At 37.9% G+C, this 72089-nt stretch overlaps 2 protein-coding genes and 2 long non-coding RNA genes across 7 annotated transcripts; 2 read left to right on the forward strand and 2 right to left on the reverse strand.

The window, feature by feature from the left end:
- The first annotated feature begins 555 nt into the window (after positions 1–555).
- Positions 556–11573, forward strand: LOC134159434 (uncharacterized). The gene is made up of 2 exons (XR_009963150.1): positions 556–719; positions 11402–11573. It is a non-coding gene; the product is annotated as an uncharacterized LOC134159434 (long non-coding RNA).
- Positions 11574–12043: 470 nt separating this feature from the next.
- Positions 12044–35166, reverse strand: LOC134159433 (uncharacterized). The gene is made up of 12 exons (XM_062610347.1): positions 34888–35166; positions 33898–33974; positions 24784–24859; positions 21155–21286; positions 20183–20306; positions 17834–17894; positions 17685–17731; positions 17178–17253; positions 16130–16231; positions 14692–15633; positions 13892–14002; positions 12044–12745 (listed from the first exon to the last, which is right to left on the reverse strand). The coding sequence occupies exons 1-12, from the start codon at positions 35164–35166 to the stop codon at positions 12433–12435; spliced, it is 2340 nt and encodes a 779-aa protein (XP_062466331.1). The 3' UTR covers positions 12044–12432.
- Positions 35167–35631: 465 nt separating this feature from the next.
- On the forward strand, positions 35632–47825 carry LOC134159437 (uncharacterized). 2 transcript variants are annotated; one of them, XR_009963152.1, is made up of 2 exons: positions 35632–35762; positions 47623–47825. It is a non-coding gene; the product is annotated as an uncharacterized LOC134159437 (long non-coding RNA). The 2 variants fall into 2 exon arrangements; XR_009963151.1 differs by lacking the exon at positions 35632–35762 and adding an exon at positions 45635–45692.
- Positions 47826–59053: 11228 nt separating this feature from the next.
- CCNJ (cyclin J) lies at positions 59054–67804 on the reverse strand. Of its 3 annotated transcripts, none has more exons than XM_062610348.1 (6): positions 67668–67804; positions 67253–67347; positions 65319–65529; positions 62690–62989; positions 62439–62598; positions 59054–60801 (listed from the first exon to the last, which is right to left on the reverse strand). In XM_062610348.1, the coding sequence occupies exons 2-6, from the start codon at positions 67319–67321 to the stop codon at positions 60390–60392; spliced, it is 1152 nt and encodes a 383-aa protein (XP_062466332.1). In that variant the 5' UTR covers positions 67322–67347; positions 67668–67804; the 3' UTR covers positions 59054–60389. The 3 variants fall into 3 exon arrangements, with proteins under 3 accessions (XP_062466332.1, XP_062466334.1, XP_062466333.1); XM_062610350.1 differs by having other exon boundaries at positions 67026–67347; positions 67668–67738; XM_062610349.1 differs by having other exon boundaries at positions 66689–67347; positions 67668–67738.
- Between the last annotated feature and the right edge of the window lie 4285 nt (positions 67805–72089).

Consider the following 72089-nt stretch of genomic DNA (forward strand, 5'->3'; position numbering starts at 1 on the left):
CCCGAATCCAGGCCACACGGAAGGCCCGGGTCGCCGAGCCGCCGCTGCCGGCCCTCTTTCGCCCACCCTCCCCGGCTCCTACCGACCTGGAGACGGCCATGGCCGCCCGGAGCTAGGACTCGCTGGAGGCGAGCGGCGGGACAGTGAGCGGGGGGGCCAGCGCCGCTCTCCCAGGAAGGAGGGCGCGGGGCCTAGCTCAGGCCTCTCGGGCGCCGCACCCAGCCTCGGCCCCGCCGGTGATCCGCGGGGAGCGGCTGAGCGCAGCTGTGGCCGGCAACGGTCAAAGTCTCTCTCCCCCCAGCGGGGCAGCAGCGGCGCGGGCGGGAGCGGTGCACAAGCCTCAGAGCGCGAGTTAAAGGCTCTATTCGCCCATCGCCAGGGCGAAGCCCAGTGCCTGGCTTTATATGAGCAGCCATCTTGTATTTATTCCCTTCCTCCATGATAGCGGCTTCCTGATTGGCAGCAGCGTCCAGCCGTAGCCAATGGAGAGATAAGAGCAAAGAGGGCGGGCGACGCAGCCTGGACTGAGCAGGACCGGCCGGCCTGCCGAGGAGAGCGCTCCAGTCCCTCATCCCAAGGGAAGAGGAGAGGCATGAAAACGCAAAGTATAACCTTTTCCTTAACAGCCTACAGTGTGATGGTGCTTCTCCCCCACCAGCATGGCGGGAGAGGGCGACGGAGAGCTCGGAAAGCTCACGCAACACTCCCCACTCGGAGAAGTGAGCTTACACCCAGCGCCGCAGCTCGCACGCCCGGACCGCGGAGACTACAGCTCCCGGCGTGCAGTGCGCCCAGCTCCGCGCCCTCTGCGAGGGGACGCATCCGCCACGCGGCCGCCGCCCGCCGGGGTGACGGGCCGTCCCTCCGCCTCCCCCAGGGAGCTAGGCGGTGGGGTGGGCTTACCGCAGCTACTCACAAGGTGTGTTTGCCGGCACAAGCCCCCAGGCAGTGAGGGGCACTTCAGCTGGCTGTCGTGTGACGGCACTGTCACCGACCACGTTTCCTTCCACTTCCTGTCGTCTCCTCAGCTGAGGCAGCCAGCCCGTACTGCGGCCCGGCCGCGCTGCGGAAGGCTTGCAGAAGAGGACGGGGTGTCAGGGTCCCGACCGGCCGCCCCCTCCGCCAGGCGCGCGGTACCCTGGGCAGCTAGGCCCTTAACCCTTGGGAAGGAGGCCAGGCTTTCCAAGTGCATGATGCCAGCTTGATCAGATCCAGAGTAATACTGATTAAGAAATTAGCCTTCGACTAACCACTTAATGTTCTCATCCAGTAAAGGACCGGGGACGTCCCAGGGATGTAAAGTTAGCTGATACACAAAACCTTTCATGTGATAAATGGAAAACTTGAACAGATTTTTTCTTTCCTGTAAGTGATGCATAAACTCGCGTAAATACATGAATTTGCATAATACTATATGATAAAGTTTTCTTCTAAAGCCCATCATGGTGTGTATTTCATACCAAGCCTTTCTATAGGGATGTCTGCTTGCCCCCAGCCTTTCCACTGGATGGTTTCCCTTTCCCTATAGCAGTGAGCTCTTCATGTATGGGTTTGCTTATTTGTTTCCTACTAACATGCGCATTCCAACTAGATACTAATGCCATCTGTGTGTATAAACAAGCTGCCGGTACATAATACCTCAGCCTATTCTTATCCATGTGGGTCCGGTTTATACCTGAGTCCTCTATAAGGTTTGCCCTTGGTGCCTCTTTCCTGTCTCTTCACCCATCCTTTGGTGGGCCGTCTGGTGAGTAGGAGCTGGTGTTGAAATGGCAAGCAAACACCAGCAATATGAGTCAGCCCAAGAGCTCTGCATCACACAGCGTGGCCAGAGCAAACCACAGACTTCATTTTAAGCATAGAGATGGTTTGTGTCACACTGCTACACTCAATAACCCAAATAATGCCTTTTTTCTTCCCTGACATGGGTCTGATGTATTAACTACCCTTAGATAGCTCAATATGCCTCCTGTAGAAGAATACAGTGGGTTAGTTGGAGCCCAAGAGCCTATTCCTGAAGTACTACAAAACCACATGCACCTTCTTTTGTGCCATCATGTGTTGCAGGTGCATCTGCCTGAACCATGATCCAAGGCATGTATCTACTCCCATCCCATGTGTGTGTATGTTTCCACATGATGGGGTGCCTGCACTTTAGCCATGTGATGGGGAGGAACAGCAGGGTGTTGAGGTAGGGAGAAGCAAGGAACATACTGAAGATAGATATATTTTTCTTGTGTGTTCAATGCTGTTGACACAACAAACATCCCTGATAATATTTCTGCATTTGTTTAGCCAGGAATCAGCAGCCATTGTGTCCTGCTGTGGGCGTTATTTATATGACTCTCAGGAGCTATTTCCAATTCTAACATCCTATTTCCTTTCAGGTTCCTTAAAAACATTCTGTACACGGCTTTAATAGTTGTCATTGCAGAGGGCACATTAAACATGCAATAAAGTTTGTTTTGAACAGCTCCATGAGGGTTATCCTACCTGATAAAAATAAGTGCAGGAAAAATATTGGTGACGGGTCTTATGCAGTGAGTACTTGCTGAAATAATGACAAACTGCAGTCCAAGCAAAACAATCTGCAAAAGACAGAAAGAATGATCCATTATTTACCTAAGAGTAGGCTTTATGGACTGAAACACAATTCAGCCAAGTTTCACACTACATATTTTTACATTTTGATGTGATGTTTAGGTAAAGCACATCATTACTAAAATACTCACCTGTACTTCTGCTTCAGTCCCTTTTCTTCTGCTCAGTCCTGTTCCTACACCTTATAAAAACAAATTCTTGGTCCATGCATATGTTCACATGCTCATACTCATACTAATACTTTTTGCACATTTGTTTTCTTTTGACCCATTTTTCAAGAAGCCATACATTTTCTTCTGTGTCTTTTTCCATATGTTCTCACACCGTTTCTCACACTGCAAATCCATTGTGTGCCAGTATACTCTCTCAAACCTGTTCCTAAATTAGAGTCATAGAATAGTTAGGGTTGGAAAGGACCTTAAGATTGTCTAGTTTCAACCCACCTGCCATGGGCAGGGACACCTCACACGAAACGGTATCACCCAGGGCCTCATCCAACCTGGCCTTGAACACCACCAGGGATGGAGCATTCACAACCTCCCTGGGCAACCCATTCCAGTGCCTCACCACCCTAACAGGAAAGAATTTCCTCCTTATATCCAATCTAAACTTCCCCTGTTTAAGTTTTAACCCATTACCCCTTGTTCTGTCACTACAGTCCCTAATGAAGAGTCCCTCCTCAGCATCCTTATAGCCCCCCTTCAGATACTGGAAGGCTGCTAGGAGGTCTCCACGCAGCCTTCTCTTCTCCAGGCTGAACAGCCCCAACTTCCTCAGCCTGTCTTCATACGGGAGGTGCTCCAGTCCCCTGATCATCCTCATGGCCCTCCTCTGGACTTGTTCCAACAGTTCCATGTCCTTTTTATGTTGAGGACACCAGAACTGCACACAATAGTCCAGGTGAGGTCTCAGGAGAGCAGAGTAGAGGGGCAGGATCACCTCCTTCAACCTGCTGGTCACGCTCCTTTTGATGCAGCCAAAAGGATAGATAAAATTAGATAAAAAATTAGATAAAACTCAATAATTTCCAGTCAGTTGGTATGTTATAATCATTACTTCCTGCATTGATCTCAATTATTTTTATTTTCTTCCTCATCCCAGCTGTATCCATCTGTGAACTCTTATTGCTTAGTGTGCAGATTCACAGTGACTGCAGCTTTTTTGCTACATATGCCTACAGAGCCTCGGGAAAAAATGATGCAGTCTCTAAATGCTATGGCTGTGCAAAATAGTAGATGACAGAGGCACTGTTTTCCTGGTGGAATCCCTCCTGGCATACCATCATCTTCTACATGTTCTGGTCTTCAAGTTTTATTTTTCCAGTTAGTTTTTTTTGTGTCCTGAGCTTGCAGAGTTGTATTGCTTAGGATCACACCAAACTCTCTGTAACTATAGGTAGGTATAATATTTGATACATTCTAGTCTGATTAAAAAGATTATTCTCACCTTTCAGTGGCTGTCTTACTTTATTTCTAAATTCCCTTGGAAATCTTGTCTGAAGAAAAGTTGGGCTTAGAAGCTTGTCCCTGTTTAGCAACTAGTTCAGACATCTCTGCTGGTGTCTTAATCACTGTCATTACTTTGGTTATTTGGTAAAGAATTGCTCTGAGATAAATTTATGTATTAGGAACTTAGGCAGGCAAATTGTGCACATTCTTTGCAATATGTATTTCTTGATGATGATTACTGTTCTGAGGTCTGCATACTAACCAGTTATCTTGTAGGCTATTTCTAACATACTTGAAAATCTTAGTTATTTTTATATATTTAACTATTTCTTCTTCAAATATTATTCAATCTTCCTAGATTTTATATTACATTTTATCTCTGTAGGTTAGGCCCCTTTTTACTGGTATCACTAAAATCAGATTTCTAAGTGAAGGATATTTTTTCCTAAATAATCTTATTTCTGGCTAATTAATACTTTTTATTGCTACTCTGCTTAATTTTTATTTAAATGTCTATTTATTTTTTTACCATGTGAGTGTCACTAGTTTCCATGCCAACTCTCATGCTTTTAGTTGAATCATTTTCATTCTGTTTTTGACTAGCTGTATAACCTTCTTGAAAGCCACCTCCTTAAAAAGTGGCAAATTATACATGGTCGTCCTTTTGAGTTCTTCACCATAAGTGGTGGTGGCTGAAGGCTGGATGCTGACTGATAGCTGCCACAGTCCAAGAAGCACCTCAGAGATAATAATGAAATGCTGTATTCCGAGAGACAAATCAGGGCAAAGGCATTGCCACACCACAACAGATTAACAACATTTGTGAAAAAAGTTTGGCCCCAGTTTCTCAACATCAAACAGGACTGTAATAATGATCAGTTTGTGAAAAGCAACATCAAAAAGCTTCCAAATGTCACAAGAGCTGTATAATTATCTCATTAGATTTCATTACTTCTGATATTTAACATTATACATTCAGGATGCTTTTCCTGAGTTAGAGGCTCCTGATATGACATAGATGGAAAACTTGTGATTCTCTTTCATGATCTTCTGTTCTCAAGGATTTTCTCTCATGAGATCACATGGACTCGTTTAGAAGTGAAGCTCCTCCTTTATAAACAGATATGCTGTACAACTGGTTGGTGCTGGTTGATGAGAAAATGAACATGAGCCAGCAGCGTGCGCTCACAGCCCAGAAAGCCAACTGTATCCTGGGCTGCATCAAAAGGAGCGTGACCAGCAGGTCGAAGGAGGTGATCCTGCCCCTCTACTCTGCTCTCCTGAGACCTCACCTGGAGTATTGTGTGCAGTTCTGGTGTCCTCAACATAAAAAGGACATGGAACTGTTGGAACAAGTCCAGAGAAGGGCCACAAGGATGATCAGGGGGCTGGAGCGCCTCCCGTATGAAGACAGGCTGAGAAAGTTGGGGCTGTTCAGCCTGGAGAAGAGAAGGCTGTGTGGAGACCTCATAGCAGCCTTCCAGTATCTGAAGGGGGCCTATAGGGATGCTGGGAGGGACTCTTCATTAGGGACTGTAGTGACAGGACAAGGGGTAATGGGTTAAAACTTAAACAGGGGAAGTTTAGATTGAATATAAGGAGGAAATTCTTTCCTGTTAGGGTGGTGAGGCACTGGAATGGGTTGCCCAGGGAAGCTGTGTATGCTCCAACCCTGGCAGTGTTCAAGGCCAGGTTGGATGAGGCCTTGGGTGATATGGTTTTGTGTGAGGTGCCCCTGCCCATGGCAGGTGGGTTGGAACTAGATGATCTTAAGGTCCTTTCCAACCCTAACTATTCTATGATTCTATGATTCTAACTGATCGACCTTGTTGTACAAGGTTGTTCAACAACCGTGGTTTTCTTAGCCATGGTCCTTAATTTCTCCAGCATTTAATTCCATGATCCCAAACTTCTCATTTTATAACACAGCACTACTTTCCACCCTATTTTGTAACAGATGAACACTTAAATTATTGATATGGTTTGGACAAACTTAATGTATAAAACCTGGCAGTTTCTTAGTTTAGTCTAGCTGTTATCCATACTCCTGATTTAAGTAAATGTTTTCTAGTTTGGGTAGTTTATTGTTCTTGTGGCATGTTTTTTAGGAAATGGTATAATCTATCCATTGTTCTTTTTCCCAAACAGTTTTATGTTTACATTTAAATCCTCCCTCTTTTCACCTCTCTTTTCAGGGTGTTACTAGTAACTACACCACTTCCTATGTCAAGAAAACCACTGAAGTATGTGTACATTCACTAAATCTAGCTTATGAACTCTGAAGTATTAGGAGATTAAAAGTAGTAACTCACGTGGACAACTGCATCTTTATACCTGATCTCTCACTAACATTCAAGAGAGCAGAAATCTCCCTTTATATACAGAAATTTAGATATATAATGCACATATACATACATTCATACATAGATATGTGTACAATTATAAAAATGGATTTAATATCTCATATCCAGAAAGAAGACCGAATGGGAGAAAAGCTCCTGTCAGGTGTCTAAGTATGCTTTTCTGAATCAAGGTAACAGGTGAAAATAAGCCACAGTTAGAGACAAAGAGAAATGGAAATAATGAGGCCAAATGTGTCCTATAAATCTGCAGGTCTTTCTACTTAGGCCTGTGGAAAAACACAACATGAAAATAACATGAGAGAAACAAGAAGAGAGCTTTTATTAAGTTCTTCTATTATTTAAGCTTGTGTGGCTGTGTTTGTGTGCGTTTTTTTCATTTAATTTCAGTAGTCAGATTGTTCTTTTTTCATGAGCTAAAGCAAGAGGGACATCAGCCTGTGCCGTTCAAAAAAAACCAAAAAACCAACCAAAAAACAAACCAACAAAAAAGAGTGCATCTAATTCCAGTGTGCACAAACTGAATACAAAGAACATAAATAAAAAAGCACCTCTGTCATCAGGGACATAAGGATTCAGACACACACCATAATGCTGAATAAACAGGGCCAGAAGTTTCACATGTAGTCTGGCTCTTTCCAAAAGCTGTTGCTTTTCAAAGACAGAAAAGAAAGCTAATCTGTGGCCATCATCACAAGTTCTGCTACAGTTAGTGAGTTTCAATTGGATTTAAAAACAAGTCTGGTGGACATATCCTTTGCTTTCTATGTATTTTATTATTTTACTATATTAAACAATAGAAAACAATATTTTATTTTAATTTTTGGACTGTTTCTCAGAATATATTTTAGGCCTATTAGAGATTTCTGTGCATAACATTTGAAAATCAGAAATATACCCAAATTGCTATAAAATAGCTTCAACATAATGTAGATACCAGGATATGGTGGTCCCATTTTTGATCTGGGATGCGCACACAAGAATGAATTCAGCTGCAGCATTCACTTTGCACTACTAGTTCATGCTTTCTATTTCTTTCTTGTGTTTTTACTATATGCATCCCAAAGATGGGTTGAGATTTGATTAACAGATATCAACATAGCTTGTACTCAGTTGTCTTCTTCAAGGATTAATTTTTCTGTATAGACTCTTGTTTGGTAGTATAACTGGCAAAGTAAAAACTTCTGTTTATGTTAGGAGAGGTCCTTTGAAGAACTGCATGAGGATCATCCTCATCTGTGTCAACTCTTATCTATCCTGGCGGCTCTTTCATCTTCCTATCTTCCTTTATGGAGCATTCAGTTCTGAACATTCCTCATGAAGGAAGCAAATGCCTCCTGCTTTCAGTATGACCCTGCATTAACTTGCTTATTTTACTTCCTATAGAGGCAATTACTTCAGATTTGTTTGTTACTGTTTAACTAATTTATAACTGTAAGCTGATGGGTACATTAATAGCAACATTATAGTGTGTTTTGATACTGCCCTGAAAGTGTGCAATAAGACGTATGTATTTGTAATAAACAAACTGGATTTGATTCTCAGAGTCCTCAAATGATGGGATTCATGATATCCAGTAAAAACCTAGCTTGTTTCCAACGAGTGAAAGACTTACAGAGTTGTTTCCTACTTACTTGTCTGAAATTCTCATTGGATTCTGGAGGGAATATATTCAGGATATTATACTACATATAGACTAGATTTAAAGCTTAAAGGGAAACCTTAATTAGTTTTACGCTCCCACATGACTTTATTGCAGGATTAGAGGTCCGAGTGCTCCTGTATTTTTTTGATAACTGTTATTTACATCAGCGGGGTGCTCACACAGAACCACAGGCACAGCTTAGAAGACCCAGATAAGAAGTTGCCAGGGACTCCTCTTCCAGCATATGCCCTCTTTTTTATACGCAGTAATCTCTCACCAGCTTTTACATATGCATCTTTTGCACATTTCTTCTCTCACACTGCTAACTCTCCCCCTGACAACTTTAATCTTCCCTCCTCCTTCATTTTTGTCTGTTATTTTTTTCCTGTCTCCCTCTCTCAACTCCCTCGTTGTCTGCTCAGCTCAGGAGGAAGGAGATCCAAGTTGCCTCCTCACCTGGCTCCTTTTTGTCATCTGTTTTTTCTGTCTCCCCACAAGAAGAAGAAAGGGATCTGCAGGCTTGGTAATTGCTGTCCACTGGAACCAGTAAAGCATAGTCCACTGACAACTAGAGTGAGTAAGTCAGCCTGGAGAGAAAGCAAATACTAGCGGCTGATAACAGCATGAAGCTGTTGCTTTTGTTTACACAGACATTTGAAATAAACCGGTGTTCACAGTGGCCAGGGATGCATATCCCCTTGCTGAACCCTGGGTGGGGAATACATTCCTTCCTTCCCCAGCACCTAGCAGATTCTACACTACAAATGATCTTTGGGTGTCTGCATTTCTGTATGCCTCATATAAGGTAACCTAAGAAGGAGATATCTTCAGAAGCTACCTCCTAGTCCTGACAAGCTAGTTTTAGTAGTGCATGTCAAATTCAAATCGTAACCCATCCCTGATCACATTTGCACATAAAAAAAAAACAAACGCTGCAGCTTGCTAGCAGTTACTTTAGATACACAAAACGGGAAAGGATACTAAATGACCTATGAGAAGCCACAAGTACAATTACCTCTTGCCCCAGCTAAGAGAGAAACAGTCACAAGCAAGCCTTTCTAGCCCTTTTTTTAGGTAACTCTTTGTTCTTCACACATAAAACTAAATTAGCTGCACATGTAATGCAGATTTCTACATATAAATTTAGCTGTATCCCTGTGTTCTTTCTGCTGGAGCTGGCCTTTCTTTACCCCAAGCCCTTCTTGGGAGTCAGCTTTCTGCATAGTGCTCATCTGAACCTTCTCCTAGCATTTTCTGGAAACCACCTGAACATTTCCTAACTTAGTATGATTGTACCTGAGAGTAAGCTGGCCCCATGGTTTTACCTCCCAGTAAAAATCAGGCCTCCCAAAACTTCATCACAGCAACAGAAAGTTTTCTGTGAGTTCAGAGTTCAATAGTTATATATATATATATACGCACACATATCTATATAAAACCCCTCTTACAAGTCCCTCAAACGATTTCATGCTATCTCTGGATTTACTGTATCCTTGTGGTTTTCTTGAAGGTTTCACACTCAGGGCAGTGAGAAACCAACACTGTCCACCCAAATCTTGCCTTTTATTGCTCTGTGATAGAACATGAGTTATTTCTAGGTTTGCTGAGAACATACACAAAAGAGCCCAGCAAGACATTATGACATTTTGGTAGATTTGTGAAACAAATAAAAGTTTGGGGTTTTTTTGTTGTTGTTGGTTTTGAGGGGTTTGGTTTTTGGGTGTTTTTATTTTTTTGTTTTGTTTTGAATGCCACCCAAATACAAGAAACAAACAGCATTTAATTTCATCCTCCACGATGTGGATCAATTAGTAATTGAATACTACATATGTGAATATGCAGTGATGTCTCAGCTGTGGAATCTGAGATAAATGTCAGTAATAGCTTGTAATGTATTACATGGGCTCAGCTCTGCGTAATTTGACAAGGAAGAATGGAGTTGAAAGCCTTATTCTGTATTAAAAAAATATATATATATAAAAATAGTAACACCAAACCCCCAACTTTGGCTATTTTCATATAGTCAGCTCAAAGCCATTTGTGGACACATCCTGTCTATAAATTTTGCTTGAAAAGACATAGTTTCAGAAGTGATGTTTGTTTTATCACATAATAGGAATTACACAACCTGACTGTATCTAAACCCTGAGGGTCCTGCATGAACTGACAGAAGGCTGGTAACAGCTAATGCTGACTACTAAGTACTAACTTACTATGTGACATTTTTCGTTGCCCTGAAGTTTTGCAGTACACAAGCTTTTTTCAGTTCTCCAGGGAGTCCTAGCATCCCCTGTCTGATCTAACAAAGGACTGACTGTAGGGTCACTTCAAGCCTAAAAAAATGTAATCCAAACCCCAAAACAAAAAAAGGAAGAGCAAATATTTTCTCTTTCTTCACTTCATGAACAACTGCATACACAGTATAAAAGAAAAAAACCCAAACCAAAATCAAATGCTTGTAATGCCAGGCTCTAATTCTTATCTCCCTGCTGGATAGTATCAGGAAGGGGTTTTATTTTTTTAAAAAGGATCTGGCAATAATAGTAGCCCATGGTGCAGATCTTCCTCACCTCCAAATAAAGAAGCCTAGATACTCAGCTCACCATTCATTAAAAGAAATAAATAAAATAAAAAATAATTTAAAAGAGGCAAGTAAGGGAACAAATGCCTTTTCTTAACATTTCAGTGCTCAGTTCCAGAACCAGTTTATATATAGAGAGATTTACTCCTGAAACCACATGAATGAGGCTCACAGAGATTTAATGGGGAACACAATTGACTGGCTGCTGTGAAAACAAGAAAACTATTTACTTTGCACAATGAACAACGCTGAAGTTGTTCTACCACTTGCAAAGGCAATGGAGCATCTGCAGTTTGAATTTATATCCACAGAGTCCTACGATTTTAGGAACTTTTTGCATGTGTTACAAACCAATAGGAGCTGCCAGATGTTCCACACTTTTCAAATCTAGTCCTTATTTAGTAGTCCTAGAACCATGAGTTCAGAAATGTGGGTTTTATGCTGCTGCTAAAAGGCAAAACCAGCCTGTGGGTTCTGGCTACGAACACTTTTTTCTGTTTTCTAAGGTATACCTACACCTTCTTGCTTTATGCTTTACAGCTATGTGGCTTTTGAGGCAGTTTCTCAACTGTATGACTGAAGTAATCTAGCAAATTCATTTTAATTATTTTAATATCATGGTCTAGCTCTATCCTTATTTACTGTGATGCCTTTACAAATATTAATTTATTAAAATGTAATAATAATGAAAAATGTAATTTTCAAAGTTCACCTAAGTATTACATGAATACTGTTTTCCATCATATGAACTAAGATTTATCCATAGTAGGAGCTGTTGGTGCTACTGTGCAGCTGCTGTCATGAATTTGGTTGCTGTTTGTTGCACCACCTCCTTGATACCCACTGAAGCAACAGTTCAGAGGAAACTTTTCAGTACATGACTCTTAACAGTGACTTACCTGAAGAGCTTATTCTTCTACTCTGATTAACTGTGCTGTGCTGTAAAAGAAACTAGCAAAAAGTAGAACTGGAGAGTGTGACTGACAAACAAAGAGGTGTAAGTGTATAGGCACTGGTGATCTTGGCCAGTTGAGACAGGTAAGCTGATGTGCTCCTGAGAAAACTACGAAATTTACTTGCACTGGGCTATTCTAAAACATATATAACCTATAGGATCATGAAAAAAAATATACAATCTGGATGGGATATTCAGATTGATGAAAAGCAAGTATGACATTTAGAGGATTCAAACTCCATTTGCTTCTGTGTTTCTCAGCAATCTGTGAAAAAGTCTGCTATGAAAAAAAGAGTAGGTGAGTTCAGCTGATGGTACAGAAAATCTGGAATTAGACTACAAAGCTGCTGAGTTTGTAAGCAGTAATTCAAAATTCTGTTTTCAAATTAAAGGATGAAGCAGACATAACTGTTTCATTCATTTCACAGTATTTTTCTGTAATCTCAGTGCTCATTTACCTGGTAGTGAAGTATTTTATTATGACTTCTGCATCTGGAAATTACACACATTTTAAAGAAAGGTAAAACAAAAGACACAACTACAGTCACTCAAAGTTGTTTGTTTTAAGGTACAGGATTCCAATTTCACTAAAAGGAAGGACTACTTTAATTCCCTGTGTACTGAGACCTTGTCTCCAGCTACACTTTAACAAATATGCCCTAATAAATTTAAAGAACCAAACATCAGTAGAATATAATCTTATAATAGAGACCAGTTCCCTACTGCTGAAATTTGTGTTTTCCTGATGTGGAGGAAAAAAAGAAAAAAAAATAAATTTGGTCCACATACAAAGTCAAATGTGTAAAAGTAAGTCTAAGCTGAGTAAACATCATCTTTTTTATTCAGTACCAGTTGTAGCGGTCTCTTGAAGGTAAATCATAACGTTCTCCCTCTTGCTCTTCAGGTCCATAATCTAATGGCAGACCATAATTGTAATCAACTGTTACAACTGGTAATCTTTTGCTTTGTTCCATCTCTCTGATAGTTTCATCCTGAAAAGGTTTTCTTGCATAATCTGTTGAACTATCTTCTTGGTGTACAGATGAAGATGGATGCATTGTTCGTGAAGAATATGGTGCAAATCTGTTTTTTCCTCTATTAAATTCATCTGAGGGATGCATTCTTCTATTGTCTTCAGGACAATTTGGTCGATTACTGTAAGAAAAACACATATGAACAATGAAAACCTTAGAACTAGACCAGTTGATTTACTGTTGGTGGGCACCATTAGAAACTAAACTAGCGTAACCTTGAAAGAACAATTCAGACTCTTATTCTTGTTTTTACCCATAAATTAAAATCCTCTCTACTGGATGTTGCAGATTTGTTTATATTAATTTTTCAATCCTAGTGATTAGAAAAAGTACAGCTTTTTATAGTAAGTAACTCTACTAGAAGATGTTTTTTTTCCAAGTGCTGTTTTTATTCCCTGTTTACTGAGGATTTATTCACCTAGGGGCTATTTTTGTTCCTAAGCCCATGTTTTCATTTTTGTGAATAATACGCAACAGTAGCTCTCTAGTACATAGTCTCATCAGGCAATAATATACTTCGGATTTATAGCGCCAAATATTTTAAATATTAATATTTCTGCAATTGGAGAATCACTCTCCAAAATACATATGGAAGACTCTACAAATGCATATACAATACATACATATTTTGGTTTGGATTCTCTTTATTCTCAAGTATCTTGCTTTGTAAAATAAGTGGTGTATAAAGCCAATTCAGAACAATCTTTGTAATTTTAGAATCTTCTCCCCCACTGAACCATAGATTAATTTAAGCCTGGAAAGGATCTCTGGAAGTACCTAGGGCCACCTGCTCATTAAAAGAGTTTATGCAGGAGCCATATCCGGCTGAGTTCTGAGTATCTTAAAGGATACAATGTGGTGATTTCACAGCTGCTCTGGGAAACCTGTTCCAGTGTCTGACCTTCCTCATAGCAAAACTCATTAGCTTGTTGTAGACAGCAGTGAAGATTTAAATACAGCATCTCTATTTTGCTTTTTTGCTTACTGACAACAGCTTTTCATGTTTTGTGCCTGAACTGTGCTTGTCATGCCAATGACTTACATCAGGGGTTCTCAACCCATTTAATAATCACACTCAATATAGACAGACCACAAATCAGCCACGTTATTTGCTCTGTGTTCAGATTCAATGGTTTAAGCTGCATTTAAGCAAAAGTATTAAGATCCATTTTTACACTGTGCAGTTAATTTGTATTTTATATTTATGAAAATGGGGGGGAGAGTATAAAGATAAGTCAGAAAACAACATACAAAATCTGGTATTTACCTATAACTTCTGTTAAACTCATCATTATCAGACCCATAATCTCTGTGAAGTGAAGGAGATGAGGAGAAATGAGGTTCTGGTACATTTTCATGGGAAGAAAAAGACTGACTTCTGCAATTAACCAAAAGAGTTGCATGTTAAGAAGAGTACCAACAGTTGTAAGCTTTGAAAATATGTGTTTATCAAATGAAATATTTTTACTTTTAATTAAAATCTACTTAAAAATCAGAAATACTTTCCAAAATATTAAAAATATTGTGAAATATTATGTCAGAGTCCAATAGGTTTACTAATAAGTGATATATGTATTTGGGAAAATATAATGCAAGTTCAGAAGCAAAGGGATTTCTAACAAATTATTAACTCATGGAATAAACAAATGCAAATCAAACTTCCTTGTTGCATTACTGTTTATTGCTGTTTGGCCAAGGGCATAAATAAAATTTCATATCCTCTTCTGTCTTGAGGATTGCTTTCTAAATATAAGTTTCTATAAAAAAAGCAAAGCAGGACAGAGTTTTGTTTCAAGCTGACTCTTAAAAGATAAAGGAAACATATAAGCCTTAAAGAAGCACAACCTTCTAATTCAGGAAACACTGTCTTTCAAAGATGCAACACTCCACTCCTTCCATATGTCAAAATAAAGAGTTAACTGATCATTTATATATGATTTTAAAAGGATGAGTAATTGTTTTCAAATTATTTTTTTTACATGAATTCATCTGACATTTAATTTAGAAGTGCTGAGGTTTAACACTTTTAGTCTCTAATTGTGGTTTTACAGCTCAATGACGCTTTACCTGTCAGAACACCATTCACGTGGCAAGTCATCATGACCTGGATGATCATGAAAAGGTCTTGGCCTTTGTCCATGCCCTTTATTACCATAATCAAGATCTTTTAACCGAGTCTGTTCCTGCATGTCATCATAAGGCTGATGGTCATGAAAAGGTCTTCGCCTTTGTCCAGGACCTTTATTATGATAATCTTTTAGTTGCATCTCTGTTTTTAAGTCATTGCGAGGCTGGTGATCATTGAAGTGCCTCAACCTCTGCCCACGACCCCTGTTAACAAATTCAAAATCTCCCAATTGCATCTGTGACTGTAAGTCATCCTGTGACTGATAGTCATGGAAAGATCTTGGTCTTTGGCCAGGACCTTTGTTGACACAGTCTAACTCTTTCATCTGCATCTGAGTCTGAAATTCATCATGAGATTCATGGTCTTGGAATGGTCTTCGTCTCTGGCCATGGCCCCTGCTACCAAAATCAAAATCCTTTGACTGCCTGTCTTCCTGCAACTCCTTATGAGATGGATGGTCAGGAAAAGATCTCTGCCTTTGTCCACGACCTCTGTTAAATTCAGTGTCCCTTGACTGTCTCTCTGCCTGTAAATCATCATGAAACTGATGTCCATGAAAGGGTCTCAACCTTTGTGCAGGTCCCTTGTTACTGAAATCTGGGTCCTTCAGCTGAATATCTTCTTCATAATCATCATAAAACTGGTGATCAGGAAAGGATCTTTGCCTCTGTCCTGGTCCCCTATTGTAGTCCCAATTTCTCATCTGCATTGGTGCTCTTAAGTCATCCTGAGTATGATGGTCATGAAATGGTCTTCGTCTTTGTCCAGGTCCCTTGTTAATGAAATCAAAATCTCTCAACTGTATCTGTCCTTGCAAATCATCATGAGAGTGGTCATCATAAATTCTTAATCTTTTCCCAGACCTGTAAAGAAGATTTTGTCTTAAATAGAACATTGTAGCTACAAGTCATTAATGAAAACTTTTTTTTTTAACAAAGAACTGATATAAAGATATTGCAAATCTTTCAAAGCTACTAAGAATCCAAGTAAGTAAGATTATAAAACTTTAAATGTCACAGTAGAAGCTGTGACAAACATTCAATTATAATTCTATAGTGCTTGTTTAACAGGCAAAACCAGTGATTCCAAATAAATAAAATATAATTGCAGATTACTGTAAAATAAAAAAGGACAGGCAAAGTAAAACTCTATTTTTTTCCAAGTGAACTAATTACTTGCAGGCTTCTAATACTGCACATTCCCTTTTTTCCCCACCTCATCTTTTCTCTGTTTAACCGAATTCTATAAATTTATTTTGGATCAGTAGGTTATATTTATAAAATCTTTTAAAATATCTCCAGTATTTTTAATAAGAAACAATTATATTTTCCCCTATGTGATTGGTTTGGCTTTTCATTCCATGTTTCAGCCTATTACCCCTGAAAATCTTCATTTGGGAACCGCTCTACAGGTCCTTCCATTGCATGTGGTGGGGGAATAATATCTTCATCTGAATCCCAGACATCCATTCCAAGGTTACTAAGAAGAATGAATACATCTCACATAAGCTTCCTTTTTAAACCATACTAATGAGTGAGAAAAAAAACAAAACTCCACATAAAATTCTACAGTTCAAAATGACAGAAATATTTGCATATTGAATTAAATTTACACATTCATAACTTAGCAAATTTTAATCTTGTAAATGTATTTGGGGAAGGGCTGCAAGGAAAGCAAAGAGAATACCTAAACTTCTTAAGCTTAGAAAAACATCCTAAGGGATTTGAGACAAGCACCATACCTATTAAAAAATCTGACATGGGACTAACTTCATCATGCACAGACTATGAAACAATGGTAGCAGTAAAATAAATGGCATTCACTTAAAACGAAAAAGATGCAAATCAGTTTTTAAGTTTAAAATCGATTTACTGCTACAAGGTATCATTGGTACAAATAACTTTGGAAAATGTAAAGGTTAGATATTCTTAGGTGAATATGATAAGTGTAAAATTCTTAGACACCAGGGATACACTACTATGAACAGAGGAGTTTCAGAACAATTTTCCACTTTCCCATACTTTTTTATTCCTAAAATTGTTGTACTTTTTTATCTTATTTTTTTTTTAATATCTGGCTCTATCATACCAACAACAGCAGACAGATCATATAACTCTTAAAGGTATCTTTGCAGCAGCATCTTATAATGAGAATAGACTTCATACACTTGTTAAGAGTATGACAGAAGTAAACCAATGCTCAGTAGTTGTTGTCAGATTAGAAAAATCTTTTGAACCATATAAATTCAAAAGGCGACTGAAGTACACTGCGCTTCATGTAATTCCTATCTGAAGTCTTATATGTGTAGTTGCATATTAAAGGTTTAAGGTTAATTTTGGCTTATGAGTGGAAGTGAACTTTTAAAAATACAAGCAGACGTACAGGAAATGTTAAGGATACAACTAACAGCTTTTGTTGTGTTTACCTTCTCATTGGTTGTGTTCTGAGATCTGTGAGATACACAAGACCATCCATACGATGACCTCTAGCATCACCAAAGGCTAAGGAAAAAGAGATACAAGTCTAATGAAACATGCTCAAACTGAGCCACAAAAATATGAAAGGCAGGTTTCTGTTCATTATGAGATAATGAATTTCAAACTATTCAAACTTGATACTAATACTTCAGCAAGCTGACATCACAATAGCAGTATTTTTTAACAACTGAAACTAGCAGTGGTAGCAACCTATGAGTCAAAACCCTTCAAAGCAAAAGAAAAAATATATTACGTAGCTGAAACATATTCCCACTACACTGTCAATTTGCTGATGCTCAAGTCTTGCATCAAAGAGAATCAACAGTCATATAAAATCTGTGGAAGACAGCATATGAAATAACTCTAAAGTTACTAACACAGAATTGTAGTATTTATGAATACAATTGCAGAAACTGTGAGTTACACATGTACCTTAGTTCAAACTGTATAAATACCTTGGATCGCTGCCTCTGGATCCCAGCCTTCAACATCTATAAGATACCTGAAGAAAAATATGATTATATTATCATCCCAAAGGGATTAAGATTAATGTAAGGACACTAACTTTTGTGAACAACAATTTCTGTCTTTATACAACACTTACCTACATATAAGGTAGCCAGTTCTATTAATTCCATTAGTACAGTGAACGCCAATGAGTTTCTCTATCAAAAAGGAGAACAGTCTTTAGTAAGTGAAATTACTAAAAAATCAGTGCAAGGCAAAAAAAAACTTGGTACTTTTCTAGGAAAGTAACAATAAATACAAAATTATACTGTCATGCCTGTAAAACAACAGACACATCCAGACTGTGTCCTCTTCATGCTGGATTTCTAGCAGCAGTTAGCTCAGTACTTCCAAACCTGTGAAGACTGAGATTAACTCTGCAGAACGCAGGGAAAAAGGAACAGGAATGATGACAGGTAAAGTGGCTGGCCTCAGCCAGAACTACAGTAACAAGAGAAAAATAATAACATATGGTTTTTGAAAGCAAATCTAAACAAATAAATGTAAAATTGAGGAACTTTACTTACAGATTCTTTTAAAACCTACACAAAGGAGAAAATACACATAATGCCTCTAGCGTCTAGGAGCATGAAATACATGGAGAAAAGAAGCACCAGTAACCTCTAAAGAAATCTTGTCTTTTTTTGAAAGGTTATGCTAATCAGCTAAAAGCTAAAAAGCAGAATCTCCTACTATTGCAAGGCTGTTTCAAAGGAGGTATTTCCAACAGACATAGGGAAATGCTAATATGGTCATGCAAGACATTGATAAAATCTCATCCACACTATCTCATACAATTCTACTTACCCATATTTAATGAAAAATTAAAATAATATTTATACATATATAGGACGGGCTACTATGATGGTCACAAAAAATGTTTATGAGAAGGGATGTAAGAAGCTTGTCAGCCTGTAAAACCAGATCTGAGATACTGAATACAGTAACTGGGATGGAGAGCAACAATACTTAAGGTCAAAACTGTATTAATTGTAGTTAATAAATGGATATTAACTGAGAGTTTTGGGCTAGATTTTTGAAGAAAATCTTTAACTGTCATAAGAACAAGGTTGTAGCAGGTACGACGTACTGACAGTCTTCAAAATGTGAATTTAACAAATTCTTAAATGATATAAAATACAACTGCTTGCCACAGGACAGTTTTATTGCCATATATGTCCTGGCAATTCAGACACTAAAAAACCCCAACTTCTCAAAAATTATTTGTAAGAAGAATCTTGAGGAATTTTAGTAGTAATCTAAAACAAGAGGACAAGTTACAATGAGTAAATTAACATAAAAATTAAAGTTCTTCCAACTCTGAAGTTACATAAACCCTTGCCAAAATGGTTTTGCTAGCTGGAACTGCAGGTCTTCATCCAGGAAGAAATTATTTCTGAGAATCAGAAATACTGAGATTCAAACACAGACTTGTTTGTTAGAGGAAAATTACTAGATCAAAACCAGAAGAAAACTCATAACCTCTAAGTAATTTCCCTAAACAAAAAAAAAAAGCAAAGGAAGAACTTAAATGCTAACTTCCTGAGCAAGGACAAAGGCTTCTTCTCATACCTTTTCCCAGAACTTCAAATTCAGGCTCTCATACCCAAGATGTAGGTCAGGTCTCCTTCACAAAATAGTTGATCACCCACAGCAAAAACACAGGTATGCTCTGCAGCAAAAACTCTATATGCTTAGGCAGTTAGTATCGCTACCTTCTCACAGAAAATGCCAAAGTAACCAGAGAAAATGAAAAAGCTTGAAAGAATGGTCCTCCAATATTCAATGGACAGTTAAAATCAGCCTATAAAGAATCACTAGCAAAAAAAGTGAGAAGGTAAAAGCTACAAACAGGCTGTAGCAAAATGAATGCAAATTTATTTTGAAAGAAAGTGCCTTATACAGCAAGAACTGTACTACTGAATGAATACTAAGAGCAGAGCCACACTGTGGAAACATCGATACTGACAGTAAAATGATCTTAAGAACTTCTAGGCTATGAAGGCATTAATGACTCATGAATCAAAATACTCCTACAGCAGACTAAACTGACTTAAATTCCTTACACATATCAGTGTCTAGTGTCACCACAGAAACCCTCTGCTATTTAGAACATCCCTAAAGGGCTGGCAGCTACAACACTAAGCTGATGGTAGACAGTTTGGGTCAGACAGATGAAAGCCTTGCTGCAGTTACTTGGATGTATATTCAAATACTATTAGGAAAGGTATTTATGTTACTAGTAATTTTTTTAAGACACGTTTTGAATGCAAAAAAGACATGCAGTGGTTCACATAATTTATCTTATTATGATAATAAAGTGGAAAGCGCTATGGAAAGTCTGATATCCCTGGTGTCACAAATTATCTATTGAAATTAATAAATGATACAGTTAGCACTGAAATATAATTTATGGGGTTTTACAGCGGAAGGTCCTGATATTTACCATTTCCTGCATTTTCCCATAGGAATTTTCTGACCCATTTTTTGAACTGTAGGATAGTAGCATTATCAGGAACTTCAAGTCCAACAGTGTAAAGTTTCTTATACTGCACACTTTTAGGCAAATCCTAGCAACAAGGAAAAAAAAAAAAATTATTGAAGTCTTGCATCAATGAAAAGCCTTAAGTGCCAATAAGCCTTAATGCCAACATAAAATAGCAGTTCAAATCCTGAGTAGAAACTGACAACAATCTTGACACAATTCTATAGAGATATATTCTCATAGGCTACCATTTACATTTCCACTTTAAAGACCTGATCTTAAAAAAAAAAATCCCTGTTTTTACAGAAGACTTACCCCTGCTAATAAGGCAGAACATTAACTAAACCAGAGCAGATTCCTGTAATTCCATTTTAACCCATTTTACAATTATAAGCAATATTTGTCTTCCCCACCCACAATCAGATATATACTCTCATATTCACCCCCTTAATGCTTACAGCCCATGTACATTCAAACATTAGCACGCAGTTATAGCACTGCTATTTATTCTGCTTTTCAATAGAAGCCTGATTAATCACAATTGTTTGGATTATACTGGGAAAAAAAATTAAAATTGATTAAGTAGTTTAAAAATGTACACTTTCTTAGTGGATTCCACAGAAGATCAGTTAGAAAGAAGGAAAAAGTAAGCACGTCTTTAGGATATAGACTGCAAGTCTTTTGCACCTTTTCTGTGATGCCTGACATTGAAGTCTTTATCCATTACCCTGAGTTACCATAACACAAATAAGCCACAAATGCAACTCCCTGGAGAAGTTATTTCCTCTGCAGTAAAACATTTATTTTCTATTGGGGACACAAAATAAGACTAGATGGCTTACCTGTCTATTCCAATTCAAGGTAAGCAAATGTGTAAATACTTCAAAATAAAGGTTGAAGTTAACTATTTAATTCTGTTATTGTTTATATTACCTTAACTTCATAGTATCGTGTGGTGTATGTTAAATCAATAATTAATCCAAGCTCCACATTTAGGGCTTTCATTGCAGCTATTAAGTCTTTTGGTGTAAATTTCTGGGTTGGGGTAAGCCTCTGGTTAATTGCCTGCAAGGAAAATAGAAAATATTTATTTCCTTTTTAAGTTCTAATAACAAGATATTTGTAATATTCAGCTGTCTTAATTAGGACTAGGAAACATCAGTATTCAAGAGGGAATGTTTACAGTATCAGAACCACACTCATGTATTATACAGATAAAAGGAACCAAATAAACAGAAAGCAAGAATTTGTTGTTTATTCTTATTCAGATGAAAATGCAAGAAAACATGTGAGAATTTCCTCTTGTACAATCTTAACATATATTATTATAAGCACAAATTTGATAGGCACAAAGATCTTGCAAAAAGCAGCATGTATATACTGATTTTTAAGTAGCTAAACATCAGCAAGAAGCAAACCAGCACAGCTTCCCCCAAACATACTTTACCTGGCAGAGTAACACAAAATTAAGTGCATTTCACACAAACCATGAGAAGCTGTGATAAAAGAGTTTATTTCTTCTAAAGGTTTTAACTTTCTCCCCACAAATGTGGAGACATTTTTATCCCTGCTTCATCTCTTGGCAGAGTGTACTTGCATGTCATTTAGCACTGAGAAATACTAAGACTAAGATGTGGTTATGAAGAAAGCTGCATTAATGAACAATTAATTTCATTTGACAGAAAAAAATAGGAAAAAAATGTTTACTCACCCTACTCTAGCTGTGTTTTTGAAATGTGTTCTTTAGGTATGAAAATGCCTCATATACGCAAGACTGGATTTTCTCTAAATGGTGCACTTGTCCATTGTGACAGCCTTTTGACACAGGCTCAGCCACAACCAATAAAGACAGTGGCAAAAGATGCAGCAGTCTCAACCACCTCTCAGTTCCTTTGTCAACAAGAAATTCAAGGAGACTGGACTCAGGCTAATAGAAAGGAAGGCGGCCACAGACAATATACCTCTTAGAACCACAAATGGTATAGAGTAACTAACCATTTCTTCTTCTGACTGTATGGATTATAATCTAAGATGCTAGCATGCATTTATCTCACATCTAGGAACAGAACCAGGAAACCAAATTAAGGAATAAACAGCAGGACAGTCCTATCAAAGCTGGTACGTGATTAGGAAGCTCGAGTTAAAAACAATTGGGTAGAAAGCATATAGAAGTATTCAGTCCTATGTATTTCAGATATTGGTACACTGCTGGAAAAACAGTGGAGGTTGTTAAGGTTCAAATAAAATGAACCCAAGTTCATTATCTCATCATTTTTCAGCAGTGAGTTTTAGTAAAATCTGAAACTGAACTTACTAACTTTGCAGTGACAATAGAGAATCTGCAAAATGTCTGTGGTAGAATGCTAAAGAATTTTTCATTTTACTAGATGAAGTCACACAAACTGAGGTGGAATACAAGTTACAAAACTAAGATATCTCTAAACATATTGCTTGACTGAGTAAACAGTCACATGTGTTATGAAAAACTGCGTTTTGAAAGACTATTTGGAATCCTCTGAGAAATTCCTGCTGAGTATTCAGTAGTTTAGGTGTTTAATTGGGCTTTGAGAATGTGAGAAATCAGTATCAATTCTAAACTCCTAATGGCATGGGAAAGAACTTGCCCAGACCTTATACTACAGTGTTACTGTTAGCATTACAATGACAATTTGAAAGGAAAGTCAAAATCCTTGCAAGTAAATGTGTGACCTTAAAGCCTTCATTAGCAGCATATCTACTGCTAAAACAATAAACCTTGAGTCCTGAAATACTGAAACTATGTTTTGTCCCTTCAGGTGAAATGACCAACCATCAATTTCCTAACAGACAGCAAAAGAGGTCTGTTCCACCAACTTAATAATACTACTTCCGATCTTTGCAAAGGCATCATAGTTTAGCCAGTTACGCATTTTACATGTATTCTGCCAGAAATTCCATGAATTTCAAGCACACAGTCTCTGGCAGACTTGTAATTTCTGTATCTTGCACAGTTGACATTGAACAAACCTAAAGGACAGAAATGTTACATGTTTTGCTTTCTTGGGTACCAGACTTTGTATCTGGCCAAGCTGAAAGACACTTCCACAGAAAAGGGATCTATGCCCCAGTAGGACTGGAAGTAAGCAACACACTGACAGAGTGCCTACTCATGATACTGTTATAAATATTCTCCGAGAATGCCTGCCCTTTCTATGATCTCTAGTGGAGCTCCTTCCAGACTACCACAGGAGCTGCAAGGAAAAAAGTTAGCAACGAAGTGTCTTTCTCTGAAATCTGGAGTGATATGGACAGTGAATGGAAAGTACCTACACTGATCAAATCCTGCCTGGAATACTGCATCTATGCAAAACATTTGAGCTGGATCAAGTGGAATTACAAGAGCTGATGACACAAAAATATCCTCTCTCAAATACCCCAATAGCAAAGAAGCTAGTTATAAATCTACTGAATTTCATATCACTTCTAGATCTGTTCACTGATGGTCTTGTTAAAAACACACGACTGTACAATCCATCCATGGAGAACATGACTAACGTCACATATGAGATCTTTTGTGTCAAAGTAACCAAACCATCATAATAAAGCTGTAAAAGGATCTGCAGGAAGCAGAACTGAATGGTGACTGAAAACATAATGGGCACTAATACATCCAAAGAACCAAATTTTGTGTCCATGAATACAACAGCGCAATCTGTAGTCAACAGCTTAGACAGACTATTTACTCTTAACTGCTAAAGTTATGTCTAGCCACAAAACTTTAAATAACCTTATTTTTACTTCCTGTGTATCTGAAGCAAGGTCATGTGAAAATTTAGACAGCACTTGTGTTAATTTACGCAGAAGGACAAATTTGCACTATTTGACCTATGCCTCAATTCACTAAAGAACTGAAGAGTCTAAAAAAGACAGCCTTCACATTTTGTATTGCCACAAAGAATTAAAAGATCTGATTATTTTATAGATTAAGATGGCACTCCATGTTAGTAACAATCTAAAGGAAGCACTAAGACATTAATAAATCTATTAAGACTTCTTTCTTAAATATACTCCACTCCTCCAGATCACTTAAGCTTTTTGCTTATGAAATTGGTACTCTGAATTCTATAATTTTAAAAGAAATGCAGTGGCTGGTATCCTTTAATGAGTATCCTTTACTGAGTGCTTCAGTTCCATAAAACTGTATTTTGGATTACAGTGCCTAGATTGTTATTACTATCATAACCCCTTCCATACAATTTTCTTACAACAGTCATGAAAGGATGTTAAATAGCATAATGAATTTAGGCCACTTATTAGTGATCAAATGAATTGTGCTGATTGATTATAGAGATTTTATGATTTTAAAAAGATAAATAAAAAAAGAGTAACACCAAATACAAATTTTAAAGAAAGGGGAAAAAATAGAATATTATGTAAAAAAGCCACTATTAAATGACTGGAAGGGCTAAATCTGATTAAATTATTTTATCATAAATCTTTCCTTAAGTTTGCATAAATATTCATGGTATTCTTCATTGTACCATATTTTACAGAACCAATCTGTAGTTACTTTTTATACATACCCCTTTTAAAGGTACTTTGAATGCAATAAATCTAGTTCCTGGTATAGGCTGTCCAACTGGTGTCAAACTTCGCCACCTGTAATGAAACAAATATTTATTGTTAAATACCTCCAGATGACATGATTCAACAGACAACACCCATAACTTCATAAAAACCCTTTTTTTTTTAAATTCCGTTTTAAAATTGTGGTAAACCAAAACACATACAAATTATGTTCCTTTAAAATTATAAGTTATTTCAAACTATGTTAATTATCTTACAAATATGAGCCAAATCTGGTGCTGTATTTCATGTACTTTAAATATAATAGTTATTTCAAACTTCTGCAAGAAAGATATGATAGTTTTATTTTTTTCCTAGGGTGTGCCATGCAACTACTAGCATAATATATTAACGGTTAGATTTCCAAACACAAGGATCAAATAGTTCCTAAAATTCCATGACCACATAAGAAGCAATTGTAAATGATGTGCACAAGTTTGAAAATATTACCAATTCAATCCTGATATGCAAGTAAAATATTTTTTTAAATCCATCTACCATTAGTAGCCTGCCTGCTTTACCAAGAAACTAAGATCTTTTTAGGAGAATTATAAAAACTTGTTATTATATATTTGAATAAAAACAACAAATCAGCATTATTTTGGGATAACAGAAATGGAGTTGCCTAGAAGATGCTGCAAGAAAATGAACAGAATATTGCTACAGCACTGATCAGGGCAGAAGCTTATTTAGCACAATACACAGTTTTAAAAAAATATATTTTTATTGTTTGGAAGTCTAAAGTCAGCAGCCATAATAAAATGACTTTTTATTCTCCTTAGAGCACCACCACAAAGAAAATACTTCTTAGAAATAATTGCTGTTATCATACAGTATAATTAAATGCCCAAATCTGCAATTATTCCATGAAGTGGTTTCAAGGTATCATCAGGACATTTGAAAACAGTCTTTTTTCCTTCTTCAAATTCCAGAATTATTCTTCAAATCCCAAAAAATTCCTCTCCTCAGAATAGCAGGACATTGCATTTACAACCAAGTGGCACCAATGTAAAACAAAGCAGATGAGTTAGGTTCAACAGGTTAAAAAATATTGTTCTATTACAGTTGGTGGAAAGTTTTCAACTTGGCTAAATCAGACCCCTTTAAAAAGTTACCGCAGGCGCGTATCCATCACTCAGTTGACAACAAAACGCAAATTTACTTCCACTAAAAATAACACAGCTGCAAGATTTTGCAAATATGTTTACTCTGTAATATACTGCTTTTTCAAGGAAACATTCTTGACTGAACTTTCTCTTCGTATTTTGAAAAATACCAAGAATATTTCATCACACCAAACCTTCGCAAAAAGCACCTACTAAGGTGAAAATTTGTTACAACAATCAAAACACTAGTAACTCCAAAACCACAAAGAACTGGTATTCACAAATTCTACACTGCACTGAAAAAAGCTCTTGATATATCATATTTCAGGTTTTTTAAAAAGTATGAAAAGCTTGACCTGAAGAGGAAAACAATTTAATCAGCATATTAGTTTTACCTTCAAAGAGGTAACTTACTAAATTTAGAACTTTTATTTCTTCTCCTCATGTGAGGACAAATTATTTCTATGACCTTTATGAAGATGCAGATGGATGACTTAAAATCTACATAGTCTTCTTCCATTTATACCTCAACTGTTAAAATACAAAATATTTTTTTGTAAGAGTCTTTAACAGTGGTGCCCATTCACTTACAATTTGTGAATTAATGCTTAACTTAATCTCTTCCTTCAAAGGCAGCATCCATCAGCCTTTAGATTCCTTTCTGATTTCCATAAAACCACATAAATTATAAAATAAACTGAATACTCCACTTTAAAGTAGTCTAACTACCAAGTATTTCGCTTTGTTCACAATTCCTATACGGGACCATAACAAAAACTAAATGTTGGCTAGCAAAATGCTCAAAGAAATATGCATAATTGTTCTTGTCACAGTATATAAATACTAACATTACCATTCGTAGATGCTTGGAAGTAACAAGGGGAACACTTACAGCATGGTAACCAGAAGTGTACTCAAGACTTATAGTGTAGACTTACAAATGCTTGGTTTAATGGACAACAAATTAAGTAATAAAGGAGTAGCAGTAACTCATCATTAGGAAGGATGTCACAAACAGCTGTCATGTAGAAGACTGATACAAGGTGAGAAGGTATAAGGACAAGCTAGAGATTAAATCACAAAGAGACATTTGAAGTAAAACCTTTTCACTAAATCCTAAATTACTGAAGGAACTTCATACTTCATAAACTGCAATGAGTGAACAAAACCAGTCTCCTACTTCAGGTATTTCCTTAGCTTAGGACAGTTAATTACAAGGATAAAAAAAGAGCACATTCTCAATCACCGCAGTCTGCTCAGAAAATTACAGATTTGGTATTACAGAAGCAATCTAACTTGAGAAGTCCCCCTAAAGTGAATTTTTAAGCTTGTAAACTTTGGAGTCTGGTCATTGTATACTAGCTGTAAATTATGGAAACAAAAATTTCAGACTCTGTTCCATTTATTCTAGTTTTAGATAAATTGTATATGAATCGTTCACAAACATATATGCATATGAAAAGATCACAAACAATGCAAAAGGGCTGAAAATATTACCGATGCTAACAAACCCTACAACATCTTACTTGCAAGAAGTGCTCAGTTAAAAAAAAAAGCTAAACAAAATCTACAGGCTAAACTGTGATATCTACTCTGTGCACACTTTATCTTACTCACTTAATCTTGGAAAGCTCCTAAATGCTGTGAACCTTATTTAGATGTATATTTAATCTGAACTACTGTTAAAATTAATGACAAAGTCAGGTTTAATACCAGCTTCTGCTCCTTGCTGATTTATATACCCCTGGAAATTACATGCCTTTATTTAAAAAAAAAAAAAAAAGGAAATACTCCTCCTGCTTTTGCTCTTACACTTCCAAATATGATTAGAAAATGGACTGTACCTTGAGATATAGAAACTAGTGCAGCAAATGCTGTCATAGAGATAAACCAAACATGAATGCAGTATTTTTGATTCCACCTAGTTCAATTATTCTTTGGTGTTACTTCTACCAATAAAATGTATGAAACGCTTTACAAAAGTACGACTTAATTTGACAGCCAGCCATATTCACATCTATATGTTTAGAAACATTTTGAAGGAAGGCAGAAGTAAAAAAGTCCCAACCACAAAAGATCAATTACCTTATGTAGTAAGGCAACTTAAAAGATGCCATGAATTAGAAATTCAGATTTTTTTAACCTGGTTTCTCATGGAAAACCATGGTTATCATAAATATGAGCAATTAGGAGCCAGTAAGAAATATTTTAAAAAGGCCTAAAAATCTGATTTTCTGTCATTAGCATGTAAAAAAGGTTTTGTAAAAATTCTGACCTTTTTTCAGATTAAGGGATTGACAGAACAATGCACCAGAATTTCAGTTTGTTGTCAGATGTTAATAAACTTCGGGCTTTTATTCTTGTGTATTTAAAGCTGTTTAAATCCTTCCAGAAATAAATCTGCATAATCAGCAAGAAACTTGAAAGCTGCTGACACTTCTATGGTAGAAAACAAACAGAAGGCACTCTTCATCAAAATATATAAAGGGTAGGTATTCCATGTTAGCATTAAAATTATATTTAAAAAGGAAATGTCAGCATACTGCTGCAGAACTAAAAATTATCTCAAACTAAAACCAGCAGAAAACAGTAGATTAAGTAAAGGTCAGCTAAGGAAATGAATTCAAATTTGTTCTGTTGCCAACAAAGGAATCTGGTTGGGAATTATAGGTGACAGGGACTAAAGAAAGTAAAACTCTGACGTCTAGATAAAGGCAAAAATTACCAAAGACAAGGGAGTGGCAGGTACATACGCAGGATTTTCATGAGCAGAGGCTGAAATAAACATTTTAACAAGTATGAATGAGAATTGTGACACATGATTTGTGTTCTGCTTGAACATAAGTAACAGAAGACAGCCAGGAGTCAAAGGTGTTAACACAAGACTTGGCACTGTCATCATTCCTATACTGATGACTAAAAGGTAATCAAAGCTTGAGCAAAAAACATGCTGGACATAAAGTAGCGGAAAGATGGCAGGAAGAGTTTCCTAAAAGAGGCAGTGGTATCTTACTGAGACACAGACATGAAATTTATTTCTATGCCTAGAAATAAATCTAGGCAGTTGCATCAAATAGCTCTGCCCATAGAACCAATGGAATTCACATTAGAAAGATGCTATGATAAGAATCTAAAATGGAATCATGGAAATTCAAAGAAACACTGCAGCTTCCCAACACAAATAATAGTCAGAAGGCATATCCAGGAAGAAACTGAAGTCTGAGAACTTATCTACAAAACACTACCATTGTCAAATTGCAGATAATCTAGGTCAGCATACAAAAAGCAAACTATCATCTTAAAATCTGTGATATTTCTGTCCCTTCACAAAACAATCTCCCTTCAGAATCCCAAGAAGTGTGTAAAAAGAACTGCAAATCAAACTTAAGTTTGCACAAGAATAGCTATGATAACCTTTCATGGGCCTAATGTGGTAATTTTTTTCTGAACTTTAAACTATCGAAGCCACAAAACCCCCCAAATTTTGCATGTTCAAACAGGAATGTAATTAAGAGACTACAGCACCTAAATAAAAAGTGACATGTTGTGCACACAATCCATTTTCAATTACAGCTTTATTTTTCTAAGTTTTCAAACAGGTAATCAATCCATGGACTACATGTAGATCAAGACCTGAAAGTCAACAAAACATACAAATTAACAATTATTTTACTATTTAGCTTTTGCAGTTCCCACTTCCCTATCATGTTTGTCTTCATCACTCCCCAGCTACCACCACTCACCTTAAAACACAGGCAGAATTTTGCCTGCCATTCTAAATAAAAGAATTGGGTTTTAGTTGAGAAAAGTGTTGAAATCAAAATAAAAAAAAAAAAAAATTCTCCTTTCCCTCTGGAATTTCTGTGATGCTTGAGAGACTTCCTGTTACATACAATTCTTACTGATACTAGAGACTCCAGACAGCTAATCTGTTAAAGATTTTTAAGTCTAGTTTACATGGAAATGTATTACTCTGCTTGTCCTTTTTAATATAAATGAAAATCAAGCATGTTTCATTGTCTTTTTCTTTAATCTAAACATTTCAGATATATTCAGTAAAACAGAAAAGAAACTAGCTTCATGTATCCAATAAAAGTTTTCAAGATATGTGACCTAGATTAACCCATGAATCCAGCAGTCATATGCTTTGTAATGGCAGCAACCAGTGAAATGGCATCTGTTGCACGATAAAAGAAAAAAAAAGAAAAAAAGGCAACAAAAACTTAAAAAAAAACCCAAAACACTTTTAGAAAACAATCAGCTCCAAAACCAAGCAACTAAGCATCATCAACAGGGCCCACATAGCAGCCTCTAGCTTCAAGCAGGATAACAGAAGACATTATAGAAATGCCCATGATAAAGACAAGTTTACAGTAAATTTGAGTAAGGCAAAATTCAGTGTTCATTCTGAAGCCTCTTTAGTTAAGTTCAAAGGTATGTTGAACACCAAGATAATAATCCAAGCAGAGAACACTATAATAGCTATATTTTGCATACATGTTGCTATCAAAAAAAAACCCAAGTGAAAAAGTGATAGCAAATTTATGTAAGTTTTGAAACATACAAACCTACATATCAATGAACTGCAAAATACCTTACTATTTACTCCACAATTTTTTTAGAAGAAAAATAGCATGCTTCACATAAAGATATTATGTACATTTTTAATGTACATAGAGCTGCTAAATAACTCATAAGTACCATACAACAGAACCACTGAATTGGAAATAATTTGAAAGATTCATGTCTTAAGTTTGTCAGATCTCAATCACAGAGTTACACAAAAACACAGAGCATGGCAAACTGTCAAGAGATATCCTACAAACTCTCTACGGCAAATACTGGTCTTTCTAAAGCCTAAACCCACTTCAGACTGCTTATGAAACTGATGTTTACATTAGTATATGCTAAAAAAAGGAATAAAAACCTTTGTAATGTAATACCTATACAGAGTAATTATGGTATTTTTCCATACTATTTTCCAAGCGGCTTCCGTAACTCTCTAGACAGTCGGTACTACTCTGTTGAAGACAGACGTGCAACGACCATGACATGCTGTCAAGACAGAACACATACTGAACGGGTCAAAACCAGAAGGAAGGGAATATAGCTCTTAATCATCTGTCACTACATAGATGTCTCACTTTGCTTTTCTTCATCCCCTTTAAGTGGGATACAAGTAAGTCCTAGCTTGTAAAAAACAGTGTGGATATAAAGCATGGGAGAAATGGTTCCTTACTGTGTCAGGAAGTAATTGCATAGCCTTATATTTGTGGTGGTGTTTTGTACTGAAGATATGGGCCTTCAACACTTACACACTTACAGTAATGTTACCATTAGTTGGGTATTATAAGAAGTAATTTCTCTCCATCCCATACTTTCCAGTGCAAATGTTCTATGCCTGATGGTAAGAGGCACTTTTACTTTACAAATAAACTCTCACCTTATGGTACCCCTTCTCTCTCATCCACCCTTGAACATGCCCAATCAGTTCTGCCGCAGTATTTAATGATCCTGTCTAAATGAAAATGCTGCTTTTAAGACTGCACAGGAAAAAAAACAGTTGAACAAATATGTTTATAGCACATAGGCAGAAATAATTCAGCTTTGTCTTTATAATAAAAAGATCCCACTGCTGGAATTACTGAGAAAAAAGAAACACTTCTAGCTATGGAGGAATACAGGAAGAATATATCTTGCTTCTAGTGCACCCCCTCCTCGCACTGCTGGAGCAAAAATGGTACAAATACCATCAGATCAAACATTCACCTAACCCAAACATGGGTTAGGTGACAGTGGACTAAGAACAAGGTACAAGACCAACACACCCAGTAGCATCATTGGCAATTAATATCACTTTGATATTACTTTAAATATACTCAATAGTGCTGATATCAAGCAAGGTTGTGCAATGCTATAGCACAACCCTTACATAAAAGCAACTTACGTATGTTGTGGACAATACTGTAAAAGGTGATAGTATTTAGCTGACCAGTTGGAAACAGAATCAACATTTCTTGTTCAGTTGCACTAGTCCTAGCTGCTTATAACTTAAATGAACCTCAAAGTTATTCTATTGCTTTAATTAGCGGAACAGAATTTGGATTGAGACTCTTTAAGAACTGTATAAAGAATTGAGGCAGTAACAGATAATCAAAAAAAAGTCTGTACATAGTGTGGCTTTCTTTTGTTTGTCAACTGCAAAGTTTCTCTTGCAGTATCATTAAAAACACTATTACTGTTAGATTTCTTGCTGTTACAGTACTGTGATATGATCGAGGCTGTACTTCCATAGTATGCTACCACCTAGACTGGTCCCTATGCTATAGTAGCATACCACAATCTCAATAGCTGTTCTGCCAACAGCTATTTCTGGGGCCAGTAAACTGCATGTGCAGGACACCTAGGTTAAAATGAGTTTTCCTTAAGCCCTCTTCCAGCATTCACTGCTACTTTTTCCTGGTGTACTAAACTAATCACAGTGGAAGACGATAACATATTGTGCTAGCACAAGAATGACATCGATATATTGCTGCATGAGATCCGGAGACTGACAATTCCTTAAAACCCTTTACTGCCAAAACCCTGATACTGTAGATGTCTAGCCTTATTTGTTAATATTATCAAACAGTGAGTTGCTGGAGAAGCTGAAAGCACTTCAGTATCATGAATTCTGTCACATGGTAGCACAAACTTGACAACCAATTATTCCACGGTAGATGCTTCTCCCCTTGAAAGAAAAACAGCTGTTCCCAATCACAGAAGCCAAAGTACAGTCCACTGCTTCTTCCATACTTGACAAATGCATGTAGCCTGAAAGCTCCAGTTCAAATCCAAGGGGAAAAAAGAAGGGAGAAATGAACACTTGATTCTCTATGTTTTAGTAATAATCTCCCAGTATGGCAAAACCAAGGAGGACAGTTAGTTCTTTTCAGGCTTTCTGCATTACTGCTTGCAAACCTAACCCAGGTTAGCTCAAGTTTGTCCAACTTTTAACTGAAATTTCATAGAAACTTTCAGAGAAAGACAAACTTACACAGCTTTTCTTAAATTTTGTTCTAATTTTAATCTCTGAGTTTGTCAGCTATGAAAACAAACTTCTAAATTTCATGAAGTTATTTTGAAAATTTCTTCAACTTTTGTTTCTGTTTATTGCTTTTAGGCTAACAGATTTTGCAGGAAACCATGCTTTTTGTATTTTATTGCTCCTCCTCAGAAGGTTCCCCTGAAACCAGGACAACATCAACCTTGCCTCAAGTAACATAAAAACTGCAAGTTCTTGTCCCATTACAGTGTGCTTTTATACCTCGGCACACTCTCCTATTGAAGAAGTTTGTACTGATGTCACCAGTAACACATGGGTTAAACTTCTAAACTTGGATTTCCATCTTCTTCTTCCCAGCAGAGCTGGAGAACTGATAGATCTGTTTTGTGGTCCACATATGCACTCCCAATCAAGACATCAGAAAGCTTGTATAATGCCATTTGGGGATTTAAAATTACTTTTGTTATTATTTTAATTAAACATTTTTGTTGTCCTACTGTTAAAAACAAAACCAAAGGATATTTCTGGACCTGAATCCATAAAAATACTCCTTGTTCACATGCATGCAACCACCTGCTCCCATCTTATCAGCTCTTCCTCCACTCCTGGTAGCAAACACCTGAATAGTCAGAAAGATAAGACTATTCCCCATTTCCCCAGTGTATGTACCTGAGGATAAGGTTAGGAAGATTGGACTGTATTTGGCTGATGGCGAAGTGTTCACAGGCAGGTCAGAGCATTATACTCACCTGGGGGATGAAGGCCTGGGCTGTTCCTGTCTTGGAGAAGATACCTACCTTACCTCGCTTTAGGTGGTGAAGATGTTTGTGACAAGAAAGCGCCTGGGGCAGTCAGTGCCCCTTCTTTGTGGGCAGGGCTGTGCCCGCTCCTGCCTCTTGCTTAGTATGAGGAATACTTACCCATCGGGGATAGTATTCTTCTTTACCATGCTGAAAGCAGGAGCAGGCAGAGCAGGAGACAGCGGTGAAAGTGGGCACTGCAGCAAAGGAGAGAGAACCGCGCAGTTAACACGGTGCTAATCTCTTTCTCCATCAGTGGGCCTTTTCACAGGGCTGAGTCTCAAGTAAAATAAACCAAGCAGTCAGCTGGGGCTTGAAGCCATCCTGAAAAAGTTCTGCAGCTTGCATGCTAGCCTATTTTCTCCACTGCTACAGCACGACAAGAGGGAAATACAACTCACCTCTCCCCTCCAGGAGATCAAACGAAACCGAGAGGAGAGGCAGCAGATTTCTAACTCTAGCAGCAGCGCTGCAGGGATGAAGATCTTCCTGTCAGCCCCTTCCGTCCCTCTCCTGTGGTTCGGAGCAGTCTGTTCTGCCCTTGCACTCCCACTGCTAGAACTCTTGTCTCAATGAGAAGCTCCAGGCAGCTGCAAGAGGCGAGGCCGGCACCTCAGAAAGGGAAAGACCATCACCTGCCCCACTATAACCTAGATGGGTCCGCTCCCGCAAGATCCTGGCCAGCATCACCGCCCGCCGATCTCAGTGGGAACAGGGCAGGGAAGGGCGAGGAGAACTGCCCCCCAGCGCGAAGGGCCCATGTCCGCCGCTCCAGCGAAGACGCTTGAGGATGGAGCAAGGCTCCCTCCTCAACGCCACATGCCCCCGAGATCGCGGGGAGCCCAGGGCAGGACAGGCCTCCGAGACCGGCTCCAGGCATTTCTTTTTTAGAGGGAAGCGGCTCAGCTCGGGGGAGGAAAAAAGAGAAGGGGGCAAGGGGTTGGGGGGGGGGGGAGGGAGGTCGCGGCCCGACTACGGGGGCTGGGCGGCCGGCTGTAGAAGAGGGATGGGCTGTGCGGAGAGGGGCGCGGGCTACAGCAGGAGTCGGAAACAGGGGAAGGCCCGGACGCCGGCGGCGCGGGGAGGACCGGGGCTGCGGGTGGCCCGTACCCTGACAGGATTTCCCTTGCAGAGGAAGGTTGTGGCGAGACAGAACGTTCCCGAAAGGGTCCGCACTGCGCCTGTGCAGCAGCCGGCCGGCTTGCCGGGGTAGGCAACGCGCCTGCTCCTCTGAAGCCGGGCCGGCCAGTGTCGACTACGCCTGCGCGACGCAGACGGCTGAGGGGTCAGAAGAACCGCCCCTGAGCACGCAGCGGGGCTGCCCAATAGGACGGCGGGGGGCTCTACGCGTGCGCGGCCGTGTGAAGGGGTGCCAACCTCGAGGCGCATGCGTGCCCACGGGGGCCGGGGCGGGGGGCGCGGGGTGGGCGGGGCTGGGACGCACGCGCAGCGGCTGGGCGGGGCTGGTGGGCGGTGTGGAAGGTGGAAGGTCGGGTGTGGGTGTTGCGGCGGTCGGTGAGGAGTGGTTTTGGTTCCGTGTGGAGTCGGTGTTGGGTGGGAGGTAGAGACAGCTGTGGTTTTTCTTGGTGGGAGGCTTTGTGCCAGGTGCAGTTCTGGAAGTGGAGCTTGATGGCCCGGTGGAGCCGCTGAATGAGCAGTTGCCGGAAGCTCAGCGGGGCTGCGGAGGCTTGAAGGAGTCTGTGAGGGTGAACCGCACGGGGCGGGCGGGCGGGGAGGGTATGTTGGCCTCGTCTTACAAAAACGGCCTCGTTCACACCTTTTCTGTCGGAAAAGGTTTTGACTTCTGTGCTCGGGGTTACTGCCGACTCTTTTTTACTGTGGTCGGCGGTTTTTTTGATTGGATCTGTTTCTCTCCCCTGTGCCATGCCTGCTGCATCTGTCTTGTAGCACTGTCCTGTTCACGTCTTGTGTTCAGAACGTGTATAGATGAAAGGACATGTTCACTTCTTTAGAGTGGAAGGCAGGTTGCGGTTAAAGGAGAGGTGATTGGTGAACTAGCACTGGATCACTGATGTTAATGTGCAGTCTCTGTTACTAGTTTTCATTTTCAGGCTGGCCTTTAAGTCGTTTATGAAACTCCTTCAAGTGTTTGTCTTTTGAAGGAACGTAAGTAGTTGATAGTTTACAGTGTATTAAGGTACAAATGCTGTGAAATAACAGCCTTTTTGGATTTCATATTTGCTTATTTATATGAGAGAGAAGCTGTCAGTGTTAAATTTTAGAGTAGACGTTCCTTGCCGCATAATTTATAAGCCTGATTATCTATGACAGAGCTGCAGTTTAGTCTGAAGTTGTTGTGCTGGTAGTAGAGAAACAGGACTTCTGTTTGTCAAGATAGTAAACTTTTAACATTTCTAAATCTGGAGTAATACAGATTTTGGGGTTTGTGGGGGGTTCTTTTTGGTTTGGGGTTTGGGTTGGTTTGTTTGTTTGGTTTTGAGTTAATATGCTGGAGGGGAAAACTCGACTGTAATTCCTGAGTATACTTTAGTGTCTTATTGCTTCTTTTGCTCCTTTATTGCACACTTTAAAGCAATGTTTGTATAACTTTGTTTGCTCTGCTGAATTGAATGTACTCTTTTTTTTCTGCTATATGTGTTGCAACTTGTTTTTTCAATGCAGGCACTTCAAACAAATGGACCCTTATGAGAAATAAAATGAAAAGTCATCAGACAAAATTATTAAAATAACTTTCTTAATGCCAGATTTTGTCCATCTTTTTGTTCACACTGCTCTAAATTACAAACTAGAAAAATACATTGCAAATATGAGTTCCATATGTGTTCTGTTTTGCTGGGAATCCTCACTTTCTGTTTTTTTTCCTCATCGTGTAAGAAATGTTTCATGACTGATTTCACTAAATTGGTGGAATGATTAACTAGGTCTCAATGCTGAGAGTTCTGGTTAGAAAGAAGGTAATTTTTTTTTTTTATATGCATAAGAATGAAATAGTCCGATGTCCTTTTAAAAAAAAAAGTAACAGCCTCTCCCAAAACTCAATTTGAAGATGAAAGATTGTGGTATAGTTCTGTATAAAGTCGCTAGTCTTAACTAAATCAGTTTGATGTGCACAGGAAAACAATTCTTCAGTACTTGATGGTGCTTTCAGTGAGGATTATTAGCATAACCAAACAACCGTGCATACAGTAAGTGTTCTGCGAGAGCAGTCATGTCTGATCTCTTTGCTGAAGTGCTGTGTGAACGTTCCTGTGCAGTTTGTTTTGAGAGAAATATTTTGACAGCTGTACTTCGGTATTTTATCACATGGCTTTTTGCAGTACTGTTCTGTGATGTAGCAGTTGGCTCACAAGCACTCTGAAGTGTTCAGTATAGTGGAGTGGGCCACAGGGTCCCTTTTCTGCTTTTAGAGAAAAGTGTGATGTAAGAAAATGAACTTAACTGCTTCTGTGAAAAAGCTTCTGTGTAACTGCATGGCAAAAAAAAAACCCAAAACAGTTATTGAATTTGCTAAGAATAATTTAGAAAATTAAATTGGCATTGCATCTTTTAATTATTTGGGTAGCTATTGAGTTCTCTAAAGCATTTGTTTCTTAGAGATAACTATGATGATTTGCATGCTTACCACAACCCAATTGTGGAAAAGTTTATTGTGAAAACCAATGAATAGGAGTACAAGAGGTTTTCTTAATTTATTTTTTTTGTTTCTATTTTTGAATGTAGAACTTATTTACAGTCTGAGAGTAGTAAAATGCAGGTTTGTGAGTGTTATGAAAGCTACTCATATTTTAGCCATTGACATAGCCATCAGTGCTTCACAGCAGTATTTTCAAAAGTTTATGCAAGGATGGTACATTGCTCCTTTTTCACTTCCAGAAGTGGACAAAAGGAAAAACATTCTGTGTTATCAATAAAGAAAACATATATCCTGTAGTCCTAACATGTTTTAATCTGAGGGAAAGCCAAAGACAGTGTAATTTACAGTTGTTCAAAATCATACTGTGGAATCGTAAGGTGCTCATTATGAGACAGCCATAAACTCTTGAAATTAATGTAACACTTCATCTTTGAAGAATAGCTGAATTCTTGCACTTAATGATAAAGTATGCATTCTGAAACCTAACACTTGAAATGGTAACATATCAGTTGTTTAGTGTCCTCTTAAGGCTTGCCAATTAGATCCTTCTAAGCAAGGTGCAATGTAGCGAATGCAAATCACTTCATTGCCTAATAAGTTACGAAGCCAACATCAGAGGAGAAAGTTTTAGACCTACAGTAAGATTTAAGTAAACTAATTTTTACAGCCCTGGAATAAGAAGGTTGATACATTTGGTCTGGTTTGTTATTTCTGACAAAGAAGACTCTTTGTTTTCTTGTTTCTGTCTCTTTCAAATATTTTGCGTAGATACCTCCAGAGGTTGTCACATCAAGTTAGAGAACGCATAACAGGCAAACAGGTAATTAGCAGTTATTCAGCCACTGCAAACAAGGAAAAGCAGACAGTAATCAGAACTCCTCAGCTCCACAGTTTAAGTGGAACGTCAATGCACTGATTGATGTCAGGGACTTCATTTTCTTCTCCTAGTGATGTGTATTATATACATAGCAAACATATAACGCATCTCTATAACACTAATTAGCCATAAAGGATAAAGACGGGGGGTGGGGGTGGGGGAGGGCCAGAAAGACAGTTATAAAAAAGTGCTTTGTTAATGTTACCTTTTAATATAGTATAACTGACTGTTGCTGTATTGAAAGGCAAAAATACTTCATTCTCATTTCTCAGGTAATGAAGATGCTGTGATTCTTGTATGTAGTTTTGGAATGCCTTATTTTGTGTCAGTATGAATGGCAGGAGTTACATAAACAGTACAAATAACCAGTGATACACTCTAATAGTTATGCAGTTGTAAAACATCTGGAGGGAAAAAAAAAAAATCTGGTAGTAGTCTTATAATTTAAAGTTGGCTTTAAATATTATTTACTAAATAATGTTGCTCAACTCTCAACAGAGTGCATTTATTAATGTTAACACAAGCATCCTCTAAGGAACTGAAGTTAAAAAATATATTTTGTAAGAAAATATGCTTTGGACCATTTTAAAGTTACTTTTTTCTTCAAAATTAAGGTCATTGGAGTCTTGTTTGAACAAGCTTCATTTAAACATTAATACGAAATTTTCTGTTTCTTTTGAATTTGAGTCATTTTGGTTAGAGTAATCTGTGTTTGTAAATTTGTAAAATTGCATTATTTTAGACAAGAATGGTTTTAGTCTAAACTTTGAAGAGCTGATTACTGTCTGATTTTGGAGAAATGGTTGCTGAATTCTGTTGTGTTGAATTATTTTAGGTTTGTTTCATAAATGCCTGCAGTGGGGGGTGAGGAAAACATTTTTTTCAGTATCAGTCTTTTTATATCTCAGGTTGCTCAACTGAATTGATTTACATTAATATTAAAAGTTATAACAGGAACAGGCTTATGCTTTTTGTAGGTATGATGTGCACTCCCTGCATAGTGCAGCTTTGTTATTAAAAAATACCTTGTGCGAGTGTACATGGCTTGAAGAATATGCATTCCTTTTGGTTTGTTACTTTTAACAGTTAAAACTGTTCTTTCGTCAGTTTTGTTCCGGTATCTGTAGATACAGATAGTTTTGAGATTTTATACTTTATTTGTTTCACAAAAGAAGTAAAAGGTGCTTGTCTATGCAGTAAGTCTTTTTGTTTGTAAGTCAAAAGGGATTCTTAGGTTCAAGTCAAGTTCTGATTATCAGTCAACCCTATTTAGACAGTTTTCTGGTAGTAGCACTAAATGTACTTTGAAATTATAGTGCATTCCCAAAGCTAGAGCTTGTCTTTGCTGTTACTTGAGTGTACTGTCCAATAGCAGCATGGGTTAAAAAGAATGTGTCCTTCACAGCTAATGCCAAATTCTTTTCCAACTAGATGTTTCAAAATAGACTATCTCCGTAGTCAAAGAAGTGCAAGTAATGCTGATTTAAAAAACAGCTCATCATCCTCCTCACTTAAGCCAATTTATTTTTGGTTTTGTTGTCCTTGAAACTTCACTGGGTGGTGCTGATTTGTTTGCTTAATTATTCCCATGTGCTCCTGCACAGTACTCTGAGTTGTCATAAGTGGATGACAGCCAGAATGGTTGTCAGTACTAGAAGCATGTTCTGAAAATTTAGATCATGATTTACAGTGAAACAGCTGTTGTTGGTTCTCATTATTTATTAATATTTTTCAACATCTACTTGATACTTTATTATTTAATGTGGATCTTGAAAAAAGTACATTAAATATTTTAAGCAAATACTTTGAGTTTGTTCTTTGCTCCGTTTCTTCACTCCTGTCCTACACTAAGTGTTTTTGTACAGCAGTTTTGAGATGCCTAATTTGTGAAACTTACAAATATGCTTTCCATGTACTGCTTTTGATGCTTTTCATATTGGATTATTCCTCTTGGCTTTCAGTACAAAGTGATAATTCATACTTGTTCCTTTTTTTTTTTTTTTTTTTTTTAGTATAACTTCACTTTTTTGATCTCCTGTATGATTACTAAACATCAGATTTGCCTTTACGTTTTTAAGTGAATAACTCTTTGAAGTTGTGGACACTTCATTCTTTTTTAATCAAAGAAGAGTCTTTGAGATGTAAATGAAAACTGAAAAGTACAAAATTCTGTTTATAGCATTGCAGGTAGAAGTCTGTAATAGCTCTTGTTTCACTTTTGAATGTAAGTAGTGTGGATTTGTATTAGTCTAGCTGACGAGAGCAGATTCCCTTTGGAAAAGGGAAAACTTGCATCCAGTGATTTGGCTTGGATTTTTTCAAAGAAATATTTGTGCATTTTGGGGGGATGTTTGAATGCAGTTTCATGTTGTTAGATTGAAGAAAAATCAAGTACAGCTGTGCTGTAAATCAAATATCTTGAAAAGGTAACTGACATCCAGGAAACAATTAAAACAGCCCTCTGAGCAATAACTATGTTCCATTTTTAATGGTACAGTGTGATGCTACCTAATACTGCTGATAAATGTGATGTTAAATACTGGTTTGAATGTGATAGGTTCTTTACACCATTTTGCTGATTATCAATCTCTCTTCCAGTATTATGAGCCAAGAAAAGCGCTGGTCTCGATTTGGAAACGCCTTTCCCCACCCCTCTGAAACACAAATTTAAGTTGTAACCACCAGAGGGAGCAAATTGCACGATAAGGACTTTTCACTACAAATGTCTTTGGTTGTCAAGACTCGTAGGCTAGGAGCTAGCCCGTGACCTGTTCACGCTCCTCATTTTTGCGTCAGAAAATAATCCATTTGGAAGGTAACGATGTTAAATTTCAAATATCAGGAACATCGGACATTTTAGTTTATATATATGTAATTATTAAGTTTTATGTTATTGCATTCACATTCATTTATAAAAATGTATTAGCAGTTGGTCAAACATTAAGCATGTAGGAAAAAATTAAATGGGGTTTACATTTTAATTAAAACATTGAAAGCTTTTCCTGGTTTGTCTTTCATAGGTTACTGAAGACATTGAGTATATTGGTAGGCAACAAATAGAAGAACTTGTAAATCAGAACCTACAGGAAGGTAGTACAATAAAAATACTTATTTACATATTTCCTGCTATTGTGCAGCGAAACTTTACCAGTCAGCTAGAAGTCTGTTAACTTTTATTTTTACATGCTTACACTGAATAGTCCCATTGAACGTGGTGGCTATTCCCATGGTTTAAGGTAGAGGTTTCTGAATTTAGTTCTTCATATTCACTCATCAGCAGTCTTCCTAGCTCCAGATGGTGTATGAGTCCTTATTGCTGAGCAAACTATGAGCATTGAGAAATAAGTTAAAACTATCTCAAAGATGGAAAACTCTTCAAAAATGAAAGAGGAGGATAGCAAAATTAATTTAAAGCTATGCTCTTGTATAAGGAATTACAGTTGAATGTAATGCTGACCTGGTATGGAGATGGCTTAAAGAGGAAAGAACTTGATGAATGTCTAGAAAATCATTCATTGAATGCAGAAGATGAACAGTGCTCAACTGTTCCCTTTCTCTTAAAACAGAAAGGTTAGACAGGCATTGTCAGATGAACTGTCCAGGCCAAGTTAGTACCAAACAGAAGGAGAAAGTCCTTCCCAGAGTTAGAAGACCATATTGCAGAACACTGTTAGGGTTAAAAAATTTGTACAGGTTCAAAAAGGGACTGGATAAACTAATAGATATTTGTTTTGAACTACAGATAAAGATACTAACTTATAACAGGTATGCAAGACACGGACTACCTAATGCTGAAAGAATACTTCAAGTACATACTTGCTCTGGAGATGTATTTGGAGATTGAATAGTGCTTAGATAGACCTGTAGTCTTACCCATTATGGTTTTTATGATTTGCAGCTACTCTACCCGCTAATGCTGTGTCATAAGACACAAATGGCACTGCTATTAACTGGAAAATCTGATCTTGCATACATGATGTGCATTTAGAGTAGATTTCTGTACATCACTGTATACTTAATGATACCACTCTGACTGTAACATCTGGAAGAACAAGTTTCCCTTACGATCTATAAATATTTATTTTACTGAGATAAGTAAGGAAACTTGTATATGTGTATAGGTGGACTGTTAAATACACAATAGAAAAAATGTCTATGAATGGTTACTCACTTGAATTGTGTCAGTAGTTGAAGTAAGTTTGTGGAACTTACTAAGACAGCTAGATGTCGTAGACCTGCTGTAGCTTCATGTAGCTTCATTGTGACCCCATTTTAGTTTCTACAAGAGCGTGTTCACACACAATCTCTGTTTTCACAATTCCTCTACTTTTAGAGCAAGTCAAGGATTACAGTGCCACCTATAGCAACTGTGTGCTTTTAACCAGGTCAAGTTATATACAGATACTTGCCAAGTATCCCCCCTGAAAGCTGAGACCAGTAATAAACAGAAAAGCTTTTAAAAAATTTCATTACTTCTTTACTTCTAGGCTTCTGCTTGTAAATTCAGTCTTCAGCAATTTCCAGTTGGCTTTCTTCCCCACTGCTCAGAGACTCTTCATCCATCCTGCAGCTATTTGTTTTTGTTTCCTGACTAAACCTCTTCCTCTCACTTCCTCTCTAGCTCCTGTGGATTCTAAACCACATGGTTGAGTACAGAATAACTGGAAATGAACTCCCCAGTTTAGGATTTATGCCTTATTTTTTATGTATTTGTAAACAGGACTATTACAATTTACTTTCTTGTCCTTTTTTCTGTATCTTTACTTTCTCTGGAATTAAATTGTGGTAGTATACAAACTAATTATCTAACGTAAGGGCTCTTGGGTAGTCCAAGCTCCTTCAGAGCAGCACTTATTCTTGAGTTGGTGTGTACTTTATTGTTATCACATACTACAGGATGGAGAATCTTTATAAATCATATGGATTAACAAATAATTTAAGAAACTGCTGGTTTAGGTACTCTTTAAAGTCAATGTACAGTATCATGTTGTAGTTTAACAAGAAGGAAGTAAATCCCCGTGTAAGTTAGCTTTAGCTGTAACTTATATATCAGAAGGGGTTAATTTGTCCAAATTATGAATTAATAGCAAAAGGAGTGTTTGGATCCATTCTAGAAACATCATAAAGTGTGTGGCTTATGTGATTCTGATTCTGTGATTAGACAAATTTGTGGGCAAAACAAAATATGATGGCAAAACATTCCTGTACTTTCTTGTAATTGTTAGTTTGTTCTGCCCTTTTTCTACCACAACAGACATGAACAGAGGAGAAGAAACAAAGTTCAGAAACTGTGTTTTATAAAAAGCCCAAACAAACAAACAAAACAAAACCAAAAACCAAAAATGGAAGGCAAGTCTTCATCAGTGTCTTCTTTACAGTGAGTTTGTGAAGTGATACGTGATACTCATCAGATACTCAGTATTTGGCTACCAGATTGATCTGAATCTGAAGATACAGTTATCTAATCTACTTTCATTATTGGTATCTTGGCCATGCACGGTTCTAACTCTCTTCAAGGTTCAGAAAAGTGCTTTTGTTTGTAGGGAGGCTGACATCAATCCTGAAGCATTGAAAACAAGAGAGATTTTATCAATAACTGGATGACAGGAGTGTGATTAGTTCCACTGATGCAAACCTTACTTAAAAAAAAAAACAAACAACCCTAAATTACAAACCTGGTTGATAAAGTTCATTAAATGTTTTTAAGACTACGAATGTGTTATTAAGAGATCATAGTTTGGTAAAAATTATCATGTATCAGTAGTCATAAATCATACATTAAATTTACTCAGATTTTGATAAAAATTAGTCCTTAAAATAACTGTCACTAAATGGATAGATTGTTATCACACAGAAACACTCTTAGTGAAATTAATAAGCCTGAATATTTTAAAGTAATTTGAAATTTCAGTATTTCTTTTTTTTCCCTCAGTTATCTGAAAGTAAGCTAAAATCATTAGTGAGAAAAATCTGCTGGGTAATGGCATTCATACATAATGGTGCAGATCTTTTCATAACTTTGTTATGAAAATGTACATTTGCAGACATTAAAAACTCATGCTTAAAAAAGGAGGGGTATATATCTGCAAAATATAACTGTGTTCTAGCCAGTGACTTTGAAAAGAGTTTAGAGGTCAAATAACTGTAATGCCAGAGTAAAAATGGCTAATGCTGTATGGGTACACCTTTCTGCTCTTTTGCACTGAAACAGTTCAGTGGCTACACTTTTGTAAGTGTCCAATGGAATCACAGTAAGCGATCCAAATCACTTCAGTTTTGGATTGTTTCGTAGCCTGAAAAACTTGGATTCATTTCTAAGGTGTGTGGAATCTTTGAATTACCTCTTACAAACTTATGAGCCATACAGAAAAACAGCACCCCACTTCCCCTGCTGCCCATTTCCCCTTTTCTCTCCCATTATGAGAGAGACACGCCATTTGAGAACCTGTCAGAATAATGTGTACAATTCTAGTTGCCTGTGTTCAAGAAAGGTTTGCACAGAAGAGAACTGGTGCACCAGAATGCATGGAATTGCTGGTTGTGAGAACAGACATCTCTTCTGAGCAGAAACTAAGAGCAGGGAACAGTTGTGGTCAAGAGGGATTTACTGAGGAGGTTGAAGGTGGCTGCAACTTCCCCTTCCCACCTTTAGCATTGCTTGTTGAAGGACATGCTCCTAGACACGTGATGGGGGAACAGCTATGCAGCTCTTCCATAGTTGCTTTATTTAAGTGAAGCAGGAAGAAAAACCCAGACAAGGAGAGACTGATTTAGATTAAAAGGCAGCATTTGTGCAAGAACAAATGTCCGTGAACATGTTCCAAGTTCATACACATGACTTGTCAGCTTTAAACCTTGTCAGAGCAAGGTTTTAGAGCAATTTGATGAAAGGGTTTGTATGATATACTTGCTTATGATAATAAGGTATTGGACTTAATGTCCTGGGGATCTCCTGAAGCACAAGGTTTTGATGAAAGCTTGCATCTATGAGAAGTTGTTTCAAATTTTTTATAACTGATTACAATCAAAGTTTATTCCCTTGCCTCTTAGAATTCTGTAGGAGTCTGTTTGTTAAGGCTCTGCTTTTTCCTCTATGGATTCTTACGGAGACCTGTAAGGATTGTGGAAATTGCTAATTTATTTTTCTTGAAGTTTTTAAGAAAACTATTGGAAGTGAAAGGAACATGCTCTGTAGTAGAAGTGTTCAAGTCCATGACTGTACCATTTTTGTAGTAACTTTTGTTACAGCTATAATAGGCAATAGCTTAAAAGAAGCAGATAAAGTCTGGGTTGGGTTCTGAATGCCACTCTCCTTATCCTGAAAGAACACATGGGGGAAGATGCCTTTCCCCCCCCCCCCCCCCCCCCCAAAGTCCTCTAAACTCTGACAGGCTGCCAATGCTGAGCTCTATCTGTTCTTAAGTATTTGTTAATTATGTGGGTTTTGGAGGTTTTAGAAAATCAAGTTTTCCCCCTCCATTAACTGGAAATTCAAGAAAGCATCCTCCTTCAAGAAAATACTTAAGCACATGCTTATTCACCATTCAGATGTTAAAATGCAGGTGAATCGCTATGCCTGTGAGATAGTCAACTGTAGATCTTGCTTGAAAGCCATGTAGTTGCTATGTTCAATTAAAATGAAGTTTTGCTTCATTTGGAGGGGAAAGAGAGCAACCTTTCACATACATTTTTATAAAATACATACATATACACACAGAATTTTATTGAATGGCTTTTTGTCTTCTGTCAGCTAATTTTGACCTAGATGTACTTTTCTTTGTAGATTAAAAAGAGAAACTACATCCTTTGGTGTCAGGCAAACTCATGCATGCTTTATCAGGGGCAGCTGATGAAGGAAGTGCTTTCCTGTAGCACCTGTTTCTCAGCTGATAAATTCTTCTTGATGCAGGTGGTAACAAGTTGTATATTTTTAAGGTTTGTCAGGATTCTCATCTGTTAGGATTTTAAGTTCAGAACTGTGGGAAATGGTTCTATGATGGTTTAGGGTTTCTTAGTGCATCTTAGTTGATGGTTCTTTTAATAGCTATAATGTTAAATCAGATAACTTGATTAATCTGTCAGAATTGGAAATGTGTTCTAAAAAGGGTATAGGTTATTAAAAATTTCTGATGCAATAAACATTTACTCCTTTAAATGTTCTGCAATTAATGCTAGATGGTTTTATTTTAATGTGCCAGGAAATATAAGTACAGAAATAGCTACTGGAATTTGATGGCTCACTAACACACAAACTTACTGAATGGGTTAAAGCAGTTGAGCTTGATCCCAAATATTGTGAGTATCTGTCTATGATGGTATTCATGTATGATGGAATTGATTACGTTAATGTTTAGCAGATTCTGATAGCACATTTTGACATGTTTTCTAAAAAAATATGTATTGTCTGCACTGTGTTAGGAAACTGGGTACTTGTAGATACTATTAATATTTTTCATGCAAGTTCTTTTGGCCACATGATTACAAATAGTGAAGACTGAGTTAAGGCTAATTATGTTTTTTAAAAGTTTAATAGATGAAATAATGGGAAGAAAATTAAGTAGTTATAGTTATTTAAAAGCCCAGTGCAGAACTGTTGCCTGAGATTAGGATTTGTACCAGAATAATAAAACCAAATAGAGAAACTTGTATCTTTTGCTGCAGTTATGTGAAGATCACTTCTGTAACTGGAATAAAGGACTTGTCTTTTCCAAGATGCATAGAAATCTTGTCCATACTCAGTAACTCTGGCATGTTCTGGACACATTAGGGTTATTGCATGTGCCTAGATTAAGGCTAGAGAATTCAGGCTGTAATTCTGATGTGTGGGTTGTGTGTTGAATTTATGCTGCATATCCTGTATGGCTCATCTACTTGTGCTCCATACATCTGGCCCATCTACTAACTTTAACAGGGATAGTAGGTATCTGATAATCCAGTGAAAAGAGAAAAATTAAGTGAAATGATTTTGCAGAAAAAAACTTTAATTTACTGTACTAGAAAATGGCAGATGGTAATTTCTAAGATTATTTTATTTATGCAGAGAAAAAATATTTATGGATGTTTTAAAGTACAACAGAGGAAGGAGGATGAGCAATAACATAATTATTTTACTTCCAAAAATTCACTCCAGTAAAAAAATACGGATTTGTTTACAGCCAAAAGATACTGCAGTTTTGGCCTGATAAGTAGTTTCTTCTCAAATAAGCCACAAACTAGGTTAATCTGTTGGTGCTAGTCAGAAAGATTTATTGTCAGAGCCTTGAGGAAATTTATGCAAAGACCATAAAGGTTAAGAAAAAAAAGAAAAAAAAGTTTTTTTTGAAACCAGCCTTGCTCTTGCATTCTCTCTCAGCATGCAGGATCCAAGGAACCAACCATTCCAAAATACTTTTGACTTGAACAGCTGCAAGAAGAATTTAACTGTTACTGAAGAAGGTATTAGCAGTATAAATGCTTCCAGCTGTTGCAGTTTACAACTTTAAGTAGTTTAACTTCTCTTATTTTGAAGTAGCTCTGTTTATAGAGGGATACCACATTAAATATTTCAGGAATTTAGTATTTAGTCTTTGTTTTAACTTATATGTGACAAATTATACTGACTTTAATCTCTGACTTTTTTTATCTTTTCTGAATTCAGTTTTCCTGTTCTTTTATATGTTTATATAGCAAGGAATTTAGTTCACTATCAACTTAGGTGCTACCTTCTTTATTTCCTACTTTGAAGAGATTTGGATAAACTGAAATTAGAAGCATCTTACGTATATTAGTTAACAGTACAAATTATGTGATCCAAATCCAATGAGAAATTTATTATAACTTGCAAAATTCTACTCACAGGTATTAAGGCTAGATACTGTAATACTTTAAACAAAATAAACCATTTCCCCCTTAGGTGTCCTTAAAGCGAAGCTCTGGGGAAAAAATTTACAATGTAATTGAAAAGTAACATTTTTATTAGATACTGCATCTACCATGCTGATTTTTGTAGACTAGAAGACTTCTCATGCATTCCTTATGGACAGGACTGTATATCCCATGAGACACTGTGAGCCCTTGTGCTGAGCTGCCACAGTTTATCATGACAGATGACGCAAGGGTTAGCAAAGGCAGTGGCACTGAAGAAGTATGGACATCGTTCCATTTAAACTGTTTCTGGTTTGGGGAAAAAACTGTGTTTTCTTTAAATGTTGAACTTTTCAGTTGCAATTAGAAATTTATGAAGAAACCTGACATTTCTCTGAAATAATTTTGTTGTTGAAATTCTGGCTTGACTTTCTTCAACAAACCAACTGATAGGAACTTCTGTCTTTTCCTTCATTAAGAAGCCTTATAGCTCCTCTTTCAGTTAGTCCTTTAAAGAATTTGATATCATGATGAAATGTTGCACCCCTAGAAGAGTTGCCCTAAAAATTAGTTATTCAGAATGTTTTATTTCTGTCATGTGCATCCAGTTTAAATTTATCAACATTCAACTTCCTGGAATTGTTTCTTGGTATGCCTGTATCTCCTTCTTTAGGACTACATACTAAATATGTTCCTGTTATGCAGATAGTGATAGGCTATCAGTAACACTGCCTGTATTTATAATGTTAAATTGACTTCAGCCTGTCTAGAATGAAAATTTTCTTGTCAGTTTTTATTACAACTCTTCTAAAGCTTTCTATCTAAATTAATAAGGTTTTTTAAAATAATTTTTTTTCATAGCACTCTGTCTTTATGCCAAAATTAGCAATGAAATTATTGATTCTTAAATGCTTTCATGTAGAGGATGAGTTTATTCTGTGAGTTATTAGCTTTTGAGGTCTATTTTGTAAAGATTTTTCTGTAGTTCCCTGCCAGTTTTTGTGTTTTTCTTTATTATTGCTGTAGGGTTGGAAAAAATTGTGTAGGTTCCTAAATCATACAATGAACTCAGACAGAAATAAGGCCTGTGATAACAAGTGATATAAACAACTGACACAAATATTGATAATGAAGTGTAAACAACTGACATAAAATATATTGATAATACGAGGTACCTGTTTCTCAATTCTCAAAGCCTTTGTAGCATGGTGACCTTTTGAAAAATCATTTCCTGAGTAATTTTTTCCAGTTATTATCATTATAGGCATTATGAAATTATTTTAGACTACTCTTGTAAGCATATGTACCCACATAGGTGCTGCACTATCAGTGACAGTTGTGCACAGGGCTTTTCATTGGGTGCTTACTTGAGTAGATGTAGATTTAAAATACTCTAATAATTCCAAAGAAATGCATGATTGCACATGCAGATGCCAGAAGCAGCAGCTAGCTGAGTCACCTACTCATTTGTTGAATATCTTATGAGTAAACTGCCAGGTAAAAGAGGTAGCTGAAATGTTTCAGTAGGTGGCAGAAAAACACTAGTGTTGCAATGAAGAAAAATGTTGCTTTACCTATGTAACCAGAACCTGACATCTCTGCCTTTGTATTTTAGTTTTGATCTTCTTTCTCTTTGAGCTGTAGATCCCTTGTCCAGACTTACATCTTGATGTTTTTCTGTCTTGACAACAACCTTTTCCTCTACTGCTGTATTACTGTTCTCCAGTTAGTTCAAAATCTGCCATCAGAGGAAACTTTTCAAGTGCTTTGATGCAAAGTAGACAGCTTCTCTTTCCTGGTGCTCAGAGAAGATTTATAGCTGGTGAAATGCGGAAGTGTTGACACCACATGTGAGAACCCTTCATGTGGTACAGATGTTCCTCTCGGACACTGTGACTATAATTTGGAGGAGTTATTTTGCTGGTTTGTATGTTGGGTTTGTTTGTTTGTTTTGATGGTGTTTTTTTATTTATTTACTAGATGTCATTTTTGTATCAGTTTAAAAAGATGAACTCTGAGTTTAGGACTCTCGAGTCTTTGATCTGCAAAGCACCTTCTTGCATCCAACAGTGTTTATTAGTTCAAAGTGCAAAGCTGTATGAAGATGATGCATCTGACTTCCAAGGGCTTTGGAAATGATTCAACTGCATCAACATTGTGCTGCATTTTGAGCTGAGAAAACTGGCTAGATCCAAACTAGCATATGAGGAAGCAGTTTTGGTATCTATACCTGCAGCACTGTTAGTTGTTACTTTTTCTATCTGCCAACAAATAGTTTTAATTTTGTGTTTTCAATTCTATCATCTTTGCATTTTGATAGGACATGTTTTAAGTGTTGCAATGGCTACTCATATGAGAAAGAATTGTGTTGGCTAAGTTACAATTCTGTTCTCAGCTCCTCTGGAGAAATTGAAAGTAATACAAAATAAATAGAAAGTGATCCTATAGTGTTTACAAAAATCTGTAGGAGGTTTGGTTGTTATAAAAGCAGGGTGATGAGATTTTAAATTTTCAGAGTAATGATATTCTACAGTGTCCAGTAGTACATTGTAACAACTGCAGTGGGTATTTATTGTTTGTGAGTACTCTTTGTGTCTTTTTATGCCTTAGAGCTGATGTGAAAACAGACCTCCACTTTGTTACTGTGATTCCAAAATAGCCTTTTCCCAAAACTTTTTAAGGAAACACTTCTTTTGTCCATTTTGTGACAAAGGTGGGGTCATGTTTCTCTCATGCTGAGGAGAGCATGAAGGCCCGAAGGAGGAATTGAAATGAAGCTTGTCTGAGCAACACAAAGAGTTCAGCAAATAGAAGGTTCAGTCACAGTACTTGAACTATTCAAGCTCCAAGCTTCTTCATTCAGACATAGCTGATGTCTATCATGAGAATGTACACTATAGGAAGTTTGGGAGAAAAGAGTGAATTAAGGGGTATTTGGAATGTAGCTCTGTTTGCAGTAAAATATTTCATTGGCTTGTTTACAGATTCCTTTTATTTAAATTACCTTTGTTAATTTGAATAGGATCATGGAAAGTGAATTGCAGAATACTGGAGGTCTTGACATCATAGAACAGAATCGAGACTCTTAGGGACATTAAGTCCAACTGTAAAGCTAGCACTACCAAGTTAATTTAATTTTACAAGTTCCTTAGATTTTAATGTTTAAATGCACATTCGAAGATTTCTGTTCCATTTCTCTGAAACTAGAAGACTAGCAAAAGACTGTTTCCCAAGATGATTTGTTACAGGATGTGTCATCCTGGGCAGAGTCTGCTACTGTTCTTTTCTTGGTGTCCTTTTTCAGAATTTTGTGAGTAGAACCCTTTGAGGAAGATGTAAACAATTATTATTTCTTTTTATTTCATATGATATACTTTGAATCAATTGGATTTAGTACCTTAAATACCATCTCTTATACTATGATAAAGTGATTTTATGTAATACTGACCTATGCACAAAAATACATAGTTGTAGAGCATTTCATGTGACTATACTACAAAATTTACTTGGACACAGCTTCAATAAGGCACTTATTTCCTATAGAAGTGTGTGATGGACATAATTTTAAAGATAATACATTTTTAACTTGTTGCAACAACCAAACTTCAACTATCACCCACTGAAAATAGTTTAAAATAAAATTTAAATAATAGAAATTGAATATCAGGTTTTAAGAATTGCAAAATAGGATGGATTAGTGCCCTGGAGCACCCAATGCTATTTACCTACATGATTTTCTTCTGTAATTGGGCTTTGAAGTTACATATCAAAGTAATTGGCATGTTCTAGTTTATAGGATGCTAAAAAGAAAGAGTTCTTCAAAGAGCATGTATTTTAAAAAGAAATGTAAAGCACAATTTCCAAGCAGAAGAAATAATAATTTGTGGTTTCAACAATGAAGAAAGAGGAGTTTTAGTAATGAAATACATTAAAGGTGCTGAATCCGCCACAAGAGGTAGTGGATGTTTATTCTAACTTAAGTAAGTACGAGTTTATTTTTTAGCATCCAATTAAGAAAAACCCCAGAACTTGTGAAATTAGTCTTGACTCACGATTTAACACTGTAATTGATAACTTGTTGGTGCTGGCTATAGAAGGTAATCAGTAGAGTGTAATTTTTATCATAATTCCTGTAGATGGTTTTTAAATAAGGTGGATTGCGCTTCATTCACTACTATTTATTACGTGCATGCTTTATTTACATATATTTTATTTTTTGTAGTTCTTGTTTTCTTGACTTGTATCTTTAATACCTTATGGATCAAAAACACTGGATGAAAATTAGGTTGATATTTAGAGCACATAAGAAGTAAAAATTGTGTAATAAAGGTAAATGAGGTGGGAGATTACTGACACAATCTGGTTTAAGTTCATTTAAATTCTTGCAAAGTAATTATTTGCTTTACAGAGAGGGAAAAAAGTAAAATCCTTAATTGCTAGCTAAATGCACAGTGCATGATTTGCTCTGATAGTCAAACCTGTGTATGGAAATAAACATATAATGCAGTTCCTGGAGAGTTTTCAAGCTGAATTACGCAAATCCTAGCAACTCTTTCCTCAAAGAGCTCTGCAGAAAGTGCATGGGGCAGAGGAAGAAGGAGATTCTGTTAAAAAAAACAGTATTTTGTATCTAGGAGAGGAAGAGTGTTACAGAGAGGGGACAGAATTTCTGGCAAACAGCTTATTCCTTATGCATATAGTATTACATCAGTTTGATTGTGTGAAATAGGAACAACATGCAGGACTCTTGTGTAAATACTTTATGTATTTTGGGGAAAAAAAACATGGGTGTGTTTGGGAATGTCTGTTTTAAAAGCAATTCTTTAATTCAGTAAATGTTCATATTTTTACTTCTGTGCCTAAGAAAAGCATACAGCATATAAAGTGCTTAGCAGGATCAAATATACATCTGTTACAGCAAAAATGTATTAAAAAGTAATTTCTTTATTGTATCAAGTCTAGGAAAGTCCTCTGCTTTCTGCATTTAGTTGGATCTGCTAAGTGGAAGGTGCAAGAAATCCTGTCACAGACACTCATTGACTAATTTGCATTAAGAGATATTGCTTCCTTACCACCATTAGTATTTGGCTTAAACCTTGAATGATTTCATTAGCTACATAAATGCTTAATCTCTTCAAAATCCTGCTAAGCTCTTGCCCTCATTGAAAGCTGGGATAATTTGTTCTAGTTAATTCTGTATTTAAATACATGGCCTTTCAGTTCCACCTTTTTTTTCTTAATAACAGGGAGATGAAAAGAACACAAATTTTACCCTGTCTGTCCTATTATTTTGCTCTCCTCTGCTGTTTACTCTTTCTCGATTCTTCTTTAAGCAACACCACTTTCTTTTTCAGTTTGTCAGTGCAGTCACAGCAATTGCATGTGAGGTAAAATCAGATAGTTGTGGAAGTTGGTGCCTTTAATCACGTTTTCCCAACATACAGTACTATTTATGACACAGCTATAATTTGTGCTGTATTCTTTTTACATATGAAACACTTTGATCTATTCAGAGTTGTCCCTCACCCTGTCTCAAAGGAAAGAGAACAATTTGTAAAAGGCCACAAAAGAAAGCACTGCTTTAAAATCTGTGTTATACAGTCTTACTGCAAGTATGTAAGAAAATAGCCTTTTTGCTTTCTTTTCCTCTGGAAGCATACATCATTGCTGAATTGTGTAGATTATAGGGGGGAAAAGTGGGACTTGCCTAATGCTGAAAAAATTCTTTTGGAATCTCTTAATTGGGACTGTATTGCAAGGAAATATATTACAAACAGTTCAACACATTACCCCCGTAAGCATGTTGACTGTTCTGTCAATGGGGACAGTGTATGACCGTGGAGTTAAATCAATGGGGAGATAAGAATGTTTTCTTGTTAAATATAAACCAGTGCATGTACTAAAGTAAGCATCAACACAAATATATAAACAGGGAATGGCTTATGGAAACAAACAAAAGAGGCTACATTCTCAAAGTGAAGGTGGTGATGAAAGTGCTTCCAAGCTACTTTTGTATTCTCACAATCTAGCTGATGAAGGAAGTGGAAAAAATTCTTGATGTAGCCTTTGTGGTTTTTCCTAGGTGTAGTGCTGCATGTTTGCTACCTTTTTACCAGCTGGTTCTTCTAAGTCTTAGGAGACTTTACAGGACTTACAATGATCTCGGTATTGAGGGAGGATCCCTTTAGAGCACACAATCTGAACGTAGGTATGGAAGCCTGGTAACGACTGGTAGAGGAACATGTTTCCCAGTAGGATCTTACCCTGTTTTCACATCTGTCATTCAGCAGGCTTTTGGGTGCATATCTACACACCCATTCCTTCATCTCTCAATGAGGATAGTCTTCTAGGTATTCATAATCTCTGCTAGAAGGTTATGGAATATCCAAGTCCTTGGAGGTTGTCCTTATTGTCCCACAGTGAACAAGCACTAAGATAAGATATGAGCATGGACTTATGATGCAAGTCCAGAAGCATAGAACTGCTCTTCAAAATACAGGCACTTTCTCTGGAAAGTCAGTCTTTGTGGCATTACTGAACAATTTCGCCATCTGAAGATCTGCAGTGATGCCATCTGGAGTGCCATTTACCCTCCTGCAAAATCTACACATCTGAACATATTGCAACACTTAGCAAAACACGACGGCTGCCAGTGTTCTAAAAACAAACAAACCAACTACGAAAATCTGTAAGTAACAGTTGATAGGTGATTGGAATGCAGGCATGCATAGAGTTGACCTCTGTTCAAAAGGGTAAACCAGAACACCGTTTGGCAAAGTCTGTCACAACTTTATGCTGACGGTAGGTGGATTCACAGTTCGCCCACTTCTTGTGCTGTGGAGTCCCATTAATAAATCTGCAGGTCAAACTGAAAGGAGGGTAAGTCTTTGGGCTTCAGTGTTGGAACATCCATAGTCTGTGCCAGTGTGTCAATACACATACAATAATTTTCAGTTACTTCTATTGTCTGATTTTCTGTAAATTCCTGAGTAATGCTTTACATATCTTTATTTTCTTAATATTGATAAGGATACCTAGATACCTGAAGGTGCATAGAAAAAGGTGTTTAAGCAGAAAGTAATTCTTGGCAAGAGCTTGGTTACCAGATAAACTGATTGAGTCCATAAAAGGCATTGCACATGTACTAGAGCATCTTTTATATATGTTTTAACTATATGTTTTATCTAGGGAGTAGTTACTGATAAAGCTATGTAACACTAGAGTATTTCATTTGGAAGGGACCTACATCATCTAGATAAGGAATGAAAACTAGGAAATGAAGCTTTTTGGTTGCAAAACGCAGTGAGGTTATAGCACATCTTTTCAGTACCGCAAGAAATAAACATGTTGTTTCAGGAAGATTCTGGTATCTGAAGAATAAATTATAAATTGTCATTATAGTAGCTGAAAATCTAGTAGTTAATGGCTGACTAGCATGAAAAAAAACCCTGACTATATATAGCCTTAGAGTGGTCTTAGAAATGATGTATAGAATATGCATACTTTGAGCGCTTTAGTGGGTTATTCTGTGGAATTAGTTTTTTTCCTTCTGCTGTTTCAGGAGAGTAAATTCAAATGTTTAAAGAAAAGCAAGTATTTCTAAATAGCTTTGGAGTGTATACAGCAGCTAATAGGTGTGATGATTTAACTGACTTGCAGTGAGGAATATGAAATTATGTACTTAATCTTAGGTTTGCAGTTTTAACACCAGTATGTCTTCCTTAAGTCTCCATTCTTCTCTTGGTAGAACTGGCAGCAGAAGCCCACATCCTTTGCTGCACTGAAAATATTGAAATCTGTTTAATTATTCAGTTATAAGTTGGTTGGGGTTTTGGTTTTACTTAATGTTTAGTAGCAAATGCTTTCCTTTGCCAGAATGCATGTCTTGTTTATTGAAGTTATAGACATTTTTTTACGTAACATTACAGGGACAAAGCAAAATGTGTAATGTAAACTTCATGAAAGCATGCGCTTGTGCCACAACTTCTAAAATGTCATTGTAATGGGACTAAAAATGTGTGTATTTTGCCATTTTTGCTTTAGTTGGTGTTTTAGAAAAATTGCTGTTGACAACCCTGTAATAAAATAAGACTAACTGGGCACTCATGTTCAGTCAGATAAGGCCTTATCTACTCAAGAGACTTTGCTTCCTGTGAACATCCAGAATGTAGAGGTAATAATTTATTAAAGGAGGATGGCTACATTACTTTCTGGCTTGTATATTGTTAACAGCAGTATTACAGTTGAAGAAAGTCTATTTTTGGTGATGTGTCAATAACTAAAATGTTAACTTTAAATTTAATTTTTTAAGCTAAATTTACAATGCAGGAAGAATATAAATATCCTCATATTTAATGCAGATAATGAACCTGGGTCATGGGAAGCAGGGATGACAAGAAAAGCTTTATGTACAAACACAAAAAGCCTCAGACTTGCAATTTAAAATCTGAAGCAGAGACTTGTACTGAAATATTTAAGTGAAAAAGTAGCTGGCAGTCTTTGTACTTGTTAGAGACTCATCAAGGTCAGGGGTAGTTCTTATTCTGTAATTATAGTAAAAAAAGATAGATATAAAAAACTTGAGATTTCAAAGAGACAGTCTAGACAGACGTGGTATTTGCTGGCCTAAGGGTGAGGACAAAACTTTCCAGATCCAAAGTACAATGCAGTATATATGCCACCATTGTACAGGAACATTGTCCTTGTTCCTCAGGGGGACAGAGCAGAGCTTGCTCTCCTTCTAGGCCCTCTACAAGGGTTTTCACAAGGAGTTATTCCAAAATGGACGGCTGCAAGATAACAGATCTCAACTTCATTTTCTATTTTTTTTTTAGAGGAATTAAATTCTATGTAACCTACTGTAATTTTTGGAGCTCTATCCATAATTGCACAGCCTCATAACAAATGTGAAATGTGCACATTATGAGGAAGAACTAGAATTTATTTTAGTAAGGAGCAGCTATCAGAAACTGTAAGCAACTAAAACTACTGCTAGGATACATCACAATTTTATGTTGCTTTCAGCATGACTGAGTATTCACAACTATTGTAAATACCCTCAGTGGTTGCAGCTATTGACAAAAGGCTTGTCCCACATCTCCTAATGATTTCTACTATGATATTCCCAGTATCACTGGGGTTTTTTTTGGTTTTTAATGAGAACAAGATGAATTTGTGCCCCTGATCTTGAACTACTACAGTTCTTTTGTTCTTGATTTCTTTGTTACAGATGTGCACTAGACTTATTGTTGAAGTATACAATGTCTAGCATGTGCTGTGGGTGCAATTAGTTTTAAAGCCCCTTCCTGCATGATTTCCTTCCTGTTGGGTTTTGGGGGTTTTTTGTGTTTTGTTTTTAATTGTGAAGTCATGGTGTTCCTGAAGCTTATTATAGTGTCACAAAGGGTGTGGAGACACAAGAAAATCCTTACCTCTTCAGCCCATACCCAGGGATGATGCAAGACAGACTAGGGTCAGTTTACATGTTTTAACACACCCACCCCTGAAAGCATAACAGTCAAGACTTCTTACTCAAAACTAGTTTTATTTTAAAAAATAAGTCGAATGCATAGCACTCACAAAGATTCCATTGGTTGGACATTTTGCATTTAGGAGCACCATTCTTATTCATGCCATAAAAAACACATTTTGGTTCTAACAGTAAGAACAGCGTATTTTTAAATACGCTGATAAAGCCCTTTTAAATAATATATTGAAACTGTTCAGTGTACATTTTCTCTGTAGACATTATGCAGCTGTAGTGTCAGAAAAAACTTAGACTAAGTAATAAATTAAAAACAAACAGCATGTAGTGGATCTTTTTACAGTTGACCCAATGTCTTAAAATAGTCAAATAAAAAAATACCCCATTAAATGTAAATTTGCAGTATTAACTAACTGAATACACCCCCGCCCATTATAATTCCAGTGTTAAGTATTAGTTATATTTTTAAATATCAAATGCCTATGGGATAAATTTACTAATACTCAAAAAAAAAAAAAAAGCCTATACTGCTGTGCCACAAATAAAGATGACAAGTTAGCTGATTTAAAGATCTTACAGAAAAGATTGCTACAGGCATCTGCTGTTATTTCAAGTTGTGGTCTATTACAAGACTGTACATTCATAGCATCAGAGGTAGTTAAGAGCATTTAGGACTTGGATATAGCATTGCAACAAAATGAAACCCAGAGAAAGAAGTCCCTTTCCCTCTTAAATGGGCAACAATGCTGAATAAAAAACATGGCATCTTATGAGGTGGTAGGTCTCTACTGAACACTACTCTCAGACATGGGCAAATATTCATTAAAAGATGGAGAGAGGAGAGAAAAACAAAACCAAGAACACCACAACCAAACCAACTTGCACTTTATTTAAGAATTGACCCCACTATGCCTATTTCAAAGTTGATTCTGTAACATAAGGCAGAGGATCATCTCTTTCATTCACCCTCCTGACTTGCGCATACATGCTACAAAAGCCCACCACAAAAATTGGGATTTATGCAAAAAAGCCCAACCAAACCAAACCAAGAGAAACAGGATTTCTTCTCCTCCGCAATGTATAGGTTTTTGTAGCATGTTATCATTCAGCCCAAGAAAGAATGAATGCAGCTGTCTTCCCTCCACTCTGAACATTATGGAAGGCCCTTCTTCTGTGATAAATATTGATAATGTTATCTTAATTGCCCCTGCTTTCAAAACAATCTCTATAAGATTCACAATACTTCAGGGTCATTAGATGGCATACAATTTTAAGTGCTGCCACTAAGACAGGCCAGAAGGTGGTAAAAGAACAAATAAACAAAAAAAGCCTCAAGTCCACAAACTATAAAGATATTTTAAAGTAGTAAGAATCCTGTCACACATACCCCTCTCTCCCATATTCTACCACAGGAGAAAGTCAGGTATCTTCTTGTATTTAAAGAAAAAAAAACACAAAAACAAACAACCCAAAACCAACCCTCCATTAATATCACCATTTTCATCCAATAGTTGGATGAGTGAAGCTTTCTACCCTCTGACTACCCACTCCACAGGAGATAGTGTAAGTCCATAAAGTTACATAATTAGCACCTTAATTGTGATAAAGCAGTTCACTCTGCAATATATTTTTGATCCACCCATTTAGAAGAGTAAATCTCTGCATTTTCTCCTAGAACTGCAACATAGTAGAAGAAAAAGTTGCCCCACTATTACCTGAGAATTTTCCTCCACTGTAAGCCTGGAAGTACATTTAACTGTACTTTTTTTGTACGAGTGATACCATCAGTACAACTGGAGGATGCTCTCTGTTGATTAATAATACATGTGTGTTTGTGTATACACAGAGTAATCGCAGCCACTGTAGTAGTTCTGGTACAGTACAAGTTCAGCTGAAACTCTCTTTTCTTCAGTTATTCAGTAGCACACTGCTGGGCAGTAGCTTACATCTACATTCTGTGAATACTAACATATCCCTTTGGTACTCCTGCATATAGATGCCCTGAAGAAAAGCCACTCCACCTGCTATAGTGTCTTCCCTCTTTACCTTTCTCCCTTCAAGTTATACCCAATTAAGTATACAAACCAGCAGCACAGAGTAATGAACAGAAAATTCCCTGAGTTAGTATGAAAGAGTTACTTTAAACTTAAAAGGACAGGGAAAAGAAAAGAAGCAAAAATATAGTGTCTATCCTGTGAGGTACAAAACTTAAGAACTAGCCAAAATACCAGTTAACTCAAATGCCTTAGCCTAAAGCAAATATCCAACACATATGCTGAAAAAGGGGCAAGAATACAGAGTTAGCCAGATGAGATCTGTTTCCTCCTGTGGTTCCCATGTATCTGGAGAAACCTGGCATTCAATGGATTCTGAAGTTTCAGTAAACTGTTAATACTGTATGGTGGTATTACATAAATGTCTTCAAAATAATACTGTGTATCTCCTTCATTAAAAGGTAAGTCTATAGTTAATCCACAGCTACTTTTGACTAGTATTTCAAAGATGTGCGTCAGAAGCACCGAGTATTCCAAGTGCCAGAGTAAGAACTTATTACCCCCAGGTATACACGTTCTTTTTGGAGGGTGTTCTGTGTGCTTGTAGCAAGTCTGTATTTGACCTATGGTACTGCTTGTCAATCCAGTTGCCTTTTTTCCTAGAAAGACACTCTTTTATTTGATTTGTTGCCCTCAAACTTATTTGAGGGTTAACAAAAAAAAAAACAACCCAACCCAAAACAATTCCCCTCAACACAACTTCCCACCCCAAACAAGCACAAAACTATTCTGTACTTATCACCTCTCAAAGCAGGGAGTAATACAGGAATATCGTCCATTCATTTGATAACTCCGGTTGTAGGAGACACTTATACATGGCTTCACTTCTAGCGGAGCAGCAAGTGACATTGCAGCACTAGTCTGTGCATGGCCTCGAGCCTGAACAGTAGACTGTAAGGCAGCAGGGCAAGTCTGAAGTGGGTAAGATGCTGTATGATTAGATGATAATATCTGTTGACACTTTTGCTGCTGTGATGCCTGATGGTGATACTGTAATGAAGACTGATGAGCTTGGAGATACTGTGGTATGTGCTGTTGAGCATTAGCCTGCTGGGGAGTTGGAGCTGGGGTCTGAAATACAGTGTGTTGGGCAGACTGAGCATGTTGTCCTTTTTGCTTGTTTGCTTCCTTCACATCATTATCATGCGCACTAAACAAATTAAGAAGACAGAGTACATGAAAATAGATATTAAAATAATTTAAGCTCTTCTAGGTTAACATTTAAACTGCACAATTTTTAGAGTGCTCCACCTGAAAGCTTCCAAAGCTTAAAAAAAAGAAAAAATAATTTTAGCCTACCCTTTAAATCATCTGTGATTTTAAAATTTGTTTCTCTAGAATACACTTTCTTTTCAGCATTTCACTTCATTGCACAGCAATACAAAATGCAAATAAAGAGCAAGTACAATACAAATAATACAGAAGTATCTAAAATTACCAGTGCAATATAATCTACTGGTACTGCAATAAAGTGCCAGATTACCAGAACCTGAAATTAAAACTTATTTGCTGCTTCTACCACATTTAAGTTGGGTAAGAGAATATAGGGTTTTTTAAGACATTACATCAGAGGGTTCTTAAAGATGTACATTACAGTACTTAAAGATCGTATGTATACTAATATTGGATTCTGTTCTGGGGAGCGGAAATGCCTTTTTTTATCTTCCTCTCACCTTTTTTCTAGCCCACTGAGCACACTTCAGTTAGATGGTTTAGCTCACCTGAATTCCCTTTGATTTACACCTGTCTGAAATGTATTTAGCTGTACTCTTTCTCTTGCTCTTACACTGAGGTTAATCAGGTGCCACCTACATACTTCAGTCAGGCCTAAAATCTAGGGGGGTTTTGTACAAAACGGGGCAGATCTCTTGAAGACAGCTGGGGTTCAACCCCTCAATAGATTTTCCTGAAAGACTGCTTTTTATGGTGTGCTGCAAGGATGACCTAAACACTTCACCTTTCTCACACCCCACAAATGTTCCACAGCAGTACTGAAAATTCTACAATAGCACTCACATACTTTAGGTACTGTTCCTCTAATTACACACATTAGCAAAGCAAAAACAATGTCACACTTATAATGAATATGCCTTTCTTCCAGATACAGCTGTTCCTGTGCTTCTACAGAATACAAGTGTGTTTAGATCTGGGCAAAAGAAAACTTCTGTAGGAGGAAAGCAGTTATGGTGGGCATAGGTTTTGATCTTAAGGGTTAGAATAAAAGAACTTATTGTATAACAACCCTTCTCAGTAAGGTTTGGCATTTTTGTCTCATGTCAGCTGTATGTCTCCACTGTAGTGCAGAAACGGATACAGCAACATTAAATAAAACCTCCTGGTCACTTCCTCCCCCCAGAGTTGGCCACTCAGTCTGCATAATCTGTTTGGAGCATCCCTTGAACTTCCAAGGGTTAGAGACTTCAGAATAAGTAGAAGCTCCTATGCTTTCAGTACTCTTCACTCTCTTTTTGCTCTCTGAGCAGACTACAGAGATTGGGAACAATCTATTTAACAGATTCTCAAAGCATGCCAGAAGATGTTCAGTAGAAATGCAAGGCTGAGGTTTGTTGAAAGAACAGGAAAGAGGTTAGATCTGTTAAGATTTTCTTTTTTTGGAAAGAACAAAACAGTTATTACTTAACTATATTACCTAATACCTAATTATTTTTAGAATAGAAAAACTGAAATTAAAAGAAGAAATTTACTCTGAGTGCTAACAGCCATTGAACATACCAACAGATCCAGAAATGGGCTTAAAAAATAAAAATAAAGCTGCTGTTAGCTTACATTAATAGTCGCTCAATACATGGCACTAGAAAATCCCAGGAGTATGCAGTAAGATGATGCAGTCGGGTAGGCCACGTTGGTGAGAGACGCAAGATGATCCTTGAAGAAGCTACACATGCAGTAGCAACTAAAGAAGGAGCATAATTTAAAAATGCATGATCTAGAAGAAAGGAATAAGAAAAGGATTAATTTAAGTTGGACATTGTCTATCAATGCAACAGAGGAGTCATTATCTGGAATACATAACTCACCTTGCAATGATACTTCCAGAAAGTAATCAGCATATTTTGCCATATATAACTTAGTCTTCTCTAAGCAAACCATTGGCCAGCCATCATGAAGATCAGTCTCATGGACAGCAATAGAAAGATAATAGTCGATGAAATGAGCAGCAGTTGGGAGGCACAAATTCCACTGAAATGTTTCTAGCAACAACAACTCCATATGAAGCAAATTCTGTTTTGTTAGTACCAAATTCATGTTAGTCATACAACCCAAGCTGTTCAGCTGTTCAAGTTTGGGAACGCTGTCTTCCTTTTCTTCAAATTTACCTTCCGATGAATAGAAAGAGGAGGGGAAAAAAAAAGTAAGTTTCAGCACAACTGAACTGCAAAACAGCTTGTATCTAATGTCTGCATTGGTCATATTTCAATTCAATGTCAAACAAGATCGAGACTTTCCTGCAGATGCAAAGAGACAAAAAGTGGTATGTACTATAAAGAGCTGTCAAACACTCTGTAGGATATTGTGCAGTGCATACTTCCTGTTGGTTTTCACACCCTGGCACACACAGAAGTTGGTTGTGAAGTACTGCATATGCAATTTTTTGTCACCAAATTATTTTATATGTCTCCGTCATCAATGAAATACCACAGTAATGTGCCTTGGCATACACAACACTGCAACATTTGGCTTTCATCACCCTCCTCCCCCCACACACCCTTTTTGTTTCTAAAACTCATTAAGAGTACAGCTAGAGCCCTAGCTAACGTGGCTGCTTTTAATGCCTGTTATGGTAGGCATCGGTTTAGATTTGATAGCTGGTAAGCCGCTCCTGCCCTTTAAACAAGTGAATTTCAGCAATGTACAGCTGAAAACCTACACTGCTATATACACTGTTTCAACTTTAATGCTGCTAGCAGCTTCAGCTTTCCTTGGACTTTTAACTTGTCAGGCCTGTATGGTTTTAGCCTGAAGCAAAATTGTGTATGTAGAAAACCCATTAATAAGAGAAACAAGTGTCATATTTCCATACAGTTTGCCATATGGTTGTGCTATTTCAATTTCATTGCAAATTCTTTCCATCTTACAATCTCTATTCAGTACTATATGATATGTTGTAAATGCACATTTTTAGGGAGTTTTGCAGGACTGAACATTCCCCCCCCCAGCACTCAAGGTACTTATAGAGGACTTAATCCAATACCAGCCTCAGTCTCTTAGTTTTTGTTTCCCATACTCTAGTAATTACAGAAATAAAAGCTTCAGGAGTCACATCATAATTTCTCTTACTACTTCTGTAACCTTATCAGATACATCATGGTGTGATCTGCCTAATATATTGCATCACTGATTAAAAAGGGCAAAAGTTTAAAATAGCATTCTGGTTTGTATTTTCTGAAACAATTCATGCACTGCTGCTTGGAAGAACAAGCAGTCTCAGCTTTTGGAGCTCTACTTGCAGCTTGTCACGAAAGATGGCAGAGGCGATTTTTTTTTTTTTTCAAGTTATAATTCTCTTCACAACATGAATTTCATTTGAAAGTCTGGCATTAGTTCAAAGCAAATCCATTTTCCTAAATGGATTACACTGGTTTCTGAGGCAAGGTTTTCATACTCAGCACCTTATCCTTTGCCAAAAGATTGCTGGCTGGTGGCATCCAGTCAAAGTTTACCCCAGAAGAATCTGAAATAACCCTTTTCTTGTTTAACTGTTCTGCTAAATAGCTGTATCGGTGTGAGATGGGGATGGAATGAAAGGAAGCAGTATAGCAAAAATAGTCAACACCTCCGTGCTCTGGTTTTCTAGCAGAGAGGACATGGAGCTATGATGCCATACATTTTATTTGAGAAAATTAAAATATTCAGGGAAACAGATCAGCAGAAACTGAACCAACAGTTAGCTCTGCTGCCAGGACCCATTTATCTGAATCTGCTGGTTTAAGAATAAATGCAGCAGGTATCCCAGCAAACTGTACCCATATTTCTTTGGGGACTTCTAAAAGGGGTCCACAAATGTCAAAAGATGGATACACACCACAAGAATCTAGCTGAGGTCAATATATGCAGCACTGCTCATAATGAATGTTTGTAATTAATTCTGTTTTCAGAGTACTGTACATTCACTTTCATATTTCACCAGTATTACATTTTGTATGTGACAATACAGGGTCTATGTTAGCCTTAACTTGCTTAATGAATATTGCAATTTATGAAATCTGAAGTATTCCAGAACCACACATCACCATCAGCAGGGTGCAGTGCAGTCTACAGATGGTTTAATTTCTTTATCACAGTTATGCAAATTTCTTATTTCCAGCACTGGATCTACCTATTTTAAGAGGTCCTCAGAAAGACAGTCTTTCTATTCCTACAATACAGCTCTGAAAGTTCCCCCTAGAACAATTTGTTTCCAAGTACAAATATTAGTTTTTCATGTCAGTTTGTTTTTTGTTCCATCAGTTTCAACAGGTGCCAAAAGGACTCAAAACAAGAGTCTAAAGAAAGGCTCTACCAATTGGGCAAAACTGATATACACTAATATGCCCCTCTTTTATAACCACTTTGTTTCCCCTATCTGCTATATCCTACCAAGACACACCTTGTATCTGGCAGCAGAACTTACATTGCTCTAGTTAAACTTCGGTGCTACATACTTACTTGCTAAAAGTAAACAGGAAAGAGCAACCACATGCAGCTGCTGTATAGATATGTCATAACGATCCATAAAGAGGTCCAACAGGTACACAGCTAGATGTCGTGCAGCAGGACAAAGCCTGAACCGATTGCTCACAATGGCAATCAGATCTGCAAAGTATCTTCTCAGATGTAGCTGGGGAGATTGTCCTTTGTAGGAGGGCAGCTTCAGCTCCTAGATGGACAGCAGGATGCAATTTTGTTAAAACCATTATTTAGTTTAATTGGTATCAGATTAATATAGCTGACAGTCTCAAACTTTTAATGGAATTTTCAAATTTCTCCCCTCTTCCTTCTGTTCCCATTATTTCAGCATTTCTTTTCACAGAACAAAATCTGTTATATAACAGAAGAACCAAGAAATAATTTGGTCCTGCATAATATTAGTGTAACAATTTTATATTTAACATCTTTCAATCGGGAAAATGGCTCAAGTGACTTTAGCTTTTACCATTTCTGTTGTATTACCTCTACTGCAGAGGCTGTACCTCCCAAAAAGGAAACAGCAGGGGTGAGTACTCCTCAGCTGCTTCAATGCAAAGTCCAATAGCTAACTCAACCCCCTCACACTACAGCTCAACTTGAGCAATCAGACTTTGCACTGAAGCGTCTGCATGTTCCAATGCTACCAGATCTCTGCAGGTGCCTCCAGGAGAAGGGCACTAACTGGTAGCCGAAGGTAGTGATCTTAGGAAGAGGAATGGGGAATGCAATGTGTCAACATTTGCTGCACGCATGTTTAAACCCCGAGTTAATCTGACCTGATTGATGTTGCACTGGCACTGATTACAGTGTGCTCTCAGGTGTTTAGTTAAGTGTACATAAACCTCGCACTGTCTCAGATCTGAGGCAGGGACCCCACAAAACAAAAGCCCTACCAACACCACAGATGAGAAAAACCCGTGACATGGTATTTGGACTAGTAGAAAGAACATTCCCCAAGCTCCTGCCTAGTACCTCCTCTTGTATACAGCAGAACAGCAGTGCTGTCCTTTGTTATCATTAATAAATTTATGAGTTGGATTGTGCAGCCTACCTATTGCGTGTAAGTAGCATTTTGAGTACAATTACATTCCTGACAACATCCAGTTGGAATGGAGTCAGCCAAATTTTCAGAGTCTTAAGGTCAAAGTTCTGAAACATGCTACTGAAAAAAACCCCTAAACTTAATACCCCCCCCAACACCTCCCATACCTATTAAGCTTTAGAATGCATCTTTCACAACGCTTTAGTTTAATAACACTAACTTTGGTAGCAAATAAATTATCCTGTCCTCCTGTCCCACCACCCCTACTTCAAGAAAGTCACACTTGAAAGAAAGATAATCCACTCACCAAGTACTATCAGGCAGCAAAAGTGCATTTTTAGTAGGCTCAGCCACTGTAAACTGTTTTTCAGCTCCGGGCTGAAAAGACGTATTTTATTAAGAAAGCAGCCCCAAAGAGCAACTTTGAGTTAGCTGAAGTAACTTCAAAGCAGCATTACTTAAACCCTCTACTCTTGCTGCACCTAGTGTTTGTTTGTTTGGCTTTTGGAGATTTTTGTTCCAACAGCTCCACAACGCTTTCCGCAGAGCTTAAACTTGAAGCCATTTCCACATCCAGACAGAAGAATTAAGCGCCCCGTGACCCCTGTCCTTTTTTAAATGCAGAAAGGAGTCCGGTCACTCACAGAAACTGTCACGCCCGAGAACAAACAGCCTGAGCCTTAACTGAGGATAAAGCAAACTCCACCGAAGTCCGGTCGCCTCACTCTTTCCACGCCGCTTCCAGCCACGGGGCTGGCTCCGATTGTTCAGCCTTCACAAAGGTACCGAGACCGCCGCCGTCCCCCGCCGCCCACCAAGGTCCCCCGCTCAGACCCTCCTCCCCGACCGAATCCCCGCCGCGCCGGGCTACCTTGTAGCGAAGCGCCTGGTGGATGTCGGCAGCCAGCTGTCCTGTCCACCACTGCGCCTCCAGCTCCATCGGCGGCGCGGCGCGGCGGCCGGGGCCTGGGAAAAGGGGGGGAAGCGGCACTCACTGAGCGCGGAGGGCAGAACAGGACGGGACGGGACAGGCAGCACCACCCTCGCCCCTTCCCCACTCGCCCCCAGTTAACCGCGATCAGCTGCCGCTCGCGCCGCGGGGCGCCCCCGTACCCCCAGCCCAGCTGTCCGCCATGCGAGGCACAAGTGAGGCTTGTTAAGCCGCCCCCTCCCGCTGCGGCGCAGGGCTGAGCGAAGGGGGCGCGGACCAGGCGGCGGCCCCAAGGAAGGACGGTGGCGCCCCAGCGAAGTTCGGCAGCACTTCCTCTGCTGAAGCCGCCACTCACCCTACGCAGCGGCGGGGCTGACGGCCGCGGCGGGGCCGGGGCACCAGAACGCAGCACGGCGTCCCGAAGGCTCCCCCGCCATCACGCGGCGCCGCCCGCCTCACCCATTGTTAAAGGGCCGAGCGGGCCGGCGTGTGTACAAAGCCAGGCAGCGCCCGCACGCGGCCGCCAGCCCACCAATCGCTTGCGGCTTTACAGCACGGCCCGCCTGCTGGGCGCCAATCAGGGTGCCGCGCTCACGGGGCACGCCGAGCTCTGCGCTCCGCGGCCAGGCGCGGGAAGGCTTTGGGCCCGCGGAGCTGCCGTAGCTGTCCCAGCGGTACAGGCCCGGCAGGAGGAGCTGGGGCGGGCTGTCCCCGCTCACCCAGGGGGTCTCGGAGCTGCGCAGGGACCCCCGTCAAGGACCGGCGGTGCAGGCCCTTGGGGCGTTCCCGCAGGGTGTGAGGGGAGAGCCGGGTAGTGGGGCTATCCCCGGCCCGAGCAAGGTGGTGCTTATCCCTCATAGCACCTGACGGCACCTTTTCCCTTTTTTTTTTTTATTTTTTTATTTTTTTTTTATCCTTGGCTCTTTTGTGTTTCAGTTGTGAGGTTTTTACCACGTGGAATGGTTGTGGTAAAAACCGTCGGGAGCTGCATCTCGTTTGCCTCCTTTACACTTAAGACATGTAGAAAAGGACATACACCTCATGGGCTGTGAAAGCTACGAGATTCAGGTATTAAGACTATTTTGTGGGTGAGCTCTTGTTTGTTGCTAGTTAAACTCCTAGGGGAAGGTTTGTAATAGCTTATGTCCCACTTTTAAATAGCCTGTGCTATTCACCTGAGCTAAGGAGCCTCAGCATCCTGACAGTGATGATAAACAGGACCTCCCACCTGGGCTTCTGGCTGAACAGTAGGTGTTGTGCACCTGTTTTGCACCTTTTCAGAAAGCCTTTTTCTAGATGCTTTCCACCTGCTGGTAACCCCCTGCTGTGCAGATCTTGCAAAATAATACTTGGTGCTTTATAGTGGTTTGCATCTTTGAATTCCCAAATACCCAAACGACTAGCTAATAAGAATGTAAAACCTAGTACAACAAGCAATGCAAAGCAATGAAGAAGAAATGCTTTGGATGCAGTTTATGTTGAGGTAGTGTGTTTTTTGTTTCTATCCATGCTCAGGCATGATTTTTTTTTTTTTTTTAATTAAGAAAATGGAAGCCAACTTTTTGGCATAACCAGTTAAATGACTGTAGCCAGGGTTGTAAAATCCTGTTCCTTTAAACATGCGCACCTTAACTTTAGTGGGTAGTCCTATGGACTGAAGTGCTCTGTTTCATCTGAGGAGGTGTGCTTGTAGGTGGAAGCCATAGTTTTTGAGAACATGCTTCTTGGGCAGTTTCCATTTATGACAGTTTTTGTTATATAATAGTTCCTGCTATTATATAGGAGGGAGGGGAGAACAGGAAAAGTTAGTATTTTTTATGCATAATACATAATTGAGAAAACTCTCCCACAGTTTAATTAGCTACCTGAGCTCTGTGGACTTTTGACAAAGTAGCATTTTGCTGTTTTGATGGCTTTTTGTCTCATTTCTATACATTCCTTTATAGGCAAGTGTATGCTCAAGCTGGTTTTGATACTTACACTGTTTTAAAATTACTTATTCTTGAAGAAACATAACACCAAATTTTGTATTTCAAGGGTAAGATAAATCTCAAAAGCAGACTTCTGATGGAGATGTTGTCATTCACAGAAACTTTATGGCCTTCAAGAATGTGTTGCCTGCTTGAAGAGGTGAAAGCTAATAAACACCAACATGCTAAAAACCTGTTACAGTGGGCCCAAGCAGGAAAGTGGTGTTTCTGCTCTTACATACTTGGAGAAATTGCTATTAGCAGTGCTGCCTCCCACCAGAGCTATTTAACCATCATGTGCATTAGGCTGTTTCTAGACTGTTAAGTGAAGGGGGAAAAGAAAAAGTGTAGATACTTCCTGGCTTATTTCTCAAGTGGGCTTGTCTGATTTGGATAGGAAGCATCATCTTTATCCTGATAAGGCTATGTACACTGAGAGCTATTTCATCTTCATATAATAATTCAGAAAATAATGCTACAGTTACTTGCCACACTACAAAGATGACTGAACTGTAGAACTGCCAATTTCAGATCCTTGTAACAAAGATCCTTAACTGTTTCCTATTTCCACATTTCTATGTGCACATTGCAACCTATTTTAATTGAGCTCTTGCTCTTGTGAAGTTACATGTGTGTCTGTTTTTCATGCAATCAAAAGATAGGTTTGGAAAAAGCCTCATCATCCTGCCTGAGGCCAGCATTGCTCCTGGCATGCATTTTTCTGATCTTGCCGACATCCAGAAAATCACCCTATTGACAAAGCCAAAGCACTTCTGCACTGCCATGTTATCTGCAGGAAGCATACATTTCACCTTAGGCCTTGGTGCCAACCGGAGGAATTGAGAGCAATCTTGAAGTCTCTAAACTGAGGCTTATTTTTTTCAGAGTTTGCAAGTTCACAGTTAAATGGGAATGGGAGTAGCACAATTGTAACAAGGTTAAGGCAGGTTCTTTGCATGTTTTATGGTCAGTCCTGAAATATCCAGTGGTATTTTTTTTAACCAGTGCAGATTTTATCTAGCTTTGATGGTCAAGGCTGTGTATGGTGCTTGAAGTGTTCCTTAGTCCCCTGCCTGTAAGTCAGGACAGAATCAAAACAAACTCCCTAAGTCCTTGGAATAAACAGAGGATATTAATGATTACTTTCAGGGGCAGTAGTTAGGCTTTCTTTAGCAAGAATCTGGAAGTGTGAATTTTCCACTTATGTGTGGCACATGGAACCTGAGAGAACAGAAAGCAGGACTGAATGTTAGGAAACCGTTTTGAAATGGGTATCATCTTTCTGTGAATGACCATGAATCACCTAAGGAAATACATGTGTCTCAAGGGGGAAATGAAATTGGCTGCAAGAACTGCTGTATGTGCTTTGAAAGGGTGCCAGATAGCAAGAAACACCATTATTTTTGGAACGCCACAAGAAAAATTATGACCCTGAATTACATCCAAAACAGGCTAGAATGTAACCTGTGAAATCTGGACTAAAATGCTTGTAACATTTTTGTGGAATCTTCTAAAGAGGATGCTGCCAAAATCTTACAATTTATGGACCTGTAATTCACAGGTTATAGTCCTAATACAATTTCAGACATGGTGGGTGAGCTGACTTTTCTTTGTAGTTACTGTGAGGTTAGATTGTATCTCATGAGTTGATGCATGTATTTATGTGTTTTTTCCTACCCTAAATTTTTGGTGGTGGTTCTTGGCCTGTGGAAAAAGAAATATGGCTTTTAAAATACAAATCAAGAACTTGAAGGTAATTTCCAAGTATAGGAAATACTCTGATCTTGAGAACTACCATTTCTGTACATTAGAAACCTTTTCCCCTTCCTAGTAACAAAGGATCCATTTCTGGTATATAGTTCTTAGTTTTAATGGTACATCAACCACAGAGTACAACAGATTCTAAAGACTGTCATGTTGATTTACTTTTATGCTTGCTGTCATAAGAGACATCTTTGAAGTTTGGAATTTTCTTGACTGGAAGAGTGAGAGGAATCAGTCACTTCAGCTACGTAAGCAGAGTCCAGGATAGAAAGTGAATTCTGGGGTGACATAGCAAGGAAAGAAATATTTAAATAATGTCTCAATCCCTGTGTTAATTGTTCTTTTATTTATTGCTTCTTGCTTTTGTTTTGATGCTCTTCGGTTGTTCTCTTCTGAATAAAGTGATGGTAATTCTTTAAAAGGCATTTTTGAAGAACTGCTTTTTTTGAGCTATGATGTAAAAGAATCGTAGTTTTGTAGAACTGAGCATTATTAAAAGAAAAAAATAAATCCTCCAGACTTTGTTCTTGTGTTTCTTGGGGCTGAGAAAGTTAGCTCTGCTTTTGTTACTGTACTTGTTGATCCTATTTTCAAACAAATGCAGCATCTGATGACATTCGTTGCCATATTTCAAGGGCATTTAATTAAAGGGAATGAATCATTCTGAAGAAAGGACTGTAACTACTCAAAGGGCTCTTTTGCAGCATGGTGGTAGATGAAATGTTGCATGTCAATAAAAAGAATTGTAACACTTCAGAAGCATTTGTGGGCAGTCTCCAACTGAAAGTACTCCAGGGTTGTATTTATAAATGCCTGTACTGACTGTTGAAGGTACTCTGTGGGTAAGATTTTCAGAGATGTCTGGGGATTTGGATTCCCAGAATAGCTACTAAAATGTGATTATCAGATTTGAACTTTACTGGTAAATATCCTTTGGAACTGTTGACTTTAATTGTTAATACAGCTATTAAGAGAGAAAAGATCTGACAATGCTTTGGCTTGAATGATACATGTCTAACATGAAGCATTTTAACAAACAATTT

Source organism: Pezoporus occidentalis, unplaced genomic scaffold (genome assembly GCF_034315485.1).
Source record: "Pezoporus occidentalis ecotype Australia unplaced genomic scaffold, CSIRO_AGI_Poc_V1 ctg147, whole genome shotgun sequence".
NCBI classification, from domain to species: Eukaryota; Metazoa; Chordata; class Aves; order Psittaciformes; family Psittacidae; genus Pezoporus; species Pezoporus occidentalis.

Coding starts and splice junctions, on each gene's coding strand:
- LOC134159433 (XM_062610347.1), bottom strand. CDS start 35,166: ATGCGCCTCGAGGTTGGCACCCCTTCACACGGCCGCGCACGCGTAGAG. Junction 33,975..34,887: donor GCAAGGGAAATCCTGTCAGG/GTACGGGCCACC, acceptor CCTTTGCTGCAG/TGCCCACTTTCACCGCTGTC. Junction 14,003..14,691: donor CGTGAATGGTGTTCTGACAG/GTAAAGCGTCAT, acceptor GGTTAATTGCAG/AAGTCAGTCTTTTTCTTCCC.
- CCNJ (XM_062610348.1), bottom strand. CDS start 67,321: ATGGAGCTGGAGGCGCAGTGGTGGACAGGACAGCTGGCTGCCGACATC. Junction 65,530..67,252: donor ACCAGGCGCTTCGCTACAAG/GTAGCCCGGCGC, acceptor CTGTCCATCTAG/GAGCTGAAGCTGCCCTCCTA. Junction 62,599..62,689: donor TCTGGAAGTATCATTGCAAG/GTGAGTTATGTA, acceptor CCTTTCTTCTAG/ATCATGCATTTTTAAATTAT.